This window comes from Diabrotica virgifera, chromosome 1, assembly GCF_917563875.1.
Source record: "Diabrotica virgifera virgifera chromosome 1, PGI_DIABVI_V3a".
NCBI lineage: Eukaryota > Metazoa > Arthropoda > Insecta > Coleoptera > Chrysomelidae > Diabrotica > Diabrotica virgifera.
Window position 1 is genome coordinate 214,034,837 of NC_065443.1, and position 72,089 is coordinate 214,106,925.

The following is a 72,089-nucleotide window of genomic DNA, read 5'->3' on the forward strand; positions in this document are numbered from 1 at the left end:
AACCAGCCGTTAGAGTTGACTCGAACTAGTAAAAGTCAACTCCAACTGGATAATCAACTTAACTGTAACATATGGATTCCATGTATTTTGTTTTTATGTCATCAACCCATTCAGTGCTCATGTCACTCATAGGTGACATAAGTATGTTCATACTATTTTGACCAGTTTTTGTTAGCTCTGGTAGGAAGTAGAGTGGAGTTCCGGTGATCTGAAATAATTGGGACAGAACCCATTTCGGATTACCTAATTTTTCGGATTAAACAGATTTTCTTAAAACACTCTTTTAATAAAAAATAACATAAATAATATGCCTATCATTAAGTATAGTACTTTCGTTTCGAACGCAATAAGAGCCTATGATAATAAAAAAGAAGTAGTAGTGAACCTTTTAATAGAAGAATCCATTCAACTAAAACTTACGACCAAACACCGTTTTTTCAAGACAAAAAGTTGGAGTCAATAGCGGAAACTTATCCTTCGTCCAAGAAGTCCAAGCGCTTCTCAAATTTCATCTCTTTCAATTTTCGCTCTTGAGGCGACTAATCAGTTATGAAGACAAATTACTGCCACTATTAGAAAAACTCAAGATAAAAAACGTCATTTACTGGGTAGCAGTGGCTTGGGAATCTCTAAATGAAAAAGTTTAAGAAAGTCCAGGAAAAAAATTTGACCAGGCCTTACTTACGGAGAAATGCCAGATCTAGAGACTAAACAAACCAATTTGTTGAGGGACCTTGTACAAAATATTTCTGGCTGTGAAGAGGCGAATAACAATGATGTAAAAGAATGGGTGCGAGCTGATGATGGGCCCCGAGATATATGATGATTGATGATCAGCAAATCATTGAAATGGTTACAGAAGAAAGAACGTTCAAAACCCTCTGATGAAAGTGATGGGGAAAAGATGTCAACAGCGAAAAATGGGCAACCCACATAGACACTTTTTTTTGTGGGAAGGAGGAAATCTTCATAAGACCGTCAGGGTAGACCGCAGCACCCCAAAAATTGGTGTTCTGTCCTCTACTCTGGTGTGTGGGATTCAGTCCGATTGCCCGATTCAGACACCCGTGAAGCCGAGCGAATCAATCGTGAAAACGCAACTGCCTACCCACTAAAACCCCCTCATTCCAGCCGTGGACACCCGGTACGTATTTTTGACAAACGTTACTTCCGATGCCCCGCTGCTGACCCTATCTCTACTCCATGTCGGTAGAGCCGACTGTGAGGAGTAGTTATTCTTTTATTTGTTCTAGAAATAAAACATTGAGTACTGTGTACAAAAGAAGAGTATATGAAAAAAGTTAAACTAAAAGGAAGTGTACACAACTAAAATAAAATAAAGTAAGATAAAATAAGTATTCATAAAACAGTGTAAAGATAAAAAGTGTATAGATAAAAGATGTATAAGTAAAATAAATGATAAAATATCCGTGATGATGTCTTCTGTCACTCTCTCATCTCCCATCTTGTCTCGCTCTCTCTCTCTCGCGTTTCTTTTTTTTATTATCTCTGTTATTAGGTCTACTATCACGTTGAAATTTTCTTTGCTTTGCATGGCTACATTCATTATAGTCTCTGGTGTTACTTCACCTAGTTTTCTTCTCATGTTTATCGTGGAAAACGTTGCAATGGAATACACAATGCTCTACGTCGCCACGCACTCCACATTCTATACATAAGTCATCTTCAGTTTTCCTTATACGATATGTGTAAGACCTGAATGAGTCGTGCCCGGTCAGGAATTGAGTAAAAAAGTAATTTGTTCTTTTAAACCTACATTGGTACCACTCCTTCACATCTGGAATTAGTGTTTTCGTCCATTGTGCTTTTTCTGACTGTTACTCCCATGCTTGTTGCCATTCATTTAGCATTTGCTCTCTTACCTCGGCTTTCAACACTATTAGGTGGCCGTTATTATTTTCGTATATAATCTTACGCTCTTTTGCTAGGAGGTGAATGGGGAGCGTGCCCGCGATCACCTGTAGGGCTATCGTCGATGTAGTCCGGTATGCACTTACTACCTTCAGGAGGGGTTTTCTTTGACTTCTCGTTAATATTTCCTCATATTTTTTGAATCTCAGCGCTTCAAGCCATACAGGTGCCCCATATAGGAGGGTGGATTGTACTACCTGGAGATGCAATGTTCTTTTATAGTTGCTCGGTCCGCCTATATTCGGCATAATCTTTGTCATAGCAGCAATTCTCTGTTCAGCCTTCTGAACTGTATTTATAAGGTAGTGTTTCGTGTATCTCAAACCTGAATCAAGGTGTATGCCCAGATATTTAGCACAGTTACTCGGTTCTATAATGCTACCATTTAAATCAAAGCTCAAAGTTGGTCTCTGTCTTGGTCCTTTTAATATTACTATGTCTGTTTTGCTACCTGCCAACTCTAGGTTGCCAACCCACATAGACACTGCGGTTGCGTTTGATCTAGCGCTATAGATACTACGTAGAGCAACACCCTGCCGCCACGCTAGTAGCTACCATATTTTTGAGACGCTGGCGTAATTTAGCTTCGAGAGAGAGGAATTCTTCATTAAAGAAAATAAATTTAACTGATTTTCTCAAAAAAAGTAAAACTTAGAAAGTTTATAACAGTCAAGTTACATACTTACATAATATTTTATTGTTATTTTTAGATAAATTTATAAACTAGTGGGTTCTTAGAGTCACTGCATATTTATTTTCCTCAAATCTATTGCCAAATTCTCTTTTGGATTAAGCGGATTTTCGGATTACTGAAGTTTCGATTAGCGGGACTCTACTGTAGTTGTGACTTCGTGAGCCTATTATAAATTAACTGAACTTTTTTATGGCTTCTTCTTCTTCTAGTTCTTTAGTTATCCTTATCACTGCCTGTTTGCTTCTTGCTGCTATTGCTATATCATTAGCAAATGGCAGGTATTGATGCTTTTTATGAATATGCGATGGGATCTGGTGGGAGGACATGTGGTGAAAGGGAATGATAATGACATTGGTACAGAAGCCAGCACTGCATAGGGGTAATGCCAAAGAGAATGATGATAGGTACAGGATAAGAGAAAACTAGAATTTTATACAAATTACATACAAAGTTTATTAAAAACAATAAAATTAGACTTAAACTATATAACAATAATTTATTAAACCTATTAAACAAAGATGGTATTCATTAGATTGGTCCTTTCTTCTGTCCTATGGGCTTTTGTGATGGCAAGAGTATGATGACAATAATTACCACTGAAAACCAAAAAAAACTTTAGAATAAATAAATATTTATTAAAATAGACTTTTTAAAAACTACTGTTGACTAAATTTTCGTATTTTTTTTTAGTTCTTAGCTGAGTATAATTATTTTATGGAAAAATTGTTTTTTTTTCATTACATCAAGAATTACTTTTCTAGACCTTTTAGTTTTCTATATTCTCTATTGCAACTTTTTCTTCTTAGCTATTGCATCACTCTGTCTGTTATGTCTTCTTTCTTCTCTATTCTTCCCTTCTATTCCTTTGCTGGGTATTTATTTTTTATTATTTGTTATTTTCTTTACAACTGTTAATATTATTTATGTTTGTAATATAGCTAGATTTTTGTGTCATTGGCTTTATGGCATAAGTAATAATCAGTCTTATCCGTGTGTTCTAATGGAACATCAAAAGAGCACGATACAGGCTCTAGAGATAAACTTTTTAAGAAAAGTTAAAAGTGTTACTAAAATGAAAAGACTAAAGAAATATAATATATATAAGGAACGAACTGATACTACAATCTACATTGGAGTTTATAGAACAGAGACAGCTAAGTTGATGGGGTCATTTTTACACTGAATGAAAGATACCCTGTCTTACCCCGTATATTTTGATATAGATTATCAATTAGTAACATATCAGAGTGGTGTTATTAGTTTTGAAATTACCTACTGCCTTAACTATTGGAGTCAAATGTCATGTCACTTTTTGACTTCTTGAAAGTGGGAAATGTTTTGTAAGTATTGCTTTTAAAACTAACTGACTTCTTCATTGGCTTCTCTTTCTGTGTTAGTTCTCGAAGTGTTACTTAGGCTTACAACAATACACTGGCAACCTTTTTTTTATTCAATTTCAATTTTGAAATAACGTGGTTAGAATATGTTCATCATCATCAACCTGTACGTGTCCACCGCTGGGCATAGGTCTCCCTCAGCTCTTTCCCTCTCTCTTGTGCAGCTTGCATCGAGTTACTTATAACACGCTCCTAAGAATATGTTACAATATGTTAATTATAAAAATTTCCTATGTTATATGGATTGAGAGCTGAGTATTAAGGCAAAGAGATAACCTTAGAATCAAAGCTATGAGATTTTTCAGAAGAATGACAGTTTTACAAGACTTAATAATAGACAGACAAATGAAAACGTAAGACAAAAATTGAATATCTACTCGATCAATGAGAAATTAAAATAATAAAGAACAAAACTGAAACAATAAACAGAATGGATGAAAATCCATTAGCATTTCCTAATGGATTTCCCAATCCAAATGGATGAAATTAAGAACAATAAGTGTTCTCTGACGGTCCAGGGTGTTCTCCAATCCATAAACAATCACCCAGTTGAATGCTTCGAACAAAATTTATATCAATATATTCCTTATAGTACATTCATTCAAGCAATTCACCTCGCAATTCTAAAGGCCTTCATGGATTTGGTTGAAATTTTGACAGTAGCTCAAAACTGATGCAAATAACAAACCTGACTTGGTGCCAATGTATGCTTCCACCCCGGGGGTGAAAGCCACCCTTTCTCCGGGGTTGAAATTTAAAATTTCAAAATGACACCAGTGGCGACGTGTGACTTTTTCTTAAGTGTTACCAAAACCAGATGTAAAAAAATCTTATAAAAAAAATATTTTGAACCTCCCAAATTTAAGTTTTTGTATTCAATCCTGTGGGATAAAATTAAACAAATCACTAACATTTTGTTTTTTAACAAAATATATATTTTTTAATTTTAATTTTTTTTCTTTGTACCCTCACGCCTCCCCTGAAATTCTCTCAAGCCCCCCCAGGTTGAGAACCACTGATTTAGAACAATTACATTTACAAAAAAATTATGGATACTTCCCTTCATGGTTAATTTTATATTATTTGCATACGTACCTACATGAAGAGCTGTGATAATGTAAAATGCATAATCACATAAGTTAAAGAAAATATAGCCTGCAATATTTGAGCCTGTCATGGCACCAAATCTTCCAAACATCAGAGAAACTGCCAGGGCCATTCCTCGAATTTCTGTCGGGTATAAGTCAACAACTATTGCGTTTACTATACCTACTCCAGTAGCCGCCATTAGGAAAATACCTACAAAAATCAAAAGCTCAGAGATACTACCTTGTAAAATACCAATTTCATCAAAATTGATGATTTATAATTTCTAATCTATTTAGATGGGAAATAAGCCACAATTAAATTGAAAAAATAATTTTATTAATGTTTCGAAGCCCAAATCGGGTTTCGTTGTCCAAATACAAAGTACATACTACTAAAATAAACAAAAATGTTGTTGCTAAGTAAAAAAATTCTTCTAATAATTTATTTAATATGACTCATTTATATTGGCAATTCAGACGTATGTTATACATTTTAAAGTAGAAGACTTTAAAATGATATTGCCAATATTTATGAGTTGCGTTCCTGGGACGACTTTACTAAAAGATAGTTCATATTTGCCTTTCCTGATGATTTATTCTCAAAGAAGGATACTGGATATGAGACTCAAATGTATAGAAATCACAACATCAACATTAAAAAGGGAATCGTTAAATCCTTATATGATAGAGCCAAGATTACTTGTTTTAACGAAAATTCATTTTTAGAAGAAAAACAATTGTTAACATCTGTTTTATTAAAAAATGAATATCCTTTATCGTTTATAAATAAGGAATTGTCAAGATTGGATCGAATGGAATAGAACAACTTAGAACGGGATCCTACAATATTCACAAGAAATAATACGAGGAAAATATAAATACCATATATAAAAGGACTATCCGAGAAACTTAAAACAATAGGAAATAAATTCAACATTCCAACAACATTTAAAACAACAAACACATTGATATCTATTCTATCTAAAATTAAACCTAACAATGAACAAGAAAGAACAAAGAATTGCATTTATAAAATACCTTGTGAATGCGAACAATTTTATTTAGGTGAAACATCAAGACCATTAAACGTTAGAATAAGTGAACATCAGTCTTATATTAAAAATAGAGAATTTGATAGATCTCAAATATGTCAACACGCATGGGATAATGAACATAGAGTTCAGTGGAGAGATTCAAGTATAGTCCTGAAAGAATCAGATAGTAGAAAGAGAAAAATCAAAGAAGCGGCTCTAATTATGCTAAATGAAACCAATTGTGTCGCAAATTCCTCGGTAGAATGCAGTACGATGTGGTTACCCATACTGAAAAAGGAAGTCAATAGAAAGAAAATACCACGATTAGTAAGTCAATAACATATCGAGTTAGTACAAATTTTATATTTTAGTATTACTTATTGTATATTTATGTATTATTAATATTATTTATTATTTAAACATATTAAAGTCAGAATTTGGTATTAGTTTTTTGAAAGTAAATTAAATGTAAGAACAAGTACTTGCGATGTCGGGATAGTATCACGAGGTTTTTTGCTGGTTTTCCCTCGTGATTTACTATGGAATCTCTAACGCGAGAATTTTACTGTCATCGTTGTATTTGGCTGTCTTTTTAAAGACAGATCACATGCCATGATTTTTTGTGACGGATATTCTTGAGTTGGGATTGATTTCATGTAATCGAATGAACTATCTTTTAGTAAAGTCGTCCCAGGAACGCAACTCATAAATATTGGCAATATCATTTTAAAGTCTTCTACTGCGAATATAAATGAGTCATATTAAATAAATTATTAGAAGAATTTTAATTAACAACAACATTTTTGTTTATTTTTAGTAGTATTTTGTATTTTGACAACGAAACCCGATTTGGGCTTCGAAACGTTAATAAAATTATTTTTTCAATTTAATTGTGGCTTATTTCCCATCTCAATAGTTAATCATAAAAATTCCACAAGGAAATAGCTTCAGAACAACATTATAATTTGTAAAATTGGAAAACCTATCTTAAACATTGGATAAGTCGTATAAATCGAATATTTTTGTTTCAGTAAGCATTTCAATAATAATTTACAAAAATACTTATCAGTGCAAATTACAATATAGTTAAGTGAAGATGGCCAGTATTTGGGAAGCTGTCTTATATCTATACTAAAGAAAAGAAATGAGAGTTGAGTTTATGTGAAACGCTTGTTAAAGGCGTCTGTACTGAAAATGGAACGCAAAATAAATGCCCAAAAAACGAAATAGGTAGGTATATACCAACTCTAGTAATCAGAGATATATACAGTCGAACCCGCTTATTAGAATACCGGTTAAAGGAATATCCCGGTTTAAGGAATAGACAATTGAGGTCCCAAAACGTTTTTGCCAGGCTTATATGATCGGTTATTAGAATATCCCTGTTATAGGAATACTTTTTCTTGGCACGACGGCTATTCCAATAAGCGGGTTCGACTGTACCTACTAATAATTGACTATAAAGAGTTAGAAGGTCTGGACACCTTCATGTACCTAATAGGTTAGTTAATGACTAAGTACAACAACGTCAGCGAAAAAATCAAGAGACGAACAGTCCATGCTAATAATGTTACTCTGGCCTGGAAAGACAAATGGTCTCAAAAAGTAAAATTAAACTGACCGTATATAGAACACTGGGTCGATTTCTCGTCATTGACCTCAAGCGTTATTATCCTTATAATACTGTTACGCGATTGACTCTACTATTTTATTTATTTATATCTTTAGGCACTAAGTTTAATTTAAATAAAGGAAGACTTACTTATTATATTATTTACATCACTTACAATTTAACACTTAAGTTTACAACAATATCTAATTTATGTTACACTTTCTAACTTATTTAATTCATTTACAAATATTATTTATCTACTTTAAAAAATATATACATTTCAATAACCCGATCGCCACGTTACAATAATTCACGCGATGGTAAAATATTAACTGACTGGCCTGTGATCGGATTCCTGTTCTATACTCTGGCAGCGGTCGCCTCGAATCGCCGTGGAAGATCTGGCCTTTACTCGTAACGCGGAGAAATATCGAGAAGAATTAGGCCGGATTGTGAGGCGTCACATTGCCCCCTCCTTAAAAGATGGTTCCTCCTGGAACCTTGTCGGGACTGGAACTGGATGCTGGTATCTGCAACTGGACCCTCTTTTACAACTCCCAGTTGTATAAAAGTGACAGGGGACGGTCTTCTCTCCGCACCAGTAACTATGCGGATTGCAACAGACTAACATCTGGACCTCGGTGTCTTTAAAAATTTCTTCTACCATATTTCGGATAACTCTCCAGTCTAATTGGCGGCATTCTAACTTTGGCATTGCTAACTTTTGCACGTCGGACTCCAACACGTGCTCTCTCAATTGAATTAATGCATCCCATACATCTTGGTAGGTAGGTTGGTCATGGACAGTGTCTTTTGTTACCAGATAGAATAGGTAACGTGATGCATCTTGGAGTTTCAATGCTTTGCCAGGAGATGGCAGTTGGCATTGAAGTTCTGCAACTCGACCAAACTTCCTTCGGAAGGCGGATGCCAACCCTCGTGCGTCTTTGATACTGGCCGGGATGGTATGGGCCAGCGAGTAGTCATCGGGAAGTGCGAGAAGATCTCGCTTTTCTTCAGTGGTAACACCATGTCTTGCTTTACCGGTACCTCCGTAGGCACCCATGAACTCTTCAAAGGTAAGGTCAGGTATTTCTCGAACTTGGTTGACTTCCACTTCTTCATCTACGTCGTGGTCTCCCTCGTACGGCGCCAACCGGTTATGGTGGACTATCATCGGCTTTCCCCTAGGAATCTTGCTTATTCGGTAGATAACGTCATTGATTTTCTTGACAATGAGGTACGGACCTTCCCAGAACTGCTGCAACTTGGGAGAACAACCTGTTCGCTTCTTTGGATTATAAAACCAGACTTCGTCGCTCTCCTTGAAACATCCCTTCTCAGCTTGGGTATCGTATCGTTTCTTCATTCGGTCGCTAGCGATCTGAAGATTAGAACGGACCAACTCATGTATATCGTCCATTCTTCTTCGTAATTCATTCACGTAATCCTCACCAGCAACATCTTCTCCAGGTCGACATCCAAACTCTAGATCACAGGGTAGATGCATCTCACGTCCAAATAGGACTTTTGCTGGTGTTTGGCCAGTTGATTCATTAACAGCAGATCTATAGGCCATTGCGAAGAACGGAAGGTACTGGTCCCAGTCTCGTTGATGATTGGACACCATCTTTGTCAAATACTTGCCGACTGTCCTATTCATACGCTCCACCATTCCATCCGATTGCGGGTGATAGGCCGTGGTTCTTGTCTTCTTCCTGCCTAGTTTATCACAGATTCCTTGAAATAGATCGCTCTCAAAGTTCCTTCCTTGGTCACTATGGATCTCCAGAGGTACTCCAAATCGGCTGATGCAGTCTTTGATTAACACATCTGCAATAGTGGCGGCCTTCTGGTCTGGAATTGCGTAGATCTCCACCCACTTCGTGAAGTAATCCATTACCACCAACATGTATTTGCATCCATTGTCACTTTCTGGAAATGGCCCGGCAATATCCAAAGCTATTCTTTCAAACGGACTTCCAACATTGTACTGTCTCATAGGAGCCTTTCTTTTCCGGTAGGGTCCGTTACTTGTAGCACAGGTAGTACATTTCTTACACCAGTCCTTCACATCGTCGGAACTATTAATCCAATAAAATCGTTCCCGAATTCTCTGAAGGGTTTTCTTTACACCAAAATGCCCTCCTGATGGACTGTCGTGTAACTGACGAAGTACTTCGGCTATTCTGCTCTTTGGAATCACCAACTGTGTTCTCCTCACTGAACCATCATCATTTTCTATTACTCGTTTGAGCAAGCTGTCTTCCAAGATAAATGAGTCCCACTGGGCCCAATACGTCTTAACTACTGAGCCTAGGCTTGATATTTCTTGCCAAGATGGTCGACGATTTTCTTCTTTCCATTTTCGAATCTTCTGTAAAACTGGATATTTTTCTTGTTCTTCCTTGATCTTGGTAGGCGTCCACTCGTCGTTGACCACTGTTGTTCTTAGTACTGCTGCTTCCTTTGACTCTGTTTTGTTGCAATGGGAACATTCTGCTTGACACGGTCTTCTAGATAGAGAATCAGCGTTCCTGTGGCTAACTCCGGCCCGATGCTCGATCTTGAAATCATATTCTTGAAGTCGTTCAATCCATCTGGCTATCTGACCCTCTGGATTCTTAAACTGCATTAACCATTTAAGGGCGGCATGGTCGGTTCGGATTAGAAACTTCCTTCCGTAGAGGTATTGATAGAAGTGTTCCACTGATTTTACTACTGCTAGAAGTTCTCTTCTCGTGACGCAATAATTTCGTTCAGGTTTTGAAAGCACTTTACTAAAATATCCAAGGACTCGTTCCTGTCCTCCTTGGATCTGCGACAGCACTCCTCCAATTCCCACATTGCTTGCATCCGTATCTAAGATGAACTCTCCTTCTGGCAGTGGATACCCTAATATTGGCGCTGTAATTAAATGCCTCTTCAAAGTTTCAAAGGCCGTTTGGCAGTCTCCATCCCAGCAATAATCCCTTGCTTCCTCTGTAAGTCGTGTTAATGGCTTAGCGATATCTGCAAACTTCTTAATGAATCTCCGGTAGTAAGTACACAGTCCCAGAAAACTTCTCACTTGATGTTTATCAGTTGGTTCCGGCCATTCCTTAATGGAATCGATTTTTCCTTTGTCCACGGCCACTCCTTCTTTGCTGACTATATGGCCTAGATAATTGACTTTACTTTGAAATAGCTGGCATTTCTTGGGGTTTAACATTAACTGGGCAGCTTTAAGTCGATTAAAAACGTCTTCTAAATTCTTCAGGTGGTCTTCAAACGTCTCCCCCAAAACGATTATGTCGTCTAAATACACCAGGCACGTCTTCCAAGATAACCCTCTCAACACATTTTCCATAAGCCTCTCAAATGTCGCAGGAGCATTACAGAGTCCGAACGGCATAACGTTGAATTCCCATAATCCAGATCCTGTCGTAAAGGCCGTCTTCTCCTTGTCCACTGGATCCATTTCTACCTGCCAATATCCAGACTTCAAGTCCAACGTAGAAAACAATTTACTTCCAGCCAATGTGTCCAACGTGTCGTCGATCCGAGGCAGAGGATAACTATCTTTCTTGGTAACATTGTTCAACAAACAGTAGTCCACAGAGAACCTCGTAGTTCCATCTTTCTTCTTGACCAGGACCACCGGAGAGACCCATGGGCTCGTAGAAGATTCTATCACCCCGTCTTTCTTCATTTCTTGAACAATCCTTTCAGCTTCCTCTCTCTTTGCCTGTGGTAATCGTCGAGCTGTTTGACGAATTGGCCTAGCGGTACCAGTGTCAATTTTATATTTGACAACTGTCGTTCTTCCTGTCTTTCCTCCTTTCGGTACGAATATGTCACGATATTGCCTAAGAAATTCCCTTAATTTTCTTTTTTCCGTTTGATTTAGAGACTGGCCTGCAACTGCAACCATTTGGTCGAACTTGTCGTTGGAATTATCTGATGTTGTCGTCTGACGGATTATGGACGTCACGGGTACACAAGTTCCTACTTTTGTCTCCTTCTTGATGGTCACTGTAGTCATTGACATTAATCAATCTCACGGGAATTTCTTTAGCAGAAGTAACCCATTCCTTTCCAATTATGATTCCTCGGCCAACCTCCTCGTCGTGGTTCCATGGCTCCATCATAACAGGTGTTCCTTCTTCCACAATTCCCTGTAGCCACGCTACGATGATCGTTTCACTCCTCGCAGGCACAACTGTATCTTCTTTAATGGCTGCTAGCACAGTGCTGTCATCATGTGGATGAAGAAATACCTCCTCGTTGCCAACTTTGATTACCCTGTTCTTAAAATCCAATTGAAATCCATGCAAATTCATTACGTCCATTCATAATATAACATCTTCTTCGATGTCTGCAACTATGACAGTATGGACGAACTTTTCTGCTCCAATCCCTAATTGTATCTGGATTTCTCCATGGGTGTTGGCGTTTTCACCTGTGGCAGTCCGCAGTCGCAACCTCGTTGGTAAGAGTTTCTTACGGCTGTTTAAAACTGACGGTCGTATAATGGTCCTGGTCGCTCCGGTATCCACCAACAATGTATACTTTTTACCATTTATTTCTCCATCCACATATACACTATCTTCACGACATTTCAAAGAAGCTATTAGTATGAGAGGGTCTTTGGAAAAGTTGCGGGTCGAAGCTGCCCCCCTAAGGCCGACCCGTTCTAGTTTTCCTGCTGGTGAGTCTCTTGATTGTTATTGTACCTAGGGTACTTACATGAGCCCCGTACATGTCCCATTTCACCACAGTTCCAGCACCTTATGGTCTTCGTTTTCTTGGATGCAATGTCTTTCATCATATTAACAAGCTGGTCAAGTTTGTCCTCATCCTGTTCCTCTTTCACAGTCCTCACTTTACTGTACCCACCAGAGGCCTGGGTAGCTGATTCGTATTCGAGAGCGGCAGATAAGACATCGACCAGCGTCTTGTGACGAGCTAATCGCAGTGTTCTTTGCATTTCATGATCACGCAGGCCATCAATAAATGTTTGAACAGCCAACTTTTCCATCATGTCTTCGGGAGCTGTTGGATATGCATATCGTACCAACCTGGCAATATCGACCTCGTATTCTTGAAGAGCTTCATCTTTCTTTTGTCTTCGATTTTTAAACTGCGACTGATAGACATGCTCTAAATGTTCGTGCCCATATCGCATATTCAGTCTCTTCTTCAGCTGCTCGAAGTCATCTGTCTCCTCTACGGCTATGGTCTGGAGGACATCCAAAGCGTCGCCTCGAAGAGCAATAGTGAGGTTTACAGCTTTTTCTTTTTCGGACCATCCGTTCGCTCTGGCCGCAGATTCGAACTGTTTCATGTAGTTGTTCCATGATGACTTTCCGTCGAAATTTGGCACCTTAACACGAGCATGACCTACACTCCCTTCAACTATCGACCGTGGCTCCAATTTGTATTTGGTTTCATCATCTTTAATATCTGTTAAGATGGGTTCCATCCCTTTGTCTACTTTTTCCGTTTCCTCCATTTTCTTCTCTATTTCCTTGATCCTTTCTTCAAAAGTAGATTTTATGGACGATATCTTGTCGTCAAAATCCGAAGTGACTTTAGAGATCTCGTTAGTCATCTTGTTTTCAAGGGATGAAATATCACCCGAAACTTTCGAAACTTTGTTCTCTAACGATGTAATGTCTGTAGAAACTTTCAAAACATCCGAGGAAACTTGGGAGATTTCACTAGAAACCTTTTTCTCTAACGATGTAATGTCTGTCGAAACTTTGTTCTCTAACGATGTAATGTCTGTCGAAACTTGGGAGATTTCACTAGAAACTTTGTTCTCTAACGATGTAATGTCTGTCGAAACTTTCAAAACATCCGAGGAAACTTGAGAAATCTCTTTAGAAATTGACGAAATTAAAGCAGTTTGCCTGTCCTCAAACACGTAGGTTTCTGGATCAAGACCCTCTTCCTGTAGTGCGTTCTTCAGACGAACCACTAGATCAGCCTTTTTCCCCGCTGCGTCGAGCTCACGATTTTCCAGTTCTGTTCTGAGCTCCGTAAGGCGCAGATCAGAAAGTTTCGGCTTACACTGTGAAGACATGGTCACACTCTTTATTTATTACGATTTATATTTAGTTATTATTAAAGATTCCACACTGTATTAAACCGAGCTTATATTACTTATTTATTTTTTATCCACTTCTGATCACCAGTTTGTTACGCGATTGACTCTACTATTTTATTTATTTATATCTTTAGGCACTAAGTTTAATTTAAATAAAGGAAGACTTACTTATATTATTTTATTTACATCACTTACAATTTAACACTTAAGTTTACAACAATATCTAATTTATGTTACACTTTCTAACTTATTTAATTCATTTACAAATATTATTTATCTACTTTTAAAAAATATATACATTTCAATAACCCGATCGCCACGTTACAATAATTCACGCGATGGTAAAATATTAACTGACTGGCCTGTGATCGGATTCCTGTTCTTAAATACTCTGGCAGCGGTCGCCTCGAATCGCCGTGGAAGATCTGGCCTTTACTCGTAACGCGGAGAAATATCGAGAATAATTAGGCCGGGTTGTGAGGCGTCACAATACCCTTGGTACCCTAATAACTATAACGCTTCAATATTTAAATTTAATCTCAAAACAATTACCTACAAGTTATACTTTTCAATGCAAAACTGATTGATGTAATAGCTACATCATAGCTACATGCTACATCGTGTAACGAGGGGAATCTCCGAATTGCAAACCCTCAGATTACTCTGACCTCTGAAGGGAAATAGTTAATATTAATTGTAAAAGTTGTTAATAATAGAAATTTTTGGATGAAATACAAACCGCACAACTTCAAAATTGCATTAAAATAATCCGCATAAAAAGAAACCTTACTGTATATATTCATGTAAACGTATATATTGCATATACACTGTATATAAGTACTTTGTTACTCACCTAGAGAGATTTGTACATATGTGTAACTGCTGATCAACTGCGCACATATTCCAGCTACCGTGGTAACTGATATAAATCCTATTAGAAGTTTTCTGGGTCCAGCCAAATTAATCACGGTTCCTATTGATATGTAGCAAACTGCATATAAAAATCCTATCATTAGAGATACGAAGAATACTTCTTCATTAACATTGTCATGGCAAATTGTGGACTAAAACATAGTAAGAACGATAATCAGTGAAAGTCAGTTAAAAAAATTAAATTAGCTGATCATAAAGATTGTGATATTATTCAAGATGATAATAAAATACATATACAGAAATTTTAGAACAAACAACAAACTTGGAAAGTTAATAGGCGTGTGCAAGAAATTGAAACTATGTTAGGTTGACATACACAATCTTATATGTAATAGCGTCATTGCCTCCTAAAGAACAATGTTTTTATAAACATCTTGCCATGGTAAGTATCTACATATTTTCTCAAGAATATGTAGATACTTACCATGGAATGGTAAGAATATTGTTTTATTGTTCTATTTTATATATGTTCTCAAGAATATTGTATACCTAATCCATAAAGTATTTATTATTATACAAATATAATTTTGTAATATGTTAGGTTCCCCGCATTCATACGCTGTTTGTTGTCGACAGTTTTTTCAGTTTTGAGTTAACCGATAACAAATGAAAGATAGCTGAATCTTAAAAAAATGTATATAAGTTGAGATCGGTATCGATACATATCGCAAGTATCAGTATCGCGATACAAATCTCATAGTGTATTTGGCTGTCTTAGTGAGCTCGCATACCAAAGCAATATCCTACATCGCATATCATATAACATGCATTGCGAAAAGATACGCACTGGGTGTACATCTGGTTTTAGCACGCACTGAGTGTCACACCTGGTGTTCAGACGCACTGAGTGTCACACCGAAAACCAGATGTGACACTCAGTGCGTATCTTTCCGCAATGTATGTTATGCGATGTAGGGATATTGCTTTGGTGTACGAGCTCGCTTAGTATCTCTGTATCAGTGTCACAACTTCTGTCTTCGTCGTCTACAACTATATCGCCGACTGTATCAATGTCGTGAAACAGATACAAATCCCATTATACGTGTATCGCAATTTGTCACGATATATGTACCAACACCGAGCTCAACGTTAATAGCGCCCTTTTTACAACTTCAAAAGATAAAGGGCCCCATTCGACAAGTTGCGATACACGTGTCATGAGTCATGAGGATTGGGTTTTTGTTACAAGACAGTGATACAGACGGCGATAGAGTTGTAGACGACGAAGATAGAGAGTTGTAACACTGAGACAGCCAAATATACTAAGCGAGCTCGCACACCAAAGCAATATCCTACATCGTATATCACATGCATTGCGAAAAGATACGCACTGAGTGTCACATCTGGTTTTCGCTTCACTGAAAACCAGATGTGACACTCAGTGCATATCTTTCCGCAACGTATTATTATGCTCTACTTTATCTCTTGTATTAGTGATTCAATAAAATTGTGTTTTGACTAGGAAAGTTTTGGGGTAGTTCTGATTTCTTTCATTATATATGGATTTTGGGCTGCTGAACCCGAATATGAGGTTTGCGGACAAAATTTCGTGACGGAACATTGAAAAAATGGCGAAAAAAGTGAAAAATGTCTGCTTTTTCTCGCTTTTTTGCTTAAATCTCGAAAACTATTAACTTTTAGTAAATGATCTGTTAACATAAATTAAAATACTTAAAATTATCTACAAATATCACTATTTACTTTTTTTTCAGACCAACCGTTCGGTCTAAAGTGCAAGTTGAAAATTGCGAATTTTGAATGGTCTCTGCAAAAACCCACTTTATTTTTTATTAGAATGCTGTCATTTGATAAATTTCTCCTAGATTCTTATAAATACATAATATATTTCTACTACTTATAAATAAATAAGAATTATTTCCAATATTTCTTCTTTTTTTAATGACAGAGTAAGATTAATTAAGCTGTTAATAGCGTGAGGTCGTAAAAATTACAATGATGTAAAAATGAGAAAGTTGAGGAGGATAGGGAGCAAGTTCAAAGACGTTCTACTGCACCACCTTTTAATTTCAAAACTCAATGTTTTATGTGTGGTCTCGTCATAACACTTGGGTTTATAGAACAGCAAAGTAAAAAGACAACCAACCACAATATGGTGTATCAGGTTCGAGTTTTATTTAAAGAAACTGTTATAAAACGAGCAAAAGAACGTGATGATCAGTATGGCAAAGCCATAATCAAACGCCTTTTGCCTGTCTCAGACTTAGTAGCCTCTGATTGCCGGTATCATAGTTTATGCATGAGAAATCTGTACAATCGCCCAATCACTCAAAAAGTACATAAAATCGACGGATACAACACTTTTCACGTCATGGGTGGCATTTCTTTTATTGCACCAAAACATGCAGTAGCACCTAACCAATCCATTCCTCGGTTAAAAACGAAACTCACGCCTGAGATTTATTTAAGTCAGGGAGCTGTTCAACTAATTCATTTTGAAAGGACAAAATCCCAAGGTTTATCAGAAATCAAGATAATAGATCCGAAGGGAATGTTCACACCAACTGAAACTGTGACTCCATCTGTGCCTGATCTTCTGTGGCTCTATGGGAAAAGTAGAGATATTCCCGGCCTCTTAGGATGGAATGGATTCATGGAAGCTGTCACAAGAAACATGCCATATGAACTAACATTTATTGTTTACCAGCTATTTATCAACGCTCCTCGAAGTGATTACGATACAATATTTACAGAATTGTTGAACGGAGTAGAGAAAACTAAATCCTTGAAGCAAGTTACATGTCTGGTGACATTTGACCAACACCTCTACCTCAAGGCAAAAGACATCCTTACTAGTCGTCCCGATGATCCTGATCTGTCAAATGTTGTTATAACGCTCGGTGGATTTCACTATTGATGTCCTTCATGGGGGCAATTGGTTACATTATACAAGATGGTGGATTGGCTGAACTTCAGCCAATATCAATACCATACATGCGGCAAAATCAACCGAAAAAATTCTGGTCACGCTTACACAAGGGCAGTACGAACTCACAGAACTCTGGCCAAAATAGTGATTAAGTCAATGGCCCTATCATCAACAATGGTGGATCAATTAGAGGAGATCTTGTTCAACTTAGACAGAACAGTGATTCTTTCTAATGATGTAAAAAATATTGTAAAATTTGTGCCAGAAGAATTTAAATCCAAGCTTCAACTGTTGGCAGAACGTGGCCCCCTGTCTGGCCTGTTGTGATACTGAATTTGTACAATTTCGACTTTTTTTCTTTTTACTTACTTGTGCAGAAAACTAGCAGAAATGTATCAAATGACAGCATTCTAATAAAAAATAAAGTTTTGGAATGTAAAAAGTGGGTTTTACAGAGACCGTTGAAAATTAGCAATTTTCAACTTGCACTTTAAACCGAACGGTTCATCTGAAAAAAAAGTAAATACTGATATTTGTAGAGAATTTTATGTACTTTAATTTTTGTTAACACACCATTTACTAAAAGTTAATAGTTTTCGAGATTTAAGCAAAAAAGCGGGAAAAGGCAGGAATTTTTCGCTTTTTTCGTGATTTTTTCAATGTTTCGTCACGAAATTTTGTCCGCAAACCTCAGATTCGGATTCAGCAGCCCAAAATCCATATATAATGAAAGAAATCAGAACTACCCCAAAAATTTCCCACTAGGGGGCTCGTAGAGTACAAATTCACTGAATCTTAGATTGATTAGCAAATTCTTAATTTAATTGATTACTCAATTAATTTAATTTCTGCCTATATAAACAAAACCAAATTCAAATTATATTTCTAATAAACTTTATTCTCAGGGCTAATTTTGTATTCGATGCAATACCTTTAATTCGTGCCTTCTAGTATCTCTAGTTACTTACTGCTTCCAGGGTAAGACAGGGAAATTAAACACATTCAATATCATATAAATGCAATCTATTTTTTATTTATCCAATATACCGTATAAATAAGATTTAAAAAATTACTAAAATCTAAATTGGTTGCAACAATTTCTTACTTAATAAATCAAGCTTTAGTTCTGATGTCTCCTTGTTTAACAAAAAAATTATTTAAATAAATTATTACTTATTCATACTAAATTTAATAAAATTTACTTTTCTCCTTTTGAATTGATTATTTAAAATTGAAATGACTAAATGAGTTATAGAACTGTTCAATACAAAAAAAAAATAAGCATATATGGTGTGGATATAAACAAGCTCTCTCCGTTTCGAAAAATGATTTGACTAACCTTTTTGTTTCGTCACTCCTTCTTTCCCCAGATTGCGTCGTCTTTGATTCTCCCACACGTACTCTTTTGGATGTAGTGAAAAGGTCCCTCTCGTCCAACTGCTTCAAAACAAACAAAACCAGGACTCCTCGAGGTCTCTACTCAGTTTTCTCCTTGCTCGATATTTTGTGCAAATATGTAGATACCAATCAGCTACTCGTTCTAGACAGAACAAAGGAATCTTCCTCGGACACAGGAAAATTTTACTTCTCAACCGGTCAACAATTTCGTTTCAACTTGATTCTGCTCGCAAAAGCCGATATCACCACTTTACACTGACTTCTCACTTTTCGAAAACTGGACTGCTTTCCCCAGATGTTAATTACACAGTGACCATCTTTTCTCTCTCAAATTCAGACTCCCCATTCTCATCCCTTCCATCGATTTTTCTCTACCCAAAAACATCCATACTTTATCTTCCTAAGAAACCAACTTAATTTGTATTGCAACTTTCCACTTTGTTAAAATTCTAAGAGGCATCAAATTGCAGTGGAACCTCGATAACTCGGATTAATCGGGACCGCGACCGATCCGGGTTATCGAAAATCCGATAAAGCCGGAGAATATGGTAAAAATTAATAAAATACGTATACTTACAGATAAACTCCGTTAGAATTGAAATAACATGAAATATATTTATAAATATGCACAGTACCTACTCATTAAAATTACTAAAAAAAACACCAAACCCAAACGTAAGCAAATGGAAGCGAACAATACAAGACACACAATACTAAAGACCATTGTTTATAAAAGAATTTTTTAAATAGTCTTTCCTAAACAATGCTGACAGTTTGAAATAAAAAGGAATAGATACTACAGACAGGTGGCTGTTGTTTCTGCGGCGTGTGCTATGAGTCATTTTTAATATCGTATAGTTCAAATTACACACATAAGTACACATTATCTCTCAAATATTATATTACATACATTTTTATTGTTGAAAGGTTTGTCTGATAATTAACTATTTTGATTGGAAATAAGCCACAATTAAATTGAAAAATACAAAATATTGAAAATCAAAATGTTTATCTGATGAAAATCGGTCCGGGTTAGCCGGACTTCCGGGTTATCGGGGGCCGACTTATCGGAGTTCCACTGCACTATCGCTTTTTCAAAGAAATAAACAAAAAGCCTTACATTTTAAACTCAATAAAATTTGTTTACCGTTTAAATCTTCTACGAATTACTTACAAAAATCCTGTTGATGCACTTTGCAATATTTTCGACCCATTGTCTGTAAATCCTTTCAAAAAACCCATTAACGAAAACCACATTAACGATTTCACCTTCCCCGAAAAAGCACTGTTTATTAACTAAATTAGACTCTATACAATTTTTGTCATATACAGGGTGAAGAAAATCTATGATCTCGTGGTCTTTAATATAACTTTATTTTCTGAATTTTTCCAAAAAACAATTCTACAACTGTATGTTATATGTGATGTAGGATATTGCTTTCGTGTGCGAGCTCGCTAAGAGATTTGTATCGCGATACTGATACTTGCGACATGTATCGATACCGCTCTCAACGTGAATGGGGCCTATACACGTATCAAGAGATTTGTATACGTTTCATGACAGTGATAAAGACGGCGTGAGAGCTGTACACGATGAAGATAGAGAGTTTTGAAACTGATACAGCGATAGTGAAGCAGCCAAATATAATATGAGATTTGTATCGCGATACTGATACTTGCGACATGTACCGATACCGATCTCAACGTGAATGGGGGCCTTAAGAGATATAAAAACGTTCGTTAGATACTTACTGATAAAGCTCTAGCTTTCTTGTATTCCACACTGAGTAAGCGTTCTGCAAATATATCGGTGGAATTATTTTCATTAGATTCGTCATACAAAATCGCTTTACACATGGTTACTTCGTTTTCGGGTACTGTTTGTCCTAGTTCATTCATGCTGTTTAATATCTGTGGATACCACATCATAACAAATGAGGTCCTATAAATGAGAAAAACATGTACATGTTTAATTCATTATTAAACCTATATAGGCTATTGATTATATTCAAAATAAGATAGCTAAAAGGAACTACAACGTTAACGGGGTTTTATTATTTCATATGGTCAATGGACATCTATATATGAAAAAACCGCAGAGTGCTACCATTTAGAGGGGTGCGTTTTTGAGAAATGGGTGAATTAGTCCCTGGGCACATGTTACATTAGGGTGAGTTCTATGCACTTTTGGTATAAACATACCTACATAAAAATTGTTCCTGGTTAAATTTCCTATCTAAATATCGCTTTTTAAAGTCAATGATACCTTTTTTTACAAAAATATATTCAAAAGAAAAAGCACAAAGAAACCCAAAAGAAAGAAATTTTGTTTTTTGTCCCATAACTTTAGTCCACGAGGATATAGGTATAGACATTGCTTTACAGAAAAAAAACCTACATATTTCTTCTTTAAAATGTTGTGTAGTAGAGGTAATTAGGATTTATAGTTTTCGAAATATGATTTTTCAAAGTTCGCCACTCACAGCAATTTTGGGCAATTTTCCTTGTAATTTCGCAAATATTGTTCTGTAACTTTTTTCCACGTAACTTTAGGTATAGGTATGAAATGGTACACGTAATAGAAATAGAAATCAATTAGCTTTAAAATGGTCTACTGTCTAACGTTGTACGACTTTTTTTTAAAGAGATTATGGTTTTTCAAAGTTTTATACTTTTAACGATTTTTTATAATATAATATAAAAATAAAATTATATTATTATATGATATATTGTATATTATATAATATTATATTATATATAGTATATATAATATAATATTATATTATATAATATATAATACCTAATATAAAAAAAATATTATTTTTTACATTTTAACATTTTAATTATAACTTTTTTTCTTCTACATTTAGGTATATATTATATTATATAATAAAAAAAGCTTATTTTGTTTACTTTAAAATTTTGTATTACAAAAAATTCGAGGATTATTTTTGAATAAGATATTATTTTTCAAAATGTAATAAGTACTTGCAACGCTTTTTGATTTTAGGATTATTTTTTAAATTTCTCATTATAACTTTTTTTTTCTTGTACATGAATATACTATATATTGCTGAATAAAGAGGGCTTACTTTCTGTTCTTTAAAATGGTGTATCATCTATATTTAAATAATGGAAACCGAGTGATTCTTTGATATTTTTTTACCTGTATTATTTAAAATTATTTCTTTTACAAAAATTACATAAACATTAGTCTTAGAAAACATCATTTTAGTTAAAATTATTTAAACGTTGACATTTAAAAAACTTCAAAATCAAAGTCCATCTCTTCGTTAGCATTAGCTTCAATATCTTCCTCTGACACCTCAGTTGTCTTAGAGTCCCACAATTAGTACCCATGCACATGCACCCTTTGCAGAATATTGAAAAACTAATTCCTATCTTCCTACAACCGCAGTTTTTTGTACATCCTTTGGTACATTTACATGCTATTTTTTCAAGCAAAGCTTGTGGTGCAGGAGCTTTGACAGTAAATATTGGAATTAATCCATATTTTGAAGTTTGCCCGGCCGAGTCAAGTGGATCCAAAGTATTACCTATAAAAAATAAGATTCAATCATAACACACAATCACATAAAAAAGTTATAAGGAGAAATTTAAAAAATAATCCTAAAATCAAAAATCGTTGCAAGTACTTATTACATTTTGAAAAAGCATATCTTATTCAAAAACAATCCTAGAATTTTTTATAATACACCATTTTAAAGTAAACAGAATAAGCTTTCTTTTTTATTATATAATATATACCTAAATGTAGAAGAAAAAAAGTTATAATGGGAAATTTAAAAAATAATCGTAAAAAATATAAAAACTTGTTAAAAGTATAAAATCTTGAAAAAGATAACCTCTTTAAAAGAAGTCGTACAACATTATACAGTAGAACATTTTAAAGGTAATCGATTTCTATTCCTCTTACATGTACCATTGCATATGCCTAAAGTTGCATAGAAAAAAGTTACAGAAAAATATTTGCGAAATAACAAGGAAAATTGCCCAAAATTGCTGTGAGTGGCGAACTTTGAAAAATCATATTGCGAAAACTGTAAATCCTAACGACCTCTACTAAGCATCATTTTAAAGAAAAAATATGTAAGTTTTTTTTGTGAAGCAATGTCTATACCTATATCCCCGTGGACAAAAGTTATGGGACAAAAAACAAAATTTCTTTCTTTTGGGTTTCTTTGGGCTTTTTCTTTTGAATATATTTTTGTAAAAAAAAGTATCTTTGACTTTAAAAAGTTATATTTAGATAGGAAATTTATCCAGGTACAATTTTTATGTAGACGTGTTTGTACCAAAAGTGCATAGAACTCACCCTAATGTAACCTGTGCCCAGGGACTAATTCACCCATTTCTCAAAAACGCACCCCTTTAAATGGTAGCACTCCGCTGTTTTTTCATATATAGATATTCATTGACCATATGAAGTAATAAAACCCCGTTAACGTTGTAGTTCCTTTCTATAGTACATAATCAATAGCCTAATAGAGAAAAAAATACCTTTCAAATGATGTGGCACTCGACTACACTTGATATTTAAAAGACTTGGTGTTGATGTGGGGTAGAGAAAGGGCGACGAATTTTGCATGAAAATTCGTCCCCCTTTCAATACAAATTGATATGTTTTTTTTTTATTCTGAAGAAACTCTTGGTTTCCGAGTTTCTGGGGGAGGGTTCAAATTTTCGTTGGAAAACTCTGTATATATTATTTTTTACTCTTAAATATATCTTCTGGATTTTCATCGTTCTTTTTGCGTTTCATATTTTCCTATTTCACTTGCATCCATCGGCTAGGATTTCCGAGCCGGCACTCTATCTTTTTTCCAATTATTGTATATTATGTAGTTTAATTTTACTTTGTAATATCTTTTTCTGCGGTTGTTTTTGCAGATAAATTTAAAGTATTGATAAATAATTGACTTAGTTTGACTATTTATAAATTTGGAAATAAAACCATATTGCAATGGTTTGCAGTTGCCAGTTGTTATTTCTCACATTTTTGCACTGTGTCTTGTTTTTAATCCGTAAGTTTTGGCAGTTTTTATTTCACGCATTTTTGCACTGTCTTTTATTTTTATATATAGTAGGGGAGGAAAGTATGCTAAATTTGCAGTTACTCAAGCGTTATGGGGACCTATTGGGTTGTGAAGATTAGGTCCTAAAACCAAAAAGTTAAGTAAAGATTTCCATTTAAGTGGGGACTTTCCATTTTTTAATTTAATTTTCCATTTCCAACAATCGTTTTTTCCGATTATAGCGCCATCTATCCATAATTAAAAAAATGTCACGTATAAAAGTTACTTATTTTTACGTAAGAAATCCAAATCTGCAATAAAAAATGGGGGCTCCTATTTAACATTTTAAAGTAAGCCCCCCACCCCACATCCGTGGTGTTTGATGTCATTCGATAGATTTTTCAAAAATATTGAATACGTGCATTTTGTAGTTTTTCGATCTAATGTTCATTTCGCGAAATATAGCGGGGTTCCTATTTAAAATTTTAAATTTACCCCCCACCCCTCTCCGTGGGAGGTCATTGCTATAATTCGATAAATTTTTGAAAAATATTGAACACGTTTTGTTTTTAGTTTTTCGATCTGACGTTTATTTCTCGAAATATTCGCTTTTTTCTTATGAAACTTTGTGACTCACCCATTTCTTTACGCTCCGCTCAAACTGTCAGATTTTTGAAATATAGACTGTTCTGCAAGTACTTACCTTACCTTATGTTAATCTGACGATTTCGAGTTTTTCTAAGGATAGGTTTTTTTTCGGACTACCCTTAACAAACTCCCCTGTATTAAAATCCAATATATGGTAGGGGTACATTTACAGGGTACAAGGTTTCTTCCCATGTAATTTTCTGACGCGCTCGAGTAACTGCAAAAATTCCCGCTTGGGCTCCCCTACCACAAAGTTCAGAGTCAAAAGTTCATTTCAACAGGAAGGGATATTATTTTGATTTGTTTAACTTTTATCACCCTTAACTGCTGTTTGAACTTTTATGAAGATTTGCATATATAATGAACTGCCAATTCCAACCAAATACACAATTATAAACTATGTTACAACCAAAAAAATACGAAAAAACTAAAATTTCTAAAATAACATTAAAATTACGGAGTGACCTTTATTTTACGTTTAGCCGTTCATATATAATAAATTGAAATCGATGTTGTACCCAAACAGACTGATATATCTAACATTAGAAGCCAAATTTTAACTTTTTTAAATAAAAATTTAAATTTATAAAATTTGATGTTAAAATAATTATTACATGTTGTAAAACAAGAAGTTTGAAAAAATATGTGTAGTCCTCCCAAAAATTTGTTCGACTAAATAAACCTACAAAATGCTATACTTAAAAAAAGCTGCTTTGTTGGCATTTCAATTAAATAATTGTTAGAACTCTACACTTCTTTGTGAAGATCATTATTTGTGGCCACCTTATACAAGATCAGTCATGAGGAACCGGATGATGACTGACATTTCGCAAATCGCCCTGTACATTATTAAACCAAGGGGGGGGGGGGATACTTTTTTAATAGCCATTTGGCATTCCCATAGAAGTACACATGATTCACCCTGTATATTAGAATTAAACAACTATCATAAAATTTAACCAAACAGGGATTATTATCGTGATTAATATGATTAATAATGATAAAAAGCTTACGTCAAAAATATTGCGAACTGTAGATAGCAAACCATGACAGTTTTCAAAAAGTGAGTTCTCCGAAACAATGGTACAGTTTGGTTCCACATAGAACTCAATATCCCCTCATTATCTTTATGCTGCACAGTATTTTCATTTATCCATAAAATAGATTTTACGGGATATTCATCACCGCTTTTCCCACTGTTAATCACAAAAATCTTTCGCAGGACTTCCATTGCTTCTTCGCTTCGTCCTTTGGTCATTAGATATTTAGGACTTTCCGGAAGAAGAGACACGAGTACCACAGAAACCAAACTTGGCAAAGCGTAGATAATCATTAATAACCTCCATGGTCGAAAGTGGGCATTAAGGACTGGTAGGTCCAGAGACCAGTCTTGGGGAAGGATGGCCCAGGCCATGCCAGGTAAATAGATGTTGCCAAAAGCGACAAATGTTGCTATCCAAGATACCACTTTTGGTCTGTATCTGTTGTCGTGAAACTCTCCAGCGTAAGCGTAGATAATTGCAGATGATCCTGCAATACTAAAACCAGAATTTAGTAAAGTACTTAGCATATTATTAACTTAAGTCTAAGATTCGAATCTAGGTCGACCTATATTTACGAATCACCCATCTATTTATTGAATGAAACATTTCATATAATATAGGGGAGTGCAATTAGAACGAAAATATGCATTGTTTCGAAAAAATTCAAACAAGCTTATATTTTTCTAAAACTTTTTTTGTTAGTTTATATACATGTTAACGTGAAAAGTTCTACTCGCGGATTTGGCCGCTAATTGTTTATTAATTGTTTAAACAATAACAATTGTTTTGTATTAATAATTTTAAAAATAACGTTAAATTCATCATTTTACTTTTATCAAATTTGTTTCTATTTTGTTTTTGATTATACTGAATCCGAATATGGCATTGCAATTTGAAAATTCTTATACAGAAGCTCTTCTACAGTATGTCTGCGTAGCTAGGAACCACATGGAAAACCTTTTTATTATCAATTTTACGAAAAAAAGTTATTCTTCATAAAATGCTCTGGATAGTCAAAAATCTAAAACTCAACCATCAGATATCAAATTTCATCAATTTTATACGAGTTATGTCAAAAATATGAATTTCGTTAAAGAGTAAAGTACCTTTATATTTCAGAATATCAAAAAATGCTATTATGAAAAGTTGTTTGAAATTAAAAACTATGTTTAAATATACAATTACATTATTCTAATCGAAAAATTTTTTTCAATTTTTTCTCAAATTACGGATACTCATCAACATTTTATTACAATTATAACTATTTTAATATTACTTTTACGAAAAAAAGTTATTCTTCATAAAATGCTCTCCCTGGTCTAAAATATAAGATACAACCATCAGATATTAAACTTTTTTAATTTTATACAAGGTATGTAAAAAATATGATTTTTTCTTAAGAGTTGAGTATTATTCACAATATTTTAATTAGAAGGATGTAATTGAACACTAAAACAAATTTTTTAATTCCAAACAACTTTTTTTAATAACAATTTTCGATATTGTGAAATTTAACGATACTTTACTCTTGAGTGAGATTCATATTTGTTGACATACCTCGTATAAAACTCATTAAATTTGATATTTGATGATTGCATCTTAGATTATATATGATGCAGAGTATTTTATAAAGAATAACTTTTTTTCGTAAAATTGATAATAAAAAAGTTATCAATAGGTTCCAAGTTAAACAGACATACTGTATAAGAGCTAAAAAAATTTTTTTGCTGAACATTTATTATTGTTGAAGTTTATTATTAAATGTATTTTAGGTAAGTTTTACAGAAAAAAGTTTTGATAGCTTTAACATTATTTTAGCTGGTAATTTTCGGTTTTTGTATTACATTTTTGTTATCTTTCTTAATTTTCTCAAAAAGAAATAGTCTATTTCATTTCTAAAGTAAAATGATTTAGTGCATTTTAAAGAATACATCCTAAGCTTTAACAAAGCACTTATAAAACTGTAATAGATCTGTTCAAACTTGAGTAATACCGTCTTAAATTGGTGGTAATTCTATAAAACTACGAAGATTTCAAAAATTACATTTGGTAAGTCGTCATATCATTTGAATTAAATTTTTGAGATTTTTTTTGAAAACATAATTTAGTACGATGTTTGAAAGTAAGTTGTGCAAAATTGATTGTTTTATAAGAAAAATTTAGTTTAGTTTACAGTTTTAACTTCTCACAAACATTGGCGCTAGCTTACAGTGCGCCAATGTTTGTGAGAAGGGTGACTTTAGCGTTTTAAATAAAAAATTATAGAAGATACAGATTTAATTTTAGAAAATTCTTTATATAAGGTTTTTTTTGTAAAATTTTTAAGTCAGTTTTGTTCTAAAATTTATATTTTCGGAGTTATTTAAAAAAACATCAAACTTCGTAGTTCATTTGTTTAATAAAAAATGAAACACCCACTTCTCGAGTAGAACTTTTTGATATGTTGTTTATTAAATACGTCTTAATGAAATTACAAAAAGTTCTATCTTGTTTGATTTTTTCCGAAGTGAAAATCTATATGCAATCCCCTAATAGACAAATACGTTTTGCATGTATTAGTCCAGGAACCGAAGCTTTTCACCTCGCAATTTTTACAGAATGGATCGATTTGCTTGAAAATTTGAAAATAAGTAGTGGATAGTCCAAGGATCAAAATCTATATGATGCCGAAAGGCGCTTTTACCATAGGGGTGGTTGCCACCTTATCCCAGGGGTGAACATTTTTTATTACATTTTGACAGCGAAAGTTGATAAAAACATTTATTCTAAGCAAAAAATGTCCTGTACATTTTTTTGATAAAATTAATAGTTTTCGATTTATTCGCTATCGAAAGTGTTCGTTTTATATCGACTGTTTCACTAGACCAGTGGTTCCCAACCTTTTATGTCTGGCGACCCACTTTCTCAGGATTTTTCATATTCGCGACTCATCCCTTACCCATGATGATATATAATGTACATTATTCGACTACTGTAAGAGCCACGCCGCGACCCACCTAAAATCCGCGCGCGACCCACTAGTGGGTCGCGACCCACCGGTTGGGAAACGCTGCACTAGACTGTTTTTAACTGATAAAACTTCATAGCAACGCATCGTTTCCTACTGAAAAAACTCCTTAGCGACGTGATTTCTTAGCGACAAAATTATGACAGATCCGTCACGAAAGTGTCTGGTAATAACAAATAAATAAAGATTATATTTCGTTGATATGGTGCATTAATTGTCTCGTGAAATAGTCTTGTCGAATATCATTCGAGAGAAAATTATTTACCGGTAAAATTTTCTCCTAGTTTCATTCAAGTTCGTTGCCTTTTGGTAATTTTCGCTTATGAAATTTTGACAAAATCACTCGACTGACGTCTCGTGATTTAAGTCAAAATTTAATTCGCGAAAATTGCCAGGCAACAAACTTTCATACCAGTCGAAAATATTGCCGGCAAAATTTTCTCTCTTGTTATATTATATACGAAAAAATAAATGTTTTTCGATAATACTCATTTACGATTCACTCAATTTTTGCCGTAGAAAAATTTTTTTTAAATCATATTTTTGCGAATTAAATAACCTACAATTTCATATTTAAACATTTTTTCGTGTCTCGGATGCTAATCTTTCTATTCTGAAGAAAATGAGATTTTTTTACCAAACTACAAAAATTCGTTGTTTGCTTTTAGCTCCAGTTTTTTTAAAACTAATCATTCTAAGCCAGTCAAACTTCTCAAATATATTAATATGTAATACATAAATAAAGAAGAATAAATAATATCAATGACTAAAAACACCGCTAACTTACATTACTATGCCTCCAATTGGATTTTTCCTTATTTTTTCAAAAAAGAAATATATTAATTCTTTAACAGTAACTTCTTTATTTTTTACTTTAAAAAATTTGGTAAAAAAGAATTTTGTAGGTTTTTACAAGATCTATAAGCCTGTTAATATTAAATCTTTTTAAAGTCCTTAGTCACAAAAAGAGGTGACTTTAAAAGGGTTGGTAATAGTATATTACATACCTAGCGGGAAAGTCCTCTATTTCAGCCGAGCGGCAAGGTAGTTTACCGAGGTGCGAAGCACCGAGGTAAACTACAGACGCGAGGCTAGAATGAGTTCCCGCGAGGTTTGTATACTATTTTACTCACAATCGGTTAGTAGTTTATGGATTTCTAATACTCACAATCTACCAATAATAATTTCGTTTCAAATATCTGTATCCATTTTCATTATGTGATAAGATGAATTATTTTAAGTAACCTGTGAGATCGTTGCTAGGTAACAAAACAAGTTTGTTGAATCTGACATTTAGGCGATACACGACGCCATTAATTGTACATATAATCAAATTGTGTTTATTTTACAAAAATGTCTGATAGTGAATTTAGTAGAAAAGTGACAGATGCTAGCCGGGAAAGTACTTTCCCGGCTAGCTGGGAAAGTAAAGTAAGTAATAAGTCGCTTCCTGATTACTTCAAAGGTTAGAAATCCATAAATTACTAACCGATTGTGAGTAAAGGAGGTTTTTGCATGTTATTACAAGTTTTAATTGTCAATAGCTCACTCAATTTTTACCGTAGAAAAAATTTTTGCACACCACGTCCTTAGAAATTAAATATGCTACAATTTCATATTTAATTATTTTTTTTATCTCTGATGCTAATCTTTCTATTGTGAAGAAAAAGCCATTTTTTCCAAACTAAAAAAATTCGTTATTCGCTTTTAACTCCATTTTTTTTAAATAATCATTCTAAGCCGGTAAAACCTCTAGATCCTATTATTAATACATAAATGAAAGAGACCAAATAAGGTCAATGACTAATTTTAATTAGGGTGGTGATTAGGAGGTTGCTTCCGATCACTTTTTCGCTGAAAAAAATAGGGACTGACACTCATTTCATCATAAGTCACTCAATTTTTGAGCTAGAGACTTTTTTTATTTCTAAAGATATATATTTTTAAATACTTTAAATTAGTTTGATTAATTTATCCTTAAAAAATGCATAGTTTTCCCGTCTTTTGACTTTGAAACTACAATATTTAGCATTTGACGAAGAAGAGCTAACATATAATAAAGTATATCTCGATTACTACTGGTCTTAAAGAAAATAAAAAAAGGATTTTGTTTATTTTTTTAAAAGGTACATTTTTGTTAAGTAAAGTTGTGTTGATAAAACGAAAAGTTTTGGAGTTATGCAGAAAACTTATTGGTTTTTAAAACATTGGTTTTTTCGACATAAAACTAACCCTTTCGATGGCGAATAAATCGAAAAGTAATAATTTTATCAATAAAATGGATAGAACGTTTTTTGCTTAGAATGAATGTTTTTACCAACTTTTGTGGTCAAAATATAATAAAAAATTTCCACCCTCGAGATGGGGTGGCAACCACCCCCATGGTAAAATCGCCTTTTGGCATCATACAGATTTTGATCCTTGGACTATACACTACTTTTTCTCAAATTTTCAAGCAAATCGTTCTATTCTGTAAAATTTGCGAGATTTTGTCCTATTTTAAGCTTCATTACTTGGACTATATTGCCTATCAAAATGTTCATAGTAATCCTTAATAGCCCAGTAAATGACGGTTTTGGAGTGTAATTGTCCTGGTCACGACGGATTTGCCTGAAAATTTGGATATATGTTTCTCTTACCCTACACTTCATTATTGGACTTAAGCTCAGGGTTGCTTTTACTTTGCGGGTGAAAGCCCCTCCTCTCGGGGGTGTAAATACATACGTTCAAGATAAGTCCGGAAATGGATTTTTCAACAAATCCTAAGTATCTTTCGTTTTATAGCGTTTTTCACTAAGTCAATACTATTCGAGTTATTTGCGAGTGAAAATGTTAATTTTTTAACAAAAAACAAACACGTTTTCAGGTTTTTGGCAAATAACTCAAAAAGTATTTTGTCGAAAAAAATATTCTTATTTTTTATATTTATGAAGTCTGTAGACCTAGTAGGCATTGATTCAAATACCATGTGAAATACTACAGTTACTAGGTGACAAAGGATTACATATCATCCATTCTATCTGTGTCGCTGTTTGGAATTCAGGAAAATGGCAATCTGATTGGTGTACCTCAATTTATATCCCACTACACAAAAAAGGAACTACTACCAGATGTGAAAACTACCGCACACTGTCACTAATAACACATGCTAGTAAAATCTTGTTGCATATCATCAAAAACAGATTAAAACCTATCTACATTACCAAATACCTCAGGAACAAGCGGGGTTTGTAAAGGGTAAAGGTACAAGGGAACAAATCCTGAACCTGAGACAACTCATTGAAAAGTCTAGAGAATTTCAAGTACCTATGATTATATGCTTCGTTGACTACCAAAAGGCATTTGATTGTGTAAGCTGGATAAATCTGTGGTCAATTTTAATAGAAATGGGCACACCAATGCACCTGGTGACACTTATTAAAAATCTGTACTAGTCTAATATAGCGAAAGTACGACTACATCAGAAAATCTCAAACAAATTCAAGACCGAGAGAGGTGTTAGACAAGGATGCGTATTGTCACCTGACTTATTTAACATTTATGGTGAACATGTCGTGAGGATGGTTTTAGAAGGATGGGCCGGTGGAGTAACAGTAGCTGGTAGGAAAATCTCCAATTTAAGATTTGCTGATGACACTACACTTATACCAGCAAATGAGCAAGAAATGTTTGATCTTCTGCGAAGAGTTGAGTACGAAAGCAATAAAGTTGGTCTGAAAATCAATAAAGCTAAGACAAAAATAATGGTGGCCGACAGATTCGACACTATTCAACTGACTAACATGTTACAGGAATACCAGATAGTAAACACCTTTATCGATCTCGGACCTAGTATAACTAACGATGGTAACTGTGAAGCAGAAGTTCGGAGACGTATTGGTATGGCAAAAAATGCGATGAGTCGCCTAACTAAAGTTTGGAAAAACAGATATATCTCTCAAAATATCGAGATGAGACTGGTAAATGCCCTTGTATTCTCAATATTTCTATACAGAGCAGATACTTGGACTCTTCGCGCATGCGAGCGCCAAAAAATTGATGCCTTTGAGATGTGGTGCTGGAGAAGAATGCTGCGCATACCTTGGACAGCTCATAGGACAAACGTTTCCATTCTAAACCAACTCAATATTAAAAAAAGGCTGTCCACAATATGTCTGCAACGAATTCTGCAATTCTTTGGTCACGTGGTTCGCAGAGGTGACGACAGTTTGGAGAGATTAATTGTTTCTGGAAACGTTCCGAGGAGAAGATCAAGAGGACGATCACCAACTAGATGGTCTGACCAAATAAAGCATTCAGCTGGAAACTCATTCTGCGAAGCTCTTAGAGCAGCTGAAGATAGAGACCAATGGAGAAACATTGTTAGGAATATTGGAAGAAATCACGATCCTCAGTAAAGGGGAAACGACAAGAGAGAGAGAGAGAGAGAGAGAGAGAGAGAGAGAGAGACCTAGTAAAAGCAGAATTGTAGCTCATGAAAAGTAGGTTCTGTAGCACATTATGTGTATCTTACCAATGCTCCAGTATACGCGTTCTCTTATCTCCTAAAATAGTATATTGGTTTTTACTCATAACTCGGATAGTTTTTAAGCTATTAAATGCTTAAAATAATCCCATTGAGTCTTTTTAAAGGCAATAAGATCATTTAAATTATTTTTTTAATTCTTATTTTTGAAAGGGTTGTAGTTGAAAGGGCTTGAACGAGTCACTAATCACAAGTGTATACAGACTTTGAATAGCCATATCTTAACCAATTTTCGTGTTATAGAAAAACAGAAACATTCAAAATATTCAAAAAAGCAAAGCCTACATTTTCTTACTCTTCGAGATTTTTCGAGTCACTAATAATTTTTAAGATGTATTGAAAATGTTTGAAATGTTTGATCTTCTGCGAAGAGTTGAGTACGAAAGCAATAAAGTTGGTCTGAAAATCAATAAAGCTAAGACAAATTTTTTTTTAAAAATAAATTTTTTCAAAATAAAAAAAATTTACTATAAAACCAAATGTTTTCAAAAATGAGCACTTTAAACCGGTCAAATTACAGATCACATAAACAATACATTTATAAAGTAAATAGTTATAAAACGGTAACGATTAATTTAATGACCAACAATATTTTGAGCGTATCTCGCTTAGTTTTGATGCTAGAAACTTTTATAAAAAATAAAATAAAGATTTTTTTAAACACTTTAAAAAAAGTTTTGTTGATATTTCCCGGAAAAGTACTTTATTTTTTGGTTATTTCATATTGAAATATTCGATTTGGATTTCACGAATAAGAACCTATTTTTCGTGAGCTACAACTTTACTTTTACTAGATCCATAGACGTAATAAATACATCATTTGTTTTCTTTTTTTTATAGGCTCCATTGTTGTTAAGAATGTTGTTTTTATAAAATACATACTTACTATTTTAGTACATTCTTTGACGGTTTTTGCGGTAAATTTTAAAGAACCGCTTGGATTGACTTGAAATTTGGCATACACGTAGATAATATGTTAAAGAAAAAAGTGATATTGTGCCGATGTGTGCTTTTGCTCTGGGGGTGGGTACCACTCCTCCTCGGGGGTGGAAATATTTAACCTCAAAATAACCTCAGAAATCGATAGACATTTCAATTCTGAGTAAAAAATATTATATACGACTTTTTGTCGATGATTTCCTACATGAAAAAAATTGATGATTTCCTACATGAAAAATGCATCTTTTTGAGTGGATTTTCAAAAATAACTCTAAAATTATGCATTTTTACGAAAAAGTCATTAGAATCAAAAAGAAACCTTTTAAAATAATGAATTGAGTGGTGTTCTTTAAATTATTATAGCAATAACACTATTTACCTAAGTTACACCCTACTTAAAATCGGGGTTTTTTCGAATTAACCTTGAATCAAACATTTTATCATTAAATAACGCAGAAAATAGAGATTTTTTGGAAAAAAATTATGGAGACATCTTTTAAAGACTTTACTGATACCTTTAAAAGGTGCTGCGATAAACGTGATTTTGATAAAAAATGGCCTAGTTATTAAACAAACAAAACGATTATGTCATTGAAAAAACAAAAAAATAATTACTTAAATCGGTGAATTTTCCACAAAAATAAAAATTAACATTATTCCATATAAATTTAGCTTTATTTATAAACTGACTACGTGTTCTGAGATTTTAACCGGTTTAAAGTGCCTAGATTTGAAAAAAAAAAATCAATTTAGTATTAAATTATTTTTTGATATTTTATAAATTTTTTCCATTTTTTTCAAAATTACTTGAAAACTAAAAGAAATTTAAAAATATATATGAATACTAAAATGTAGTATTTTTCATACTCAAACTTTTTCAGTTTTTTCAATGTCTCTGTGATAAAAACTGAGTGAGATATTTATATTTTAAGTTTGCAAGTAAGTGTGAGAAGCAGTTTTATAAGCTCTTTGAATCGCATGCTTTAAAAATTAAAGACCCCCATAAAGTCCAACTTTTGAGAACTTTTAGCACTTGCAATTCCCGACAAAATAAGCTTTGAAACAATGAAATATCTTGAAAATTACAGAAGTTATCGTTAAAAAACCGTTAAGCTATTAAATTTTCAGCTTGCTAGTAATCAACTTTTTGGTACGCGGGATCCAGGTCTATAAGTAAAGTAATTTGCTTACATTTAATGCTAAAAATTAAAAAAATAAATAAAAAAAAATAAAAATAAAACTTTCTTAAAAACTTTTGATAAATTTTCCCTAAAGAGTGCTTCATTTTTTGGATATTTCACGTCGAAATGTTCGATTTGGATTTTCATGATAAAGAACCTACTTTTCATTAGCTACAACTCTGGTTCTACTAGCTCTCCAAACTTCGTACATACACAGATTTTTTTCAGTTTTTCATAATCTATATTTCTGCTCGGAATATTTTTTCGATAAAATAATTACTTTTTCAGTTATTTGCGAACAACCGTCTAACAACGTGATTCATTTGTTGAAAAATGAACATATTCACTGGCAAATAATTTGAAAAGTATTGACTTAGTGAAAAAACTCTATAGAACAAAAGTTGCTTAAAATTAGTATGTATGTATACACCGTTCTTAGGCGTCAACGCCCTTCGGTAGGGATCTATGGAGGAGTATCACCAAGCCGGAAGCCCTTATCCCTTCCCGTACCGCTCCTCCATAGGCCGATCAGACGCCAGTTTATTCCAGACCAAGCCGTAGACTCTATTGAGTTTTATACTACGGCGTTGGCCTTTTATAAATTTCATGACCTAGCTGAGGCTCGAACCAGCGACCGCAAATCGCAAATCCACTAAACTTGTCGATCGACTGAGCCCCAGCTAACTGGACCGTCAAGACCGACTTAAAGCTTAAAATTAGTCAGTTTATCAATTTCCGGACTTATTTTGGACCTATGTTTTTTCACCCCCGAGAAGGGGTGAAACTCACCTCAGGGCAAAAGCACACATCGGTACTATATCACTTTTTTTCTTTGACTTATTAGCTAAGTGAATGCCAAATTTCATGTCAACCCAAGCGGTTGTTTAAATTTCACAGGTTTTGCAATATTTTACCGAGAGTGAATGATCTAATAAATGTCTTTGTAGGGTTAGTTTATTAGGGTTGAACATATTAAATACTCAATACACTAAATTACGAACATAAAATAAAGTTTAAATCACTACAAAATGCATCATTACCTAATTTAAACTTACAAATTATTTTTTATACAAATTCTTATTTAGAGGGTATTTTTAAAGGGTTTAAAACTATAAAATACATTTTAATATGAGAAACAATCAAATTCCTATATTAAGCATACTATTTAACATACCTACACATAATTTAGATTTAAATAACGCTTATAATATATGCTGTTTTTATTTTTTGGTAAAAAAGGGTAGTTTTCACCCCTTAAAAATAAAAAGCACACATTGTAGTCATATATTTTTTGAAGAGGAGGGCAAGATGAGCTTATTTGCAAAATTTCATCTAAATCGGAGCAGTTCTTTAGAATTTAGAGGTTTTGCAATATCTTACCGTTAAAGAACGTACTATTTGAGCTATTTGTGAAAAATCGTCGTAAAACGTTTTGTTTTTGTTGAAAAGTAAACATTTTCACTCGCAAATAACTCAAAAAGTATTGACTTGGCGAAAAAACTACAGAATAAAAGTTGCTTATAATTAGTCAATTTATCCATTTCTGGGCTTATCTTGAACGTATATTTTTTCACTCCCCGAGATGGGGTGGCTTTCACCCCCCAAAGTAAAAGCAACCCTGTGATAAACTCCAATAATAAAGTAGAGGGTAAGGGGAACCTAAAAATACTCTCCAAAACCGTCATTTACTGGGCTATTAAGGACACTATGAACATATTTTGATAGGTAATACATGCATTACGTAGTTGTCTATGTATGAAATAAAAAAAAATCATTCGGCAAACAGATGGGTGAAGGTCGACCCAGATTCGTATCTCGTACTATGTATTATAATACTTACAAAAATCCATTGAAATATCGCAACAATATAAATAACCACACTTCTGAAACAATACTACAAATAATACTGAGGAGGGAACTTATAATGAGCGATATTATAGTTACTCTTTTCCGCCCCGTTGTATCGGCTAAATATCCCCACAAATGTGATCCGGATACAACTCCGAAGAAACTGATGGCGTATAAAATCCCTTTATCTCCTAAGCTTAGGTTTAAGTCACATTGTGCGGCTGGTGTTATGAACATGGCACTCATAGTCTCTACTATGACGCACATCAGACTGCCTCCTGTCGCCAGAAGAAGGAAAAGGTTAAATTTACCGAAACCTAAAACCAAAGAAAGCTGGATGAATAATAATGTAATATGGCAGATTGGCATCAAAGTTTTCGTGTTCTTTTGTGTTTGATGGTTTGTTTTTGAAATGTGTGAAAGCCACCAACTAAGATTAACCAACGAATTTTTCAAAAATATGGACACATACAAATATACTTGGTCACAAACTATCAGAAATTTAAAATCAATTATTACAACAATGCACAAGAGCATGGAGAGAAATAGTTTGTTATATAAATTAGGTCTGGATCCCGCGCACCAAAAAAAGTTGATTAATAGCAAGCTGAAAATTTGTTAATAGCTTAAGGGTGTCTAGTCGGACAAACTTTGATATATTGGAACATTGCAACAGGGGAAGTTTTAATTGTGGAACAGGTTAAAAATTTGGAATGTCAGACTACGAAAACGTCAGATGTATTTTGTCCGACAGAACTTCCAATTAATTTGTTACCCTTTCATTAAACTCTGATGCAAAAGTCAGACTGCTATTACTAACCAACATGATTTCTGTCATTTGGCATGTTCTTCGTGTTCCACTCATTAAAATCCCCAGTTAGCAATACACACCAGTCTGATTTTTGCATGAGAGTTTAATGAAAGGGCAACAAATCAATTGGAAGTTCTGTCCGACCAAATACATCTGACGTTTTCGTAGTCTGACTCCAAATTTTTAACCTGTTCCACCATTAAAACTTCCCCTGTTCCAGTGTTCCCATATATCAAAGTTTGTCCGACTAGACACCCTTAAGCTATTAACAAATTTTCAGCTTTCTATTAACCCTGCTGTCCCGTTCGAGTCAACTACACAAATGTACTGTTCGGGTCAATATGACCCAACTATGGTTTACGCTCCTTAATCGAAATAAAATAAGCTAATGGTGATAAATAAAACTTTATTAACAAGAAATTATGGTTAATTAAACAAAAATTATGTTGTTAATGTAAATTAAACCTTATTAAAAAAAACAAAAGGCATTTTTTCTTTCAAAAAATCCTAGTAACAAATATCTACAAAAATTTAATTCAGTTTACAACTGGGACAGTAATAAAAAGAATGGATTTTACAAATATGTTTGTGATATAATACAACATAATAATTAGTCTTGTTATCGTTTTTATTTCCATCTTGTCTACTTGTTCCTGCTCGTGTCCTTTTTACCAGTTCGTAAGAGCCTTTAATTTTCGGTATATTTTTTCTGGAAATGATGACTGGATTCATTAGTTTTTTCCCTATTCATCAAGAAAAATTCGCCGTTTTCCCAATTGATTGGTATTCCATTGGATATTTATTGATGCCCATAACACGAACGCGTTGTAGGCAGAAATGTCCAGTAGATTATAAAAAACAATCATTGGCCAGCGATTTATCTCTTCTTACATGTATACGTGCCAACAAGCTAATTATAGAGTATCCACTGCTCCCTTATTTGAATTGTAATCTAAAATAATTTGGGGCTTTTTCATTTGATGAAAGTGATGCATGATGCATCGATTCATGATGCAAAGTACTCATAAGAACAACATTTTTATTATTTTTGGGAATATTGTCAAATCTTGCATGAAGCAAAAAAGTAGAGCTATGAACTTCTTTATTCGCGATTTTTGCTGAAAGCTCCGGTTTATTTTACTTATAATCCCCGGTATTGTATCTACATATGTTGTTTTAGGAGAAATTGTCCTAAATTTTACAATGTAAAAAAGTTATACACGTAATATTGTGGCATTCCAGATCACTACTCAAGTCACACATCACACGCATTTCTGTATAGATCTGCAATTTTAGAGCATAAGAAGTTTTAATGTTCATAATTACATAAACCGGTGGCAACAACGCATTGTGCGAAATAAAAGTGTTAAACATTTTCACCAGAGTTTATTCCGATTTTTGAGGTAATAGTGCGAAATAAAATATTAACTATATGCGAACATTTGTATAAGGTCATAAACTATCTAAAGTGCAAAAAATAGTGGCAAAAATCGGCCTATAAGTAACTTATAGAACATTTTATGTTAATCAAAACAAACGACATTTTATAAATTCCAGTTCTTTTGACAACAGATAAGAGAACAAGTCTTGATCAAATTAAAAGCGACGTTGCCGGTTTTCCAAAAAGTTTTAAAAATCCAAGAAAGGAAATCAATCAATTAATAATAAACTAAGTAAACAAGATTTCGAAGTAAAAAGAATTTTAATATTTAAAGTCATACTCAATTATTGCTTGAGAAGTTCTAGAGCCTTCGCCGGGTCGACTGGGGAACTAGAGCTTATCGCTTGCTTTAATATAGAGTACAAATACATAAAAATGGTGGATAGTGATAATGATTACACCTCAGAAGACAGTAAAAAGAGAAGTCTAGAGATAGATGCAGACAATATTTTTAACAAGAGCAAGAAACTATCCAGAACACCAACCAAACAACAGAAAGATGAAAACAAAATTGATCAGCTTTTAAAAATGATGCAAAATTTAACAGATCAAACACAAAGTTTAACATCGGAGGTAAAAGGAATAAAAGAAGAACAACGAGAATATAGAAATGACCTCCGAGAATTAAGAAAAGAAATAAATGCATTCAAACAAAGTAACCAACAACTACAAAAAGAAAATGATGAAATGAAACAGGAACTAAAGATAGTGAAAATGAAGGTAGAAAAGTTCGAGAAAGAGAGAAAAGCTAACAATGTTATTGTCCAGGGTCTACCGATGGATACAAATAACCCAAATGTAGTCAATGAGGTTATGGCAGATTTCGTGGAAAGAGAATTAGGTATTAAAGTAGAAATAGAAGAAGCTTATAAAATAGGGGACAAAACATGTCTTGTAAAACTAAAAAACAAAAATGAAAAAATAAAAATTATGAAGAACAAAAACAAACTAAGGAATTCAAAGCCGGAAATATATATCAATAACGATCTAACGCAAGAAGAGATGAAAATACAACAAGAAATACGGAGAATTGCAAAATTTCAAAAAGAAAACGGTAAGAACACTAGAGTAGGTTATCAAAAATTAATTATTGACGGGACTGAATGGAAATGGAACAAAGAGAAGAATGAACTGGAAAGGGCAAAGCAGGACACGCCAAAAAACTGATAAAAAAACAAATATTGGATAAAACACAAAAAACGGACACGAAAATGGCAAAGGAAAAGGACCTGAACAGATTAGATAAAATAAAACATATATATATATATATATATATATATATATATATATATATATATATATATATATATATATATCGGTTTTAAAACGTTCTCCTACGTCTTCCGATGCCTAGTCGCCATTCACTTCGGTCCATCCAAAGGTCTTCATCCAATTCTCTTTCTCTCATTTCTCGATTTATGCCTTCTCTCCAACTCAGGCGGGGTCTTCCTCTTTTTCGTCTACCATGAGGGGTCCACGTTAGGATTTGTTTCGGGAGTCGTTCTTCGGACATTCTTTGTACGTGTCCATACCATCTAAGCTGTTTGGTACTAATGTCATCTACTATTGTGTGTTTCAAATTCATTATTTCCCTAATTCTGTTGTTGGTTACCCTTTCTAATCTTGATTTTCCTGCTGAGCGCCTCCAGAAATCCATTTCTGTTGCTTCAAGTTTTCTCTTGTATCTTTCTTTTATTTGCCATACTTCACTGCTGTAAGTGATTATACTCTTAACAATTGTATTGTATATTCTATGTTTGTTGTTGTTTGATATTGACTGGTCCCAGAGGATGCTATTGAGAAGGGTAATTGCTTTTCTTCCCTGGTTGTTTCTTTCTTCTATCGTCCGGTCTACGCTTCCTTCTTGTGTGATGGTCATACCAAGGTATTTATATGCGTCGCAATGTTTAATAATTTCGCCATTCCCCAGTGTAAGGTCCTGCTGTGTCCCACCGATACACATATATTCGGTCTTCTTTATGTTTATTTCCAAACCACCTTTTTTGTACTCCTCTATTAATTTCCTTGTCATATATTCTATATCATCGTAGTCTTGCGCTAGTACAAGTTGGTCGTCTGCAAATGACAAAGTGTATATTGTATTGTTGCTGATCGGTAATCCCATGTTTTTGCATTTGCGTTTCCAAAGTTTTAGAGTTTGTTCGAGGTAGATCTTAAATAATGTCGGTGAAAGGCAGCACCCTTGTTTTAGGCCTTTGCTAATTTGGAATCCTCTCGATAGCCTGCTTCCAACTTTCATAAAATAAAACATACGAACACAAAAAAATATAATAAAAAACCGAAAAAATGTGATCAACTAAAAATAAGTACGTGGAACATCAGAACAATGCTTGAACCAGGAAAAATGCAGGATATCGTCTCAGAACTAGAAAGATACCAAATTGATATTGCAGTGATTCAAGAAATCAGATGGGCAGGTCAAGGAGAAATACATAGAAAAAACTACACACTACAGTACTCGGGACATGAAAAACAAGGTCAATATGGAGTTGCTTTCATAATTATGGGAAAAATAAAAAATAACATTATGCAATTTAAACCAATAAATGAACGTATGGCTTACCTGAGAATTAACGCCAAACCATTTAATATATCAATCATAAACGTATATGCCCCAACTGAAAGTGCTACTGCGGAGGAAAAAGACAAATTGTATGAGGAACTCGAACGAGAAATGGAGAAGTTACCTAGAGAAGACACAATACTGGTAATGGGAGATTTTAATGCCCAAATAGGTAAGGAAGACTACATTAACCAAGTAGCAGGTAAGCACACAATACACGAAAAAACTAACGACAATGGCCAACGATTATGTAATCTAGCATCTAGTACCAATATGATTATCGTTAGTACAAAATTCGAACATCCCAAATACCATAAAGTGACGTGGATTTCCCCAGACCAAAAAACATGGTCACAAATAGACCATATTCTGATTACAAGAAGGAAGCAAACATCGGTAACAGACGTGAGGTCCTACAGAGGTGCACATGCAGACACAGACCATTTTATGGTGACTGCAAAAGTAAGACAAAAAGTCAAAAGAACACTAAAAAACACGACAACAAAAAATAAATGGCACGTAGAAAAACTGAATACTCCAGACATAAGGATTAAATATGCTGATGACATGAACAAAAAACTGAAGGAACAATCTAAAATGGAGAAATATAAAAAAATGTATAAATGAAACAGCGGAAGTACACGTAGGGATAAAAAGAAACAAAAAAAGACAAGAATGGTATAATGAAGAATGCCATAAAATGTTAAAAAAGAAGGTAGAAATGAGACAAATGTGGATAAGAACAAATAGACAGGATTATAGGGAAGAATACAATATAATAAGGCATGCATGTAAGAAAAAAATAAGGAAAATTAGACGTGAGTGGTTGGATGATAAGATAAAAGAAATAGAAAAAGAGAGTAAGAACAGAAACACAAAAGAATTCTATAAGAAAATTAGTGAGCATAACAAAACGTTTAAAGGGAAGATAAAAAGCATAAAAGATAAAAATGGAAAAGTATCAGAAAACGATGAAGAGTATAAAGAAATTTGGACTAACTATTTTAAAGAATTATTAACAGAACAACAAGATCAAGACCTAAATGAAAACAGAGGAGAAGAGACAATGATGTTAGGAAACCAGCTACAAATACCAACAAAAGAGGAAGTTGAGGAAATTATTAATAGCAGCCGTAATGGTAAAGCCTCAGGATCGGACTGTATCAATATGGAGCTTATAAAATATGGTGGTGAAGAATTAAAAGATAGATTATACAATTTAATAAAAGACATATGGGACGAAGAAAAAATGCCGGAAGAATGGTACAAAGGACAAATTATCACGATTCATAAAAAAGGAGATCAACAGATGTGTAAAAACTACAGAGGACTGACGCTATTAAACACAGCATATAAAATCATGTCCGCCTTAATACAACGAAGACTGACCGAAGCTACCACGAATATCATAGGACACTATCAATGCGGATTTGTTAAGGGAAAGTCTACAACAGATGCCATACATACAGTTAAACAAATTATGGAAAAAGCTCATGGATATAAAATAGAAATTGAACTGCTTTTTATAGATTTTCGACAAGCATTTGATACAATAAATAGATCAAAACTAATGGTAGCTCTGAAAGAAATGGGAATACAACATAAATTAAGAAGATTAATACAAATGACAATGAGTAGAACTGTAGTTAGTATAAAAACTCAAGTAGGCGACACAGAAGAATTTGTCATCAATAAAGGGGTGAGACAAGGAGATTCATTATCAGCAACTCTGTTTAATCTTGCCCTAGAATACGTCGTCAGGAAGATCAACAAAGGCACCCTCCGAACGAGAGAAGGACAAATAATAGCATACGCTGATGATATTGTGCTAATAACAAAAAATAGAAAAACAATGGAACGAATGTTAAACGAAATGGTAACAGAAGGAAAAGTAATGGGATTAAAAATAAACCAAGAGAAAACCAAAATAATGAGATTTGACAAAAACTTTGAAAACAGAAAGGTTAGAGTAGGAGAATACACTTTTGAAGAAGTCGAAAAATTTAAATATTTAGGAATATTAATAACAAACAATGGAGAAAGAGAAACCGAAATCAAAGAAAGGATTATTACAGCAAATAAGAGCTTCCATGCAAATAAAAAATTACTTAAAAATAAGTTATTGAGTAAGAAATCAAAAATGAAAGTATACAAAACAATAATTCGACCGACGATGATGTATGCAGCCGAAACTCTTAGCATGACAAAAAAACAAGAGGAAAACCTTAGAATACAAGAAAGAAAAATACTAAGAGCAATATTAGGACCAATAAAAATAAATGACAATGAATTTAGACAAAGAACGAACCTTGAGTTACTGGAAGAAATTGAGGAGGATATAGTATGTAAAATAAAACAGCAAAGAGCAAAATGGCTAGGACACATATGGAGATCCGGATCAACTACGACGATATACTCAATATTGGAATGGACACCAGCTGGCAAAAGAAGACGTGGAAGACCAAGATCTACATGGTTACAAGAAGTAGTAAGTGATCTCAACAATGCGGGCATACGACATTGGAAAGGGAAAACCAGAGACAGGAAAGAGTGGAGAAAAATAACAGAGAAAATTAAATAACGAACATGGGGACTGATCTACCTCAAAACATAGATCTAGAGAGCGTAAGCGGCGTAACCCCTAAAGGGGTGTTTAGCCACTATATATATAATTACATAAACCCCAAAGTTATGTGCCATATTTCGCTGGCTTGCTGAAATGTACCATTTGAAGGGAGAGCGGCCTGTAAAGGCATTTAGTTGCTTATCGACGGTAACATTTTCATCAGGGTTAAAATTTCTTTTTACATTTTCTAACCATGTTTCATAAATTTCACGTATTGCCGCAAGTTTATTAAAACGTCTTCTATCCTGTCTAGTAGTTTTGTTATCAAAACGTATTACTTGCAAACTTTTTGTAAATATATCAAGCGACATTGTTGATCGAAATATAGTACGACCCGTTTCTTTATTCCATAAACTTTTAGTTGATTCACCATGCGACTTATAAACTCGAGCTAAAAATAAAAGACCAATGTATGCTTGGAAACCAACTTTATTCATGTCTTTCCAGTTGGTTCCAAATACATGCTGTCCGTCCATGTTGGTCATATTTATAATTTGGTTTGCAACATCGTCCAGCTATACTACTACAGTTTATTTTACAAGTTTTAGCTTGCAGAAACCTGTGTTTATTTACAGACGTATCCGGCTGACAAACACACAGGTACTGCTAATATAGAATACTGCCACCTAAACACACATACACAGGTAATTTTTAACGGTTTAAATACGCGGGTCACATTGACCCGAACGTACCCTAGGTAACAATTTCATTTTTATCAAAAAAATCAGGAAGTTGAATGTTTATCTCACATGCAATTGAAAGACTTCATATTAGGTAATAAAGTCACGAAACACCAAATCGTTCCGCCGCGTAATAATTTGTAAAATAAGAAATAAATTATTTTTTGGGTCAAATAGACCCGAACAGGACAGCAGGGTTAATCAACTTTTTTTTCTTATGCGGGATCCATACCTTAATAGTTTGTTTGTTTTTAATAGTTATTCGAACACAAAATAACAAAAAAAAACAAAGTAGTTTGAGTAAAACAAACTTGAATAGTATGATCCATTATAGTAAACATAAACAGACGTTATATCAAGAAAGATTGGATGAGAAATTAATTAATAAAACTTAAACTGTAGAAGACTTATATGAAAACATTGTAGGTAGTAGGCACAGAAAGCCTACGGTACGGGAAATAGTACTAGAAATAAGCAGTACCTCTATTCTCATTAATAGTTTAAATGAATTCTTATGTAATACATGCAAGACTGAAGAGTAATCTACTACCATCTACTACTACTACTAGTACATGTGGGTTTATAACGTTCTTCGCCGTTTTTTGACTTTGGTTTTGGTTTTGGTTGTTCCATAGGTTCTCTTCTCTATGTTTCTTTCTCTCAACTCTTTGTCTATTTCCTTTGGTATTCGTTGTTCATCCATTATTTGTATATTTCTGAACCAGATAAGTTGTTTTGTCGATAAGTCATCCGTGACTTATCGATCATTTCTATTCTAGATCTTCCTGCTGATCTTTTCCAAAAATCCATTTTTGTTGCTCCCAGCGTTTGTCATGTAATGACAAGACGTATTTATGCAGCTCTGCGTGGGGATGTATGTGTATTTTCAACGAAACTCTTCATTAAATATAAAGTATTATCGTAATTTATAACAATTGTTGGGCTACCTGTTCGAATGCCATCTTTTACTCGTTCAGTTTCCTCAAAGCGCTTTAAATTTTTTTGTACCGCCGCGCGCCTCCTTATAGATATAAGAATGGTTTGGGAAAGTATCGTTGAACAAATTGGCTACTTCACTATTATATAAGATCTTTTTCTGTCGCCTTAACCATTCATTTAAAACAATAATTCGTTATTTTTCATTAAAAACCGTCTTTATTATAGAGTTTTTAAAAACAAATAAAGCAACTGTCAATTTAAGTTACTAATGGCCGGTTTCGCTAATGACAAATTTGTAGTATACTGAATGCGCTCTATCGAGATTCACTTTGACACTGACGTTAGTAATTTCTTTTTTGAAAAGTTCAGTTGTCAGAAGTGACTGGAAATTACTACAAAACTAACGCACCTGCTCATATCCAATATTATTAATAGTAAACAGACATAAAAATAACATAAACCTTACGCCAATCAATAATTATTTATTTACACCATTATTTGAGAATTTTGAGAATTTGAGATATTTTGTAGAAATAAACTTCACAAAATTGTATGAGATTAGTAGACACTCCCACTATTTCTAATAATTCTTCATTTTTTAATAGGCTATTGATTATGTACTATAGAAAGGAACTACAACGTTAACGGGGTTTTATTATTTCATATGGTCAATGAATCTCTATATATGAAAAAACCGCGGAGTGCTACCATTTAAAGGGGTGCGTTTTTGAGAAACGGGTGAATTAGTCCCTGGGCACAGGTTACATTAGGGTGAGTTCTATGCACTTTTGGTGCAAATACGTCTACATAAAAATTGTTCCTGGTTAAATTTCCTATCTAAATATAACTTTTTAAAGTCAAAGATACTTTTTTTTACAAAAATATATTCAAAAGAAAAAGCACAAAGAAACCCAAAAGAAAGAAATTTTGTTTTTTGTCCCATAACTTTTGTCCACGGGGATATAGGTATAGACATTGCTTCACAGAAAAAAAACTTACATATTTTCTCTTTAAAATGATGTTTGGTAGAGGTCATTAGGATTTACAGTTTTTGAAATATGATTTTTCAAAGTTCGCCACTCACAGCAATGTTGGACAATTTTCCTTGTTATTTCGCAAATATTGTTCTGTAACTTTTTTCTACGTAACTTTAGGTATACGCAATGGTACATGTAAGAGGAATAGAAATCAATTACCTTTAAAATGGTCTACTGTATAATGTTGTACGACTTCTTTTAAAGAGGTTATCTTTTTCAAGACTTTATACTTTTAACGAGTTTTTATATTTTTTACGATTATTTTTAAATTTCCCATTATAACTTTTTTTCTATATGGTATATATTATATAATAAAAAAGAAAGCTTATTCTGTTTACTTTAAAATGGTGTATTATAAAAAATTCTAGGGTTATTTTTGAATAAGATATGCTTTTTCAAATTGTAATAAGTACTTGCAACGATTTTTGATTTTAGGATTATTTTTTAAATTCCTCATTATGACTTTTTTATGTGATTGTGTGTTATGATTGAATCTTATTTTTTATAGGTAATACTTAGGATTCACTTGACTCGGCGGGGCAAACTTCAAAATATGGATTAATTCCAATATTTACTGTCAAAGCTCCTGCACCACAACCTTTGCTTGAAATAATAGCATGTAAATGTACCAAAGGATGTACAAAAAACTGCGGTTGTAGAAAGATAGGAATAAGTTGTTCAATATTCTGCAAAGGGTGCATGTGCATGGGTACTAATTTGTGGGAACTCTAAGATAACTGAGGTGTCAGAGGAAGATATTGAAGCTAATGCTAACGAAGAGATGGACTTTGATTTGTAAAATTTTTTAAATGTCAACGTTTAATTAATTTTAACTAAAGTGATGTTTTTTAAGACTAATGTTTATGAAATGTTTGGAAAAGAAATAATTTTAAATAATACTGTTAAAAAAATTTCAAAGAATCACTCGGTTTCCATTAGGTATTTAAATATAGATGATACACCATTTTAAAGAAGAGAAAGTAAGCCCTCTTTGTTGTGCAATATATAGATAGTATATTCATGTACAAGAAAAAAAAAAGTTATAATGAGAAGTTTCAAAAATAATCGTAAAAAAATGTAAAAAATAATATATTTTTTATATTAGGTATTATATAATATATAATATATTATAAATAATTTTATTTTAAAAAAATATTATAAAAAAATCGTTAAAAGTATAAAAGCTTTATAAAAGCTATATAATCTCTTTAAAAAAAAGTCGTACAACGTTATACAGTACACCATTTTAAAGATAATTGATTTCTATTCCTATTACGTGTACCATTGCCTATACCTAAAGTTACGTAGAAAAAAGTTACAGAACAATATTTGCGAAATAACAAGGAAAGTTGCCCGAAATTGCTGTGAGTGGCGAACTTTAAAAAATCATATTTCGAAAACTGTAAATCCTAATGACCTCCACCAAACATCATTTTAAAGAAAAAATATGTAAGTTCTTTTTCTGTGAAGCAATGTCTATACCTATATCCCCGTGGACAAAAGTTATGGGCCCAAAAACAAAATTTCTTTCTTTTGGGTTTCTTTGTGCTTTTTCTTTTGAATATATTTTTGTAAAAAAAAGTATCTTTGACTTTAAAAAGTTATATTTAGATAGGAAATTTAACCAGGAATAATTTTTATGTAGACGTATTTGCTCCAAAAGTGCATAGAACTCACCCTAATGTAACCTGTGCCCAGGGACTAATTCACCTGTTTCTCAAAAACGCACCCCTTTAAATGGTAGCACTCCGCGGTTTTTTCATATATAGATGTCCATTGACCATATCAAATAATAAAATCCCGTTAACGTTGTAGTTCCTTTTAGCTATCTTATTTTGAATATAATCAATAGCCTATAATGAAAGATTAAGTTGATTTGAGTTGACTTTAGCAGTTAATACTGTGAGGTAGGAATTTTTGTGTTGTATGTTTCCTATTCCGAATGTGTCAAAAAAAATCTCGCGAGAGCGAATCTAGTATAGTTTATTCTATGAATAAAGTTATTCGACCATTAAACTGACATTTATCCATTTTACTAACGTCAAATAAGACTTATTTTATTTATTTATGAAATAAATATTCACTCTTCGAGTAAATGGGCAAATTATTCTCGCTATAAATATCTATAAGAAAGTAAATTCGTCACTTTAACTTTAAATTATTAAAATTATATTAAAACAAAATATAAATATAAACGTCTAATAAATTTTATTCGACGAATAACTAACTATTCATTGATTTATTTGTTGTTGGTGAAATCGGACCTAATATAATTTATTTTTTCTACGACCGTTTAATAATATGCTCATTATTCGCTATTTTTGAATAGATAATAACACCCATTACCTACTTAACCCGTGAGTAATAGTTCATTACTCACTGGCTGAAGTTACTCACGGGTCATTACTCACGGGTTAAAGTTAGATTCAAGTGGTGTATGGCACTTTTAATATACCTGTTAGCAAATAAAATTACTCAAACTTGTTTATTTAATAAAATAATCATTGTAATTTATATCAACAATTATATTCGAAAAATGTTAAAGGATTTTTAATTATAACAATGGGTTAGTATATGTATTTTTTACGTTTAAATTTCAACATTTGACATTTTAAGATTGACGTTATTAAAAGGTAAATAAACAATCGGTATTAAATCCGTAAAAGGACTTACGGATATGAAATTTATATCAATGAATTCTGTTTTACTTACTGTTGATTGTACAATAGATTTTTATTGAGAACACACGTTCTTGTTCATGTAATTGCCTTAAAATATGTGTCCTATTGTTAAAAGCCACCGCCATCCGCCATTCCATGACACTATTAATGACAACTGTTTGATTGTTTCATAAGCTCAAGAAGGGTAATTCTAACAGTGTTGCCATAGTTATATAAAATATGTTTTCTTATGAAAAATAAAATCTTTCGATTTTAAATAATGTTAGTAGTTGATAATTATATTTTTCTACTAATCCAAATAAAAAAAGGTCGTAGAAAAAGTATAGTATTCTACTTGCATGTAATGGCTATTACTCACTCTGATGAATTACGACACTCGCCTACGGCTCGTGTAGCAAACTTCATCATCGTGAGTAATAGCCATCGTTACATGCTCGTTGAATAATATACTATTACTGAACGTTTTAATAAACGTCAAGCTATTATTAGTTATGCGATTTAATGTCAAAATTACAGCATTCTTAGACCTTCGATAAGAATAAGAATGAGACTTTTTTTTATTCAGTTATTCATGTCGACTAGGGACAACTTTTCTAATACGGAAAATTTTCGAAAGGGGGACGTTTCGTAAATAGAGTGGTTTCTAAACTTTGGTGCGTCCGCCAATTGGAATACCCTTAAACATTTGGCGGCGGGTAATATTACCAGTAAATTTGTAACTATATTTATCAAGAATCATACAAAAAAAAATCATCATTTATGACTCCATAGTCATGGGGGGGGGGGAGCACCCGCATTATACCTTCACAGCTAATTGTCCGACAAATTTTAAGGGTACTCCATTTGTCGGACTCACTAAAGTTTAGAAACCTCTATATTTACGAAACGTCCCCTCCCGAAAATTTTTCGTATTAGACAGTTGTCCGTCCGACTTACATGAATACCTGTAGTACGTTCTTTAACGGTAAAATATTGCAAAATCTCTAAATGTTAAACAACCGCTTAGATTGACATGAAATTTGGCAGACACATAGCTAATAAGTCAAAGAAAAAAAGTGATATTGTGCTGATATGTGCTTTTTCCCTGGGTGTGAGTTTCGCACCTTCTCGGGGGTGAAAAAATATATGCCCAAAATAAGTTCGGAATTCGATAGACTAATTCTAAGCAAATTTTGTTCTATATAGAGTTTCTTCACCATACTTTTCGAGTTATTTGCGAGTGAATATGTTAATTTTTCAACAAAATAACCACGTTTTTAGACGGTTTTTCGTAAATAACTCAGAAAGTAAGTAATTTGTCGAAAAAAATATTCTTAATAAAAATATAATTTAAAAAAAGAAGAAAAAAACGGTGCATATATGAAGTCTGTGGACCCAGTAGAAGCAAACTTGTAGCTAATGAAAAGTAGGTTCTTATTCGTCAAATTCCAAATCGAATATTTCATCGAGAAATAACCAAAAAACGGAACACTTTTTGGGGAGCACTCATTACAACTTGTTTAAAGTGTTTAAAAAAAGGTTTATTTTCGTTTTTTTTCTAAACTTCTAACATTAAAAGTAAGTGAGTTACGCTCAAAATATTGTTGGTCCCTTTTATTTTTTGGTAAAAAGAATCGCGAAAAGCAACCCCTAATTAGCATCCCAAATAAAATTAATCGTTACCGCTTCACAAGTTACTTTGTTTATTTAATCTTTCTACGATCTGTAAGTTTCATCGGTTCAAAGTGCTTATTTTTGAAAAGGCTGTAGTTAAAATGGCTTGAACGAGTCACTAATACCGAGTGTATGCAAATTTTGAACAGCCATAGCATAACCAATTTTTGTCTAACAGGAAAACAAAACATTTAAAATATCCAGAAAAGCGAAACGTACATTTCATTACTCTTAGATTTTTGGTATTACTAATAATTTTAAAGTTATTTTGAAAAAAAGCATTGTTTTTTCAAAATTAAATTTTTAAAAATTTTTCTTTAAAACCAATTTTATAAAGCAACATGTGAAGCGGTAAATATTAATTTTATTTAAGTTGTTAATTAGGCGGTAATTTTCCCGATTTTTTTTGCCAAATCAAAAGAGAATAACTGTATTTTGAGCGTAACTTGCTTACATTTGATGCTAGAATCTTTTTTATAATAATAGAAATAAAGCTTTTTAAACTCTTTAAAAAAGTTGTAATGAGTTTTTTCCAAAAAGTGCTTCATTTTTTGGTTATTTCACGTTGAAATATATTTATCTGAAATTTGGCGAATATGAACCCATTTTTCTTTAGCTATAACTCTGCTTCTACTAGGTCTAGAGACTTCATGTATACACCATTTTTCTTCACTTTTTTACAAGCTATAATATTTTTGCTAAGAATAGTTTTTTCGATAAAATATTTACTTTTTTAATTATTTGCGAAAAATTGTCTAAAAACGTGTTTGTTTAGTTAAAAAATGAACATATTCACTCACAAATAACTCGAAAAATATTGACTTAGTGAAAAAACTGTATAGAATAAAAGTTGCTTAGAATTAGTCAGTTTATCTAATTCCGAACTTATTTTGGACATATATTTTTTCATCCCCGAGAAGTGGTGAAACTCACCCCCAGGGCAAAAGCACTCATCGGCACAATATCACTTTTTTTCTTTGACACGTTGGCTATGCGTATGCCAAATTTCATGTCAATCCAAACGGTTCTTTAAAATTTACAGCAAAAACCGTCAAATAATGTACTACTGAATAAAAATGTTTCATGAGGGAAGATATTTTTTAAGTGTGGGCCTAAGACAAGAATATTTACTGAAATACATCAAAATGATTTTGCACTGAGAAGTTTAGTTTTATTTATTTAAGATGTTCGTGACTGGATAAAATATCACGTGTTACATATGGTTGAACTCGTATTGATGCCAGGATTCCAATACTAATTCAATATACTTGTATTGTGTGGTATTTAAAAAACCAAACTGACTAATGATATCACAAAAATGGTAAATCTGGCAACATTGCAAGTATTAAATTTGTAATCTCAATATTGCAGAATAAGCGCATCCCGGTTTTTGTACAATACGGACCATCCATTGAAGAGAGAATTAGTCGTTTTCAGATTTTTGGTCCACTCTGTATAATATTTAATTGTTTCTTTTTGAATAATTTACAGTGGAATATTTTCATTATTACTTGCTATTTTGTACAGTAAATAGAGGATCATTTTGAATCAATATTAACTTTGATAACAATATTAAAAATACAAAATTGCATAGATATACCTAAGTAAATGATATAATTTATTTTGATTCAATAAAATTGTGTTTTAACTAGGAAAGTTTTGGGGTAGTTCTGATTTCTTTCATTATATATGGATTTTGGGCTGCTGAATTCGAATATGAGGTTTGCGGACAAAATTTCTTGCCGAAACATTGAAAAAATCGCGAAAAAAGCGAAAAATTTCAGCTTTTTCCGCTCTTTTGCTCAAATCTCGAAAACTATTAACTTTTAGTAAATGGTCTGTTAACAGAAATTAAAGTACTTAAAATTATCTACAAATATTACTATTTACTTTTTTTTCAGACGAACCGTTCGGTCTAAAGTACAAGTTGAAAATTTCCAATTTTTAACGGTCTCGGCAAAACCCATTTTTTACATTCCAAAACTTTATTTTTTATTAGAATGCTCTCATTTGATAAATTTCTCCTAGTTTTCTGTACATATAATAAATGTTAGTTCATAGGTATGGTATGTCTCTTGTGACAGCTTCCATGAGTCCATTCAGTCCTACGAGGCCGGGAATGTCTCTGCTTTTCCCTTAGAGCCACAGAAGATCAGGCACAGATGGAGTCACAGTTTCAGTTGGTGTGAAAATTTCTTTCGGATCTGTTATCTTGATTTCTGATAAACCTTGAGGTTTTGTCCTTTTAAAATGAATAAGTTGAACAGCTCCCTGACTTCCATAAACCTCAGGCGCGGGTTTCTTTTTTATCAGAGGCATGTATTGCTTAGAAGTCGACATGTTTTGGTGCAATACAAGAAATGCCACATATGACGTGAAAAGTGTGGTATTCGTCGATTGTATGTACGTTAAAATCAGCGTTATCGTACACCTGCTGTGTAAAGCACGGCAGGTCAATTTTCTGCGGATCGCCTGCGAATGCTGACACTTTCAGGCGAACAGCTTCTGTATGGAATGAACAAAACCCCAAAGAGGAAACTACATCAACCTATTTTCTTGAGCCGTACTTTTTGTAGAGAAAACGGCCAACCCTGCAAGGAATGGTGAGACCAACTATCTGGGCCTTACTGCCGCTACAAGACTTTGAGCAAGCGCGTTGCTTATCTGGACGTGTCAGCAATCGCAGACGATCCGCAGAAAATTGACCAGCCGTGCTTTACACAACAGGTGTACCAAAACGCTGATTTTAACCCTTTCTATGCCAGGCCTTAATTTGCATGTTGGTCCCTCAATCCCAAAGGTTTTTTCATGCTTAGAGTCTCATTGCCTTATATACAGTGATGAGCGCACTAATAACCGGCAAAATAACGCAAAAGATGGAAAACATATTAAGTTGTGAGATAAAAAGAGATGAACTTAGTGGAGGTGTTAAATTTAGCGTATACGTCGCATATAAATAAACAAATAAATGACCAAAACATGTTTTTTGATGAGTTTTTTTAACCAACTTAAACGTTTTCCTTTCAAAAGTACTCATCAGAGAGCAAAATCAACTTGAAAAAATGTAACTAACTTAAAAAAAATAATGTAATGTAAATTAGCATTAAAAGTTTTCTTTTGTGTGGTACTCCTCAAAACATGACACTACGCAAAGGCCGACTCCGCATCTTGCACACATGTATCTCGATTCGCTTCTTTTTTTTTTCTGGTCTTTTCTGTGGCTACAAACGCTTCACCTTCTAGCAGCTACCTATAAGCGTTGCCACCAGTGCTACAATATAGCATATGTCTAAAATATGTGAACAAATATATACGGCAGTGGCTCCGCATGACCTGTCTTAGGTGCCAACATCTTGAGGCTTTGGAAACAATAATCTAACATTTTCGGACATATTTCTACGGCATTGGGACACCAATGAGTCTAAAATTTTATAAGCAACGCATATTTTCGGCTTTGGTAAATTGAGACCATAACACCTTGAACGTATATATACGGCGGCTGGGAATACAGACCCACTTTTTCAAAAACATATATATGCAGCGTTGGGACATAAAGGGTTAACGTACATACAATCGACGGATACCACACTTTTTACGTCATGGGTGGCATTTCTTGAATTGCACCAAAACATGCAATAGCTCCTAACCAATCCATTCCTCGGCTAAAAACTAAACCCGCACCTGAGGTTTAAGGAAGTCAGAGAGCTGTTCTAATACATTTTGAAAGGACAAAACCTCAAGGTTTATCAGAAATCAAGATCCGAAGGGAATGTTCACACCAACTGAAACTGTGACTTCATCTGTGCCTGATCTTCTTTGGCTCTAAGGGAAAAGCAGAGACATTCTTGGTATTTTAGGATGGAATGGATTCATGGAAGCTGTGAGAAGAGACATTCCATATTCATATTATGAACTAACATTTATTATTTGTACAGAAAACTGGGAGAAATTTATCAAATAACATCATTCTAATAAAAAGTAAAGTTTTGGAATGTAAAAAGTGGGTTTTGCCGAGACCGTTAAAAATTGGCAATTTTCAACTTGCACTTTAGACCGAACGGTTCATCTGAAAAAAAAAGTAAATAGTGATATTTGTAGATAATTTTAAGTACTTTAATTTCTGTTACATACCATTTACTAAAAGTTAATAGTTTTCGAGATTTGAGCAAAAAATCGGAAAAAAGCTGAAATTTTTCGATTTTTTCGCGATTTTTTCAATGTTCCGGCAAGAAATTTTGTCCGCAAACCTCATATTCGAATTCAGCAGCCCAAAATCCATATTTAATGAAAGAAATCAGAACTACCCCAAAACTTTCCGTCTAGGGAGCTCTTAGAGTACAAATTAACTGAATCATTAGAAAAAATTTTAAATATTTAATCCCACAGCGTGTTTCTACACCTAAACAGTTTACCAGTAGTATATGATAGAGCTAAAACCTTTGCAATATCCACTTATTTTAAAATAGTCACTGTTATACATAAGTACACTAAACTGTTAACAGAAAATAAGAATAAACGACGAAGATAAAAATATAAAATAAAAAAGACAAGAAAAGCTTAGTCTCTCTTAATGAATTCTGACAATAAAGTCAGTCAGGAATAGGTTGACAATTCAGCATCAAAATATCTGCTTAAATCAGTTAGGACTTTGGTTAGGATAATTTTCACCAAACAAATCGATGTTGAAGGATTGTTTGCCATCTTCTGATCTATTCTTATTCTCTTGAATAAGAGCTTTATATTTTTACTTTATACCTACAGATTCTTCTAATCCTTCTAAAAGAAATTTCTCATTTACTTCGTATTTTTTCTGCATTTTTCTTTACGTTCTTCCATGCTGTGTTAAACATAGCTACCGATTCACTTGTTGGTCAATCATTTGCAGTCTGGTTTTATTTCTTGCGTTTATAAACTGTTAACATTCATTGTCACATCAATCAGTTGTGTCTAATCATGGCTTCTTTCCAAGTTTATCCCCCTGCCGCCTTCTTTTTTTGCATAGGCACTAGGCACGCTCAAGAGCACAGTCGCAATAATTTTATTAAAGAAAAGAAAAAAGAGCAGTATTGTAATAAAAATAAATAAAAAATTAATAGCAGAGCAGGTAGGATACTTATGTGGTAAATTGCTTGTTGTCTAGGGACCCACAAGACATTACCATTAGACAAACTAAGGCTACGGCTCCACGGGCGGGAAATTGACGCTAGCAGTAGCAGTAAAATGAACTTAAGGTTCCGCGGAACGGAATGGGAATAGCCGAACTGAACCGACTACGCACAAGTCCTGTAGTCGGTACAGTTCGGCTATCCCTATTCCGTTCCGCGGAACCTTAAGTTCATTTTACTGCTACTGCTAGCGTCAATTTCCCGCCCGTGGAGCCGTAGCCTAAGTAAACTAGGTCACGGTTAGGGAGTAAAAATAATTGGGATAGAAGTTTAAATGTTAATTTTACTTTTACTGCTATATTTCATTAGGCAATCATATTATATGGTTGGTCTAATAGCCAAGCGAACTAGGCAAACGAAGCATGTCTCCTGGTCTCTTGGTTGATGGTCCATTTTTCATGTATTATGGTACCGAGGTAGTTGTAGTGCTTTACTCTTTCTAATGGAATAAAGAAAAATCTGCTTTATGTAATGATAGCATGCTCTTCCCAAAACATATTTTTTGCAGATAAGGCAGAACTATTTTTTCAAGCCTTATCCAGTAGAACGTATGACCTGATAGGAGAGGCACAAGAGGTAAGGTTTCCAAAGACAGGTCGATAATTTGATTGGAGATATGAAACGTCATTGTTAATCGGAAAAAATAAAAACTTATCTACTCAATGGATGAGAACAGTGAGAAGAGAAATCATGATAGACTGAAGAAATAAATTTTATAACAAAATGCAGAAGAATCGCTGTATACATTTAATAGAAGAATGCAGAAAAAGAACATAGAAAATCCTATTTGTTCCTAGATAATGCTGTGTCTATAACTTTCTGCTGTCGAACATTACACTTGTTAAAAATGTTTTTGTTTGAAACTATGGTAGTGTAGGAAACAGAGGTTGAACCTCGCAAAATGGACACAAGTCCGTTTTTTTTTCTGGTAAATCAAGGGGTGCTTATTATGAGACTAACTTTTTCTTAAAAAAATTCGCCCGGAACCCCCTTTTCATCCCTTTAAAGGGGGTAATTTGTAGTTTTTGCGAAACGTAGCCCTTCCTGTACGTTTTTCAAAAAGTTTACTTAATAGTAAAATGAAGACGACTATATTTTCTACTATTTATTTCCCGACAGCATATGTCTATCACCCACCGTTTAGCGGAGGTGGAGCCCCAAAGTTGACAAATTTTTAAAAAGGATGTTTTAAAAAAAAATATTTTTTCCTAACTGTAATGAAAATTAAGAAAAAACCCTGCGGCAATTAATCACAAAAAAGTGGCTGATTTTTTGGTATAGTTTTCATTTACGGGCAATTACAAATTTTGTAATTACAGGTTGTTACATTTAAAAAAATACCCCTTTGTATACCATCTGAACCGCCTATGCTAGAGTAAAAAAACTTTCAGCGAGTATCCATGTATTGGTGTTATTTACAAATTTGTATAACGCACCCCCATATTTTCCCCTGAACCCCCCCCCAAAAAAGCAGAATTAATAAAGAAAATAATCAAAAATTGATTTTGGGCCACCACTGTGGCTTCAGGGTGCAAAGAAAATAAAATATGCATAAGTCATCATGTGTAGCGTACAGTGTCTTCTTTTATCTTCCATAAGTACGTTATCAATAAAATTAATAGGCGACGAAAAAAAAAACAAAAAACTGGAGCCCGTCAAAGCATTTCTGAGGTTTACGGCGCCACTGTACTGTAACGGCTGCTTATACGGAACAAATGCATAGGACCTTATTTGTAGAGAAAATAGCGGTCTTTCATTCTATATAAGTTTTGTTTTAAAAAATGCATAGGTAATGAGAAAATCGTAAAACATGCTCTCCAAGGGATAGGGGTAGTTACTGCAGTTTATTTTCAAGGATAGGGGTAGTTTCCGCAGGGATGTTGCAATAATCATGTATGTTTATGAAAAGCCCTATTGATGGAGCATAGGTCCATGTGGGTCAAAAAGCAAAAAAAAATTTTTTTTTCAACCTCCCCTTTATTTTTTTTGACTACAGGAGTTGCATCAAGAAATCGCTTTTGGTGTCCATGAATGGGTAATAAGAACGTGTACAACATGATATATAAAGCATTTTAATAAAGGGCATGGTGTGTGAAGGATTAAAAAAAACCATTTTCTTTATTAATTCTCCTTTTTTTTGGAGTGGTTCCGGGGAGAAATTGGGGGTGCATTATACAAATTTGTAAATAAGACTAGTACGTAGATAATCGCTGGAAGTTTTTTTACTCTAGCATAAGCGGTTCAGATGGTATAAAAACGGGTTTTTTAAAATGTAACACCCTGTAATTAAAAAATTTGCAATTACCCTTAAATGAAACCTATACCAAAAAATCAGCTTCTTATTTGTGATTAATTGCCGCAGAGTCTCTTCTTAATTTTCATTACAGTTAGGTAATAACATTTTTTTTAAACATCTTTTTTTTAAATTTGTCAAATTTGGGGCGCCACCCCTGCTAAACGGTGGGTGATAGACATATGCTGTCGGGAAATAAATAGTAGGAAATATAGTCCTCTTCATTTAACCAATAAGTAAATTTTTTGGAAAACGTACAGGAAGGGCTACGTGTCGCAAAAACCACAAATTACCCCCTTTAAAATGATGAAAATTTTTTTTAAGAAAAAGTTAGTCTCGTAATAAGCACCCCTTGATATACCAGAAAAAAATAAAACCGAACTTGTGTCCATTTTGCGAGGTTCATCCTCTGTTTCCTACACTATGGGTCTATAAATAGTCGTTGGTTACGACATTATCTGAAGTGAAACTGTCGAAGAAAAATGAATGTTGCGAATATAAAAAGACATTACGGATGCTTATAAAAAAACTTAAAAAAACATTGAATTATTTTTTAAATTATTAATGGTAAACTAGTAAACTATTTAATTTGCATTAGGAAAAATCTTTTTCGATAATAATCTAAAATGCAGAAGCTCTCTGAGCTTACAGAGAAGTTATATTATTATATGTTGATATATGTTCTATAAAAATATAGAAAAAATAACGAATTAGAAATGAGTAATACAGGAAAAATCTAGATAAGAGTATAAGAATGTAAAGCACTACTACACACTACAAAAACAATACATAGAAATTAGACAGTGAAGTAAGGAATAAAGAAATAAAAAAATTAGAAAACAAGAAAATTGGGGAAATATATGTGAAATTTAATAACAATAATAATCACTTTTAGCATTATAAAAAAAGTAGAACTCGTCTTACCTGTCAATGTGACAGCTTCTTCAAAAGTCTTATCTCCAGGTACCATTCCTTTCGCCATTTTGATTCACTGGCTACTAAACTTTCACTTAACACTTCACGGATCTATCTCCAAATAAAATTGCTACACATTGTGTTAAATATCTTCGGATCTTATCTACTGTGTCAGATTTATATTAGGCTTTGCACGAGTTGCATGTTTTCTTAAAATACCTCTAAAACCATGCACAAATAAATATGATTATTAGCGAAAACTTACTAAAATCTTACGTCAATATTATAGGATATGGTTCAGTGGTATTGTTGATTTAATTACAGAGATAGATCAGATGTGATAGAATATTTTGCGTCTTTTGTTGAATTAAATAGTGAGAGGAATCAGGTATAAAATTAATTGCACGGGTTATTAATTGTTAGATGTTAATTTTCCATGGAAATGTATTCTGTTGTATGGTATTAACTTTTAATGGGAATAATTACATGGGTTATTAATTATAATTTATTCAAAACAACAGACAAGGAAAACAAAAACACTTTTTAATATCAACGTTAAAATCTATGTAATAGAACTAATGGAACATGGAACAAACACCTTGGTTTACCATGGATGTAAAAGATATCACAAATGAAAAAAAAACAAAAATTGTTAATATTTGTACTTACCCCTGTTTGATTATTAATTGATTTGTTTAAATTATCTGTGTCTACCTGATTGTGACCATTTAAATGTGGTCTTTTGTTAACACTTTCCTCGTCTATAACCATAATTCCTGTGCGGTTCTGATAATTTTAAGCATTAAAAAACACCCAACACCAAAAGATTATTTCATATATACCTTAATTAAAGCTTACTCGGTATAGCAATTCAACTGTATCTTGAAAGACCGTACTCTATTGCAAATTAAGTGTAATTTACTATCTTATCTTTACTATACAAAATTTTTAAAACTAATAGGCGAACTTTTAATTATCAAGTTTAAATGTAGTAGTAATTATAGAGAAAAAAAGGGTTCATGTTTATTTACAATTAGAAATATTATTATTGCCCCAAGGGCATCATTTAGTAAATATTATAAAATATTTATAAAGAAAAGTTTAGCTTCAGAGTTGGTAATCCCGAACTGATGTTTGTTCTTTTTTACTAACTTAGGGAGGCCGCATACCAAAGAAACGTTAAGCGAAAAACATGAAACATGAAACGTGAAACACATTTCATGAAAATAAAGCACCGCTAAACAAATAGACGTCCGCCCATCTATGAAACGAATATGATTCATGCCCATGAGATATTTTTTCTTCTTGAAACATGTTTCATAAAATAGGTTGTGTTCTATTTTTCGGTTTCAGTTTCATTGTTTTGGACAATTATTCACGTGCGTAAAATGAATGACGACCAAGAATTTATTATTGTATTGGTTTCTGTGGTGGAGCAGAACGAAGAGTTGTACAATTATAACCTGGGGAGGTACGTACTCGAATAGACAGTAACAAGAAATTTCCTCTTTAAACCAGGACCCAGAGCTAGGCCGAGTACTGATAAATTGTACTCGAGTACAGAGTACCGGGTACTTTTCATATCTGAGGAACGAGTATAGAGTACCGAGTACATTGCTCAAAAAAATTACTCAGAGTACAATAATCAAAGTACAATTACTCGAATTTCTCGGGTACCTACTTATTTTGAGTATATTCGAATATACAGGGTGTTCGGTAAAGAATGGGCCATAGCTTAACCTTAGATTCCTGAGCTTAAAAAAGGTCGATTTAAGCTAAGTTACCTTAGTACAAAAGTTGATAATAACCGAAATACAGGGTGTCAAAGTTAGACTTTTATTTTATTTATTTTTAAATATTTCCTGACAGTCATGGGACAACAACACGAAATTTGGTAAGTGGTGCTGGTATTGTACAATCTACTTCTTCTTCTTCAGGTGCCATCTCCGCTACGGAGGTTGGCAATCATCATAGCTATTTTAATTTTTGAGTCAGTAGCTCTAAATAGTTGTTTCGAGCTGCATCCAAACCACTCTCTCAGGTTCTTCAACCATGAAATTCGTCTTCTTCCGATGCTTCTTCTGCCATCTATCTTTCCCTGCATTATGAGTCGTAGGATACCATACTTCTCGCCCCGCATCACATGTCCGAGATACTGTAGCTTCTTTTCTTTAATTGTAAGTTCAACTTCCTTTTCTTTACCTATTCTTCTCAGTACTTCATTGTTTGTAACTCTATCTACCCAGGAAACCCTCATAATTTTTCTATAGGTCCACATTTCAAAGGCGTTAAGTCGTCTCATTGTCTCTACATTTAACGTCCATGATTCCACTCCATAGTATAGAACACTGTAGACGTAACATTTTGTTAGGCGTACTTTAAGAGCTAATGTTAAATCTTTGCTACATAGGACCTTTTTCATTTTTATAAAATTAGAACGTGCTTTTTTTCAATCTACTAAAGACAACTTTTTAACAATCTACTAAATTATGTTAAACAAAAGTTACTGGCTACTACCAGAGGCGTACGACGGGGGAACGTGAATGGTTGACCCTTCCCAAATTCTACTCCACTAGCGGAATTGCTATTTTAGTGCACTCTTCATTCTTAACGATAAAGCCATTAGTTCTCGAGATATTTGAAGCTAAAAACGAAGGAGCATAATACATTAATCAAAATAAGTGTGCCTTTCCATTTTTAACTTCAAATATCTCGAAAACTAATGGCTTTATCGTTACCAATCAAGAGTATATTATTTGCATAGAAAGTATTGGAGAATCTAACAATTATGCTAAAATAGCAGTTTCATCAGTGGCGTAGAATTTGGGAAGGGTCAACCATTCACTTTCCCCTGTCGTACGCCTCTGGTAGTAGCCAGAAACGATTATTTAACATAATTTAGTAGGGTGTACAGTGTCTACACTTTTTGCCAAGTATGAAATGGATATGTCAAATTATTTTAAAGTATTATTTTTTTTAATAATTTATTATTTATTTAAAACTTTAAGAACTATGTGTGTCCGGTACTATAAAACTATTTCAGATATCCTTATGGTACTTGGCAAAAAGTGTAGGTACTGTACACCCTACTAAATTATGTTAAATAATCGTTTGTGGTTAATACCAGAGGCGTACGACAGGGGAGAGTGAATGGTTGACCCTTCCCAAATTCTACGCCACTGATGAAACTGCTATTTTAGCATAATTTTTTGATTCTTCAATACCTTCTATGCAAATAATATACTCTTCGTTCGTAACGATAAAATCATTAGTCTTCGAGATATTTGAAGTTAAAAATGAAAAGGAACACTGATTTTGATTAATGTATTATGCTTCTTCATTTTTAGCTTCAAATATCTTGAAAACTAATGGCTTTATCGTTACGAACGAAGAGTATATTTTTTTCATAGATAGTATTGGAAAATCAAAAAATTGCACTAAAATAGCAATTCCGCCAGTGGCGTAGAATTTGGGAAGGGTCAACCATTTACGTTCCCCCGTCGTACGCCTCTTGTAGTAGCCAGAGACGTTAGTTTAACATAATTTAGTAGATTGTACAATACCAGCACCACTTACCAAATTTCGTGTTGTTGTCCCATGCCTGTCAGGAAATATTCAAAAATAAATAAAATAAAAGTTTAACTTTGACACCCTGTATTTCGGTTATTTTCAACTTTTGTACTAAGGTAAGTTAGCTTAAATCGACCTATTTTAAGCTCAGGTATCTAAGGTTAAGCTATGACCCATTCTTTACCAAACACCCTGTACATGTAGAACCCGAAAAAAGGTAAGTAGGTAAAAATTATCTCTGCATCTCTAAACATATTTATTTATGAGTCATGAAAACATAAAATAACTTACAATTCCAACTGAAATAAAAAATAAGAATTTTAAAAATTAATCATCGATTAATAATCAGTATAACACATAACACCACCCATACTCACTAATTAATTTTATTGGCTTTTAAGATAACTAATTTTTCAAAGTTTTCATCAGTTAGAGCAGGGGTCGGCAACATGCGGCCCGCGGGCCGCATGCGGCCTTTTGAAACTTCTTGCGCGGCCCGTCAATGCACTAATGTAATTTTAGGAAAAATCAACAAACTTATGAAAAATAATAAATTAAAGAGAGAAAGACAACAGACGCTTAAGGACAACAGTTGCATGTACCGAAATTCACTAAAATATAAGGAACTTAACAAGGCAATAAAAAAAAGGATAAGACAAGACATCAGGGACTAAAATACCGAACAAATCGAAAATATTATAGGGAAAATCAAGAGTATAAAAGTGTTAAAAACTCTAAATAGAAAAGACCGACAACAAATACACCTGATAACATATATAAATGGAATCACTATAAATGACAAAAATAATTTAATAAATATTATTGAATATTACTATTTATACAGAATTATACTCGTTCAACATAGAAAAACCAGAAAACCGCGGTATGGAAATATTAAATATAAAATCTGAACTACTAAAATTACTAACGAGGACGTTATAAATGCCTTAAAATAGATGAATGATGAATATAGATTAAGATCAACACAGAGGTCCATCGAACAAGCTATGTTAGGACTAAGGCGAAAGGACATATAACGAAAATAGGGACGTGTGACGCAGGACGAAGGTGGAAGGTGCAATTGGAAAAATTGCGCAAATAAAATGGAACTGGCCATGACAAAGCAATGAAATGTGGACGCGAAACATTATACATTGGAGACCACACGAGCCCGGTCATACTAAAGCAAAACCAGAAAAATGATGTCTAGACGACGTCAAAGCAAAAACGGGTAGATACTGGCACTAAATAGCACAAAACAGAGGGAAGTGAAGAACTCATGGGGAGACCTTTGTCCAGGGATGGATCCAAACAGACTGAAGAAGAAGACTATTTAAGCTACATTTGAATATGCGGCCCGCATAAAAATTTTTATTTTGAACATGGCCCGCCATCCGAGAAAGATTGCCGACCCCTGAGTTAGAGCATTGTTTCGAGGGCTATTAATTATTGTAGCATAAGAGAATATGCGTTACTTGACTTGACGAATGGACTGAGACTGATACTGATAACGGCGTTTTTGCGTGTTGCTATTAAGGTGATACAGTAGCGATCAACAGGTAGCAACAAACGAGGTTCAGGATAGCGAAAGTTCTGCGAACTTTCAAAAGTGAGGCAACAATGCGTCGGTAATTCGACACTGACAGTGACGTTTATACTATCAAAAACAATAATTTTTATACACATAGGCGCGAAATGTTGCCAAGTCAGTGACGTTCGATTTCTTGTTATAAAAAAATCGATTTTAGTAGTTCCAAGACTACACAAAATCTAGGCATGGGATAAAAAAGTTTATTTGAAGAACGTTTATTTTTTGTCTTTCTTAATGGCGGTACAAGCTCCTTTTTCAATATTTTCTTTAGTTATAGAGTAATTTTCACATACTAACATATTTCTGAAATTGGGCTCTGTACCGCCATTTTTTATTATATTACGAATATGTGTGCCAAATATCTCGACAAAATATTCAAAATTAGAGCCGCAATCTTGGAACGCGTTTGTTGCTACCTGTTAATCGCTACTGTTTCCTCTTAATTTGCTCTCCCACATGCAGCGACAAGTTTAAACTTACAAAAGTACTCGGAAAATGTACTCGTATAATAAACCGCGGGTACCAGGTATTTAGCCCATAATATGCTACGGGTACGAGTACCGAGTACTTTATTGAAAATGTACTCGGGTACTAGGTACTGAGTAGGTACCCCAAATGTACTTAGAGTACAAAATTCGGTTACTTGTCCCCTTGTCCTCGGGTATTGCCCAGCTCTGCCAGGACGCACAATAAAACATATTGTAAATGGTTGTATACTCATTCTATACAATTATTGAAAGTTGGCAAGATAATTATTTATTAATTTGATTTCCACCCAATAACGCCGTTTTCTTTTTTGAAGTTATACTTCTTTAGGCGCGATAGGGAGTGAATGTAAATTAATGTGCGCGATTTCATCAAAAATGTTGGTGCTGGGCGCAGATGCGTTACACGTTTGCTCTGATTGGGTACTCAAATGACTTGTCAAAAATTATCCAATATGGCGGCTTTGGCGCCGCTGTGGTTCTGTGGTTTTGACGGGGTCTTTTGTATTTATAATATTTAGCTGTATAGTACCCAAATAACCAATTTGCAACCTGGCTGGTCAAGTGTCCCGACAAAATCCTAATTTCTCTGGACTAATATGTAATCAATGTCATCATTAATGGCGTTATAACTCTTCGTGAGTCTTTGCCGCGTTTACTATAGCCTTCCATGTTTGTCGGTACTGTGGCACTATTTCCCATTGTCTCACTCCCATTTTCTTCAGATATTCTCTTCTTTTTTCATGTGCCGTGCTAGATTCTCGAGCTTTGGTTATCAAATTGGCTATAGTAATCTTGTTGAGTTGTGGACTCTCACAGACGCCATCTGCAAGGAAATTGATGCTTTCGAAATGTGGTTTATCGTCGAATCCTGAAGACAACTTATACCGATCACGTTACTAACCAGGGTGTTTTGCTGAGAATGCAAAAAGAAAAAGAGCTGTTAACCACAATAAAAGCAACCAAAATCGAATAACTCGGTCACATCATGAGAAACAGCGAAATATATGGACTACTGCAACTAATCTTGCAAGAAAATGGGGAGGGAAAACGAGGACCAGGAAGGCGAAGGATTTCCTGGCTGAAGAATCTACACACATGGTTCAACACAACAACCACAAGTCTTTTTAGAGCAGCAGTGTGCAAAGTACAGATTGCCATGATGGTCGCCAACATCCGAAACGGATAGGCACTACAAGAAGAAAAAGAATTTTGTTGACGGTAGCTCGGAAAAGGGATGCAGAGGATCTGTTAAACCATCCTCTCAGGTTTTTAATGACGTTCTTTTTCGACCTAGTCCGCTTCTTTCGTCTACCTTGCCTTGTATTATTAAATGGAGTATTTAATATCTCTCTGTGTGTCGCATAACATGGCCAAAATATTCAAGTTTGCGATTTTTAACTGTTAAAAGGACTTCCGTAACTTTTCCCATCTGATGCAAAACAACTTCGTTACGAATTCTATCCACCCAACTTGTTCGTTGGATTCTCCGATACACCCAGATTTCAAAGGCTTCCAGTTACTTGAGAACTTTATCCGTTAAAGTCGACACCAGACAAAAGAGTATATGACACATAAAATCTCACTAATCTAATTTTCAGACTGAAAGTAATATTGTTTCCACGTAACAGTTTCTTCATATTAAAGAATACAGCTCTGACCTTCTCTATAATACGTATTACAGATCTCCTTTGACTGCATCTTTTCAAGGTTTTCTAGGTCGTCCTACAGATTTTTATATAAACATATGTTTACAGTTATAATGGTGTACAATATTAATGAGTTATTATTTATATGCTGATACAAGGAATATTGTTAAATTTATGTGCTATCATACTGTGTATGAAGTTCAATAGTTTTCAACTAGTCACAACGGAGCTGTAAGTATGATAGCACATAAAGCGCATGTAAGAATAACTCTTTATAGGCCTGGATCTCGCGTACCAAAAAAAAGTTGATTAATAGCAAGCTGAAAATTTCTTAATAACTTAACGGTGTCTCGCCGGACAAACTTTGATGTACGAGAACACTGGAACAGGGAAATTTTAATTGTGGAACAGGTTAAAAATTTGGAACGTCAGACTACGAAAACGTTACATGTATTTTGTCGGACAGACTTCCAGTTAATTTGTTACCCTTTCATTAAACTCTCATGCAAAAATCAGACTGATATTTATCACCTGTCATAATTCCTGTCATTTGACATTTTCTTCGTGTTCCACTCATTAAAATGCCCAGTTGGTGATAAACACCAGTCTGATTTTTGGCTGAGAGTTTAATGAAATGGTAACAAATCAATTGGAAGTTCTGTCCGATAAAATACATGGGACGTTTTCGTAGTTTGACGTTCCAAATTTTTAACCTGTTCCACAAATAAAACTTCCCCTGTTCCAGTGTTCCCATACATCAAAGCTTGTCCGACGAGACACCGTTATAGGCGAGCGGCACACCCCTAATTTGAGGCTTAGAAATCGAAAAAGCAACCATGATAGGTGAATCGCAAATTTTAGTCATTCTTTATTTATTCTTTACTTTTATCTAGAATTTGTGGAACACATTCAAAACTCAAATTTTAAGTAATAATGCGAAAAATTAATTTTGATGAGTTTTCAAATTTAATTCGCTGTATCTTTGGTCGCTGTAAATATTTTCCTTTAAAAATTTTACTTATCATTTTTGAAGCCTTTACATAACAAATAAATTTATCTAAAATGTTTAAAAAAATTAAAAGAGGAGTTGTTAAATTTTAAACATTTTGTCGTCAGGTTTCGTTAGTTTCATGATTATTTAAAAAAGTTGAGTGACAAACTTTTTAGTTCATAATTTTAACCAACACATCATTAAAACATAAATCATGAAGAAGTTTTCTGGAAAATTTCAAGACAAAATATGTAATAGGAAAAAAGTTACGCGACTTTATAGACGAGTGGCACTCCCCTAAAAAAATGCTTTTTTCTCGAGATACTGACCGCGGTGTGGTGTAATTTACCAAGCTGTGCAGACGGGGTTGTGAATTGCAAGTTTTAGAATTCCCTCTTGTCTTCTTCGCTTCAGCATCCATCTGGCTTGCAATTTTTAGAAGCTCTGGAGGTGTTACCAGGAAAATGGTCCAATAAATTTTTCAATTAAATATATTTTAAAAATATTTTTAAATATTTTTATTGGGATGAAAAGCTTTGACTTTTAACTGGAAAAGTATTTACTTAGTGAAACAACGCTATAGAACAAACATTGCTTAGAATTACTCAGTTTAAATACTTATTTATGGACTTATTTTGAACGTATATTTTTCACCCCCGAGAAGGGGTAAAACTCATCCCCAAGGCAAAAGTACACATTGGCACAATGTCACTTTTTTTCTTTGACATGTTAGCTATGTGTAATTGTCTATGCCAAATTTCATATAAAGTCAAAATTCAAGCGGCTCTTTAAAATTTGGAACAAAAACTCAAAAAAAACTAAGTAAATGGACTATATTGTATTTATCATTATTTTTGATTAATTAGAAATATGCTTTCTTGTCACTGAAAATTATACAATTTTATGGACAAAGCTTAACATAGAGTTAAAAAAGTTAATAAAGTGAAGCAAAAAACAAAACCAATTAATTGCAAAATTAGTATAGATTGCAAATTGAACATACAACATAATAAAAAACATAGGAACTAATAAGTTTAAGCTGCTGTATGTGAACCCCAAATATATAGGCGAATCAATAGAGCACTAAAATCGGCCTTACCTCCGTAAAAAAAAATGACAAGACGGAGCTTAATAATTATTTTTGCATTCGAGTCGTGAATGCGTCAGGAAACTTTGTGACCCCTAGCCATGAGATAATATTGAAAAACTGCATACAAAAAATGCATTCTTATAGTGCATCTCAAACAGACAATAAAAAAAATTCAGAACTCATCAATTATCGGCCGGAATGAGTTCAATTTTGTTACTCGGGGGGTTTTTGGGGTCACTACAAACGAATATGATGTAAGTGATCTCCGGAATACCTGGTGCCCAGGGTACCTACTGTTTACCTCGTCTTGTGGAGTTTTCGGCAAATTCATTAAAAAATTAGTCAAAAATCATTACTCAGGGGTTTTTAAGGTCGTTAACGACGAATATGACATCGGAAGTGATCTCCGGAGTACCTGGTGCCCAGGGTACCTACTGTTTACCTCGTCTTCTGGAGCTTTCGGCAAATTCTTTAAAAAATTAGTCAATAATCATTAGTCACGAGATTAACAGTGGGTGCTCTAGGCACCAGGTTCTCCGGAGATCACTTGCGATGTCATATTCGTCGTCAGCGACCCCAAAAACCCCCTGACTAATTTTTTAATGAATTTGCCGAAAACTCCAGAAGACGAGGTAAACAGTATTTACACTGGGCGCCAAGTATTCCGAAGATCACTTATGTCATATTCGTCGTTAGCGACCCCAAAAGCCCCCCGAGTAATGATATTTGACTAATACAATGTTTTAATAAAATTTTTGCCAACAACTCCACAAGACGAGGTAAACAGTAGGTACCCCGGGCACCAGGTACTCCGGAGATCACTTACGACGTCATATCCGTTTTCAGAGACCCCAAAAACCCCCGAGTATCAAAATTGAACTCATTTCCGCCGATAATTGACGAGTTCTGAATTTTTTTTATTGTCTGTTTGAGATGCACTTTAAGAATGCATTTTCTGTATGCAGTGTTTCAATATTAAATCATGGCTAGGGGTCACAAAGCTTCCTGGCGCATTCACGAATCGAATGCAAAAATTATTATTAAGATCCGTCTTGTCGTTTTTTTTTACGGAGGTTCAGCGCTTTATTGCTTCGAATAATAGATAAATACATATTATACTTTAGTTACTTGTAAATACTGTAATTTACTCTTTTAGATAGATGGGCTTTTGTCATTTTAGGGAACTTGGGGAAAGATGTTGCAGATTTAAGTTGTAAAGGGAGATGGTTGTATAGTTTTTTTGCCGATTATAATATAGTATAGATTTCTTAATTAACTCAGAGGATGGGATCGATAAATAGACATCAAAAGTTGAATTTCTGGAGTAGTCATGATGAGGCCTTGCTGGAAAGACATGCAGGTGTGTACGAATTAAGCAAACATTAATCTAAAAGCCTGACTGATCTCGTTTCTACGTAACCTGGAAAAAAATATTTGTTTTTATAATTTATCGTTTGCACATTTACGTCAGAGTTTAACTCTTCATCGTCCTCCTTAATAAATCTTAACTTTATCATCATAACAAACATACCTACTACGAACTGTTTTTTTAGCTTTGAGATAAAAGTTTTTTCAACGGTAAAATAAAGAAATCTAATTGTTATACCTATTGTAATTTTGAACAAATATTGTATTGGTTAGACAAAAAGTTGGAAAATATATTTAGAAAAATTAGTTATTTACAAAAATGTATCATGTATGTATACCCATAAAATACTTTTATCTACACTATCTCATATTATGTATAAGTTTTTAGTTTGTGAAAATTGTCATTATAGTACGTGAATGGTTTAAAGTGTGCTTGAAGTAACAATGTATTTTAAATGATATTTACTTTTTCGCACTGTTTTTTGGCACACTTTCATATAATCTAATATCCTTAGCTTTCGAGTTGTCATGGTGATGACATGTGAGCAATAAATTACAACAAAATTTTGACAGTTTTGTGGTTTGAAAAAAGTTTGAATTTTTAAATATGTCAAATTTCTAAAAATTGTAGAATAGAAATGTATTCCAGTAACGAAGAGTTGCAGTTTTTTTATTTGTTTATCGTATATAAAATATTGTATGAAACTGTGCGTGAAGTACTTTTTGCGCACTTACGCGATGAATAGCACACGACCGCTCGTGCTCTAAACATCGCGTGCGTGCGTAAAAAGCACACTTCACGAACTGTTTCATAAATAACTATTCTCTGATTCTGGGTTTCTCTTTCTTTTTTTTATTTATTTGATTTTGATAGGCCATTTATATAGTAGGACTTAAATTTTGCTTTGTGTTGTAGGCAAGGAATCTATTATATCCAACTTCTTCTTCTTCATGTACCATCTCCTTTCAGAATGTTGGTTACCATCATAGCGATCCTAATTTTATTCACTGCCACCCTAAATAGCATGGTTGTATCAACACCATACAAAGCTCGCAAGTTCTTCAACCATGAGGTTCTTCTTCGTCCTGGACTGCATTTGCGTGCTATTTTTCCTTGCATAATATTTTGCAGCAACCTACATATATATTTGGGCCCTCTCATTACATGTCCGAAATACTCCAGCTTTCTCTGCTTGATGCTTTTTATTATCTCAGTAGTCTTGCTGA

At 33.7% G+C, this 72,089-nt stretch overlaps 1 protein-coding gene across 1 annotated transcript; it reads right to left on the reverse strand.

The window, feature by feature from the left end:
• Positions 1 to 3,054: 3,054 nt before the first annotated feature.
• LOC114325774 (synaptic vesicle glycoprotein 2B) lies at positions 3,055 to 60,349 on the reverse strand. Its single transcript, XM_028273905.1, has 7 exons — positions 60,128 to 60,349; positions 37,286 to 37,610; positions 25,764 to 26,288; positions 20,819 to 21,008; positions 14,702 to 14,912; positions 5,119 to 5,322; positions 3,055 to 3,222 (listed from the first exon to the last, which is right to left on the reverse strand). The coding sequence occupies exons 1-7, from the start codon at positions 60,183 to 60,185 to the stop codon at positions 3,155 to 3,157; spliced, it is 1,581 nt and encodes a 526-aa protein (XP_028129706.1). The 5' UTR covers positions 60,186 to 60,349; the 3' UTR covers positions 3,055 to 3,154.
• Positions 60,350 to 72,089: the final 11,740 nt, after the last annotated feature.

Coding starts and splice junctions, on each gene's coding strand:
- LOC114325774 (XM_028273905.1), bottom strand. CDS start 60,185: ATGGCGAAAGGAATGGTACCTGGAGATAAGACTTTTGAAGAAGCTGTC. Junction 26,289..37,285: donor CGATATTTCAATGGATTTTT/GTAAGTATTATA, acceptor TTCTGGTTTTAG/TATTGCAGGATCATCTGCAA. Junction 14,913..20,818: donor AGAAAGCTAGAGCTTTATCA/GTAAGTATCTAA, acceptor ACTATGTTTTAG/TCCACAATTTGCCATGACAA.